Consider the following 65,485-nt stretch of genomic DNA (forward strand, 5'->3'; position numbering starts at 1 on the left):
CAGTGAGAAATTCAATGACGGCACGTTACTTGTACCGCACATCATCTGCTGACGCCATTTTGAAACTGTTCTGCAGCTACGCTATCTGTTGTGACGAAAACTTGCGCTCACGCAGGAGACTTCAAATATAATACATACGTAACGTTTCGCATTCGTAACATTGTTTTCGGTCGAGAAAAAAAAATGCGGTGCATTACTTTCTGGGCAGCCCTCGTACATTGCTTGGTTGTCAAGTTCTTCACGGGACATTATATCGGTCATTTGGCGGGGGCGGTTTCGGCACTGTTCTGCCATCAAAGTCGAAACGAAACTCTACGTAACAAAGCCGGAATAAAGAACAAAATTTCTGAAATGACAACTTTCCCTTCATCTGCAGTAATACACTCCTGGAAATGGAAAAAAGAACACATTGACACCGGTGTGTCAGACCCACCATACTTGCTCCGGACACTGCGAGAGGGCTGTACAAGCAATGATCAAACGCACGGCACAGCGGACACACCAGGAACCGCGGTGTTGGCCGTCGAATGGCGCTAGCTGCGCAGCATTTGTGCACCGCCGCCGTCAGTGTCAGCCAGTTTGCCGTGGCATACGGAGCTCCATCGCAGTCTTTAACACTGGTAGCATGCCGCGACAGCGTGGACGTGAACCGTATGTGCAGTTGACGGACTTTGAGCGAGGGCGTATAGTGGGCATGCGGGAGGCCGGGTGCACGTACCGCCGAATTGCTCAACACGTGGGGCGTGAGGTCTCCACAGTACACTGTTGCTCCTGGGGTATCGGCGAGGACCATTCGCAACCGTCTCCATGAAGCTGGGCTACGGTCCCGCACACCGTTAGGCCGTCTTCCGCTCACGCCCCAACATCGTGCAGCCCGCCTCCAGTGGTGTCGCGACAGGCGTGAATGGAGGTACGAATGGAGACGTGTCGTCTTCAGCGATGAGAGTCGCTTCTGCCTTGGTGCCAATGATGGTCGTATGCGTGTTTGGCGCCGTGCAGGTGAGCGCCACAATCAGGACTGCATACGACCGAGGCACACAGGGCCAACACCCGGCATCATGGTGTGGGGAGCGATCTCCTACACTGGCCGTACACCACTGGTAATCGTTGAGGGGACACTGAATAGTGCACGGTACATCCAAACCGTCATCGAACCCATCGTTCTACCATTCCTAGACCGGCAAGGGAACTTGCTGTTCCAACAGGACAATGCACGTCCGCATGTATCCCGTGCCACCCAACGTGCTCTAGAAGGTGTAAGTCAACAACCCTGGCCAGCAAGATCTCCGGATCTGTCCCCCATTGAGCATGTTTGGGACTGGATGAAGCGTCGTCTCACGCGGTTTGCACGTCCAGCACGAACGCTGGTCCAACTGAGGCGCCAGGTGGAAATGGCATGGCAAGCCGTTCCACAGGACTACATCCAGCATCTCTACGATCGTCTCCATGGGAGAATAGCAGGCTGCATTGCTGCGAAAGGTGGATATACACTGTACTAGTGCCGACATTGTGCAAGCTCTGTTGCCTGTGTCTATGTGCCTGTGGTTCTGTCAGTGTGATCATGTGATGTATCTGACCCCAGGAATGTGTCAATAAAGTTTCCCCTTCCTGGGACAATGAATTCACGGTGTTCTTATTTCAATTTCCAGGAGTGTAATTATCCTAGGTAACAAAAAGTTACTTTTCTTTTGTAAGTGGCGTGAACACAGCTAATTTTTGTTTTCGAATGTGCTAATAACGACGAATATGTTAATGAAGATGCAAGCTTAGATCTTGTTTTGAAGCTATTATAACCTTAGGTTATTGCCTATACTATAAGCTAATGCATGTACGAGTAATTTACCTTGATGTTATTCCTCGGAGAATGGTAATTGTAGGTGCAACTGCTTTGCGTGGAGTTTGTAGTTTTCTGCCGGTGAGTCACTTATTAGTTACCAGCAGCAATCGGCTAACATTGATGCACTTCAGTTTCCATGGTAACTCATTTCCATGTCTAAAATTTGTTGGTGGAAACGTTCTCCGTGCTTGTCTGATACAGTACCACAGTTGTCAGGAAAGAGGTCCGAGTGGGAATCTAGGAAATGTAACTTTAGGGACATGTTGCACCCAGATGTGGCCCTATGGCATAACGTGAATAGTTATGTTGTTTCTCATAGTGGCGTTAGTTTGTAGTGTGTCCAGAAGACTAAGGCAGTGGTGATCACGTGTAACGTGAGAAAGAGGGTCCCGTTATTTGGCGGAGGACGCCGCGGGCGGAGGGTATTTAAATCGGCCGCCGCCGCGACCAAACCCAGTTCCCTCTGAGCAGCCATAGCGTACGGATCTCCGTGCCGGCACGTTCACAGGAGCTCAGTCCGTCAGTTCACCTGATGATGGCGACATGTTTGATCGCCGAAATATTGTGCCCGTTGGACACTATAGACCGGCAGCATACCCGTGGATATTTTGATTATCAAATACGCCGGGAGAAACTCAAGAATCACGAAAACATTAATGTTTCGTCTCGTCATTTTAGTTAAAACATCTTGCTACTGCCGAGAAAATCCGATATGTCTCAGTTGATTGTACTTCGATAACAATCCGATTAGGTTCTGGGTTCGAATCGCTGTCCAACACAAAGCTTTACCTCACGGCATTTCTAGTAAGTTACTTGTAAAGAAGCAATATTCAACATCTGTCGTAGTTTGTTAACAGGGACAATATATGCTGGGTAGGAATTCGCGTCCGTTAAAAATGTTTACGTTACCTAATTTAAAGTTGATATTTCCTAACTGATACTGTCTAAAATCGAGGTATATCACTCTCTGTATGCCTAGTCAGGAATGACTGTTAGTTTCCGTCAGTCACGAAATCTTTGCTTAGTCTGCATGACCTGGGTTTGAATCCATATGCAGAGCGAGGCGGTTCGTCGTGTCATTTGAAGTTCATACAAATTCTCAACTAGCAGCTCGTGAATAACTTAAATTTTTAGTGTCATTTTGTGTTAAATAATAAGTACGGTATGATACTTTGTAGAGGAAATCATGAATACTACGAACTTACTACGTGCATTACCTATCTAACGTAATAATGAGAGTGGTAACATTTCAGGTATGTCATTTATTGTAATAAATGTGAGCTTATAAGCCTTAAGGACAGTCTTATCTGTGATAAGGTGTTCCCTGATATTTGTAGTATCGTGCTATTACTTTACATCTTAAATTATTGCGATACAGAGCAGTGTTTTATAATGGTGATTTGTTGGAACCATTTTCAATTGTCAAACGACTGTACCGAGGAGCGATTAGAGGACCTGCTAGACAGCTGCGTTATGATGATTGTATGCGAATCAGGCGAAATGCAATTCAGGTCGTTCGGATACTTTTGAGCATGACTGTACATCGAAGAAGCGATGATGGAAATAAAAGAAAGTTTCAGGAGTGTAATTAAAATTGAAGGTGAAAGGATATAAATGACTGGTGACATTACTATTATTAGTGAAAATGAAGAATTACATGATCTGCTGAATGGAATGAACACCCTAAAAATTACAGATTATTTGATTGAGAGTAAATCGAAGAAAGTAATGAGAAGTAGCAGCAATGCGAACATTGAGAAGCTCAATGGCAGGATTTTGTCACAAAGTAGATGAAGTTAAGCAACTCGACTACCTAGGCAGCAAAATAATCACTGACGGACAGAGCAAGGAGGATATCAAAAGGGCATTCCTGGCCAAGAGAAGTCTATTGGTATCAAACATAAGCCTTAATTTTAGGAAGAAATTTGGGGCCCATGGACTATGGGAAAACTGGAACAGAAGAGAATCGAAGCATTTGAGGTATGGTGCTATAGACAAACGTTGAAGATCAGCGGGACTGATAAGATAAGGACTGAGGAGGTTCCGCGCAGAATCGGAGAGGAAAGGAATTTGTGGAAAACGCTGAGAAGAAGAAAGAACAGGATGATAGAACATCTGTTATCAGGGAATGAATTCGACGGTACTAGAGATAGCTGTATCGGGCAAAATCTGTAGAGGAAGACAGAGATTGCAATACATCCAGCAAATAATTGAGTACGTAGTTTGCAAATGCTATTTTGAGAAGAAGTGATTGGCATACGAGAGCAATTCGTGGAGGGCAGCATCAAATCAGTCAGAGGTAGCTCTCTGTTGTGTCGCCTGGTACCAGGAATATTTTTTACTGGTATTTTCGTGTATTGTTAAGTCCGCTCCAATAGCTGCACGGTCAGCGCGTTGGAATGCCACGCTCGGGGGCCCGGTTTCGATTCCCGGCTGGGATGGGACATTTTCTCCTCTCAGGGACTGGGTGTTGTGCCGTCATCATCATTTCATCCCCATTGTCGCACTCAATAAGACTTGCACTTGGCGGCCGAACTTCCCACCTGGGAACAACCCGGCCACTGACGCCATACGCTCGTTTCCCTTTACATTGTAAAGCAGAGTAATGTTGAAGGAAGTGGTGCAGCTAATACCTAATCTAATACCTTGGTGTGAGATTCAGCTGTTAGCCGCCACACTATATTGCGCCTGTTAATTTTATTGTGTCTGTAATAACAGTCCTGTGTATCTTTTTATTTAGGCTGTCGCGCCGTATTCCTGTGGAGTGTCATCAGTCCTACTGACATGCCGGAACCATTTGCAACACCCAAAAGTTGCTCTGAATATTTTCTAAAACTTTTACCTTAAAATTTCTTATTACAGTTTTTGTATACGCAAATGTTTCACATTCAAATTTCTTATTACAGCAGTTGTACATGTAAAATTTTCACTTTCCCATTTCTTATATCGTTGTTGTGTATGTCTTTCCTTAAAGCATTCTTTAATTTGATTTAAATGTCACTGGATGTGTCCAGTTAAGTTTCAGCTGAGCGTTGAAAATGGTTCAAATGGCTCTGAGCACTATGGGACCTAACATCTGTGGTCATCAGTCTCCTAGAACTTAGAACTACTTAAACCTAACTAACCTAAGGACATCACACACATCCATGCCCGAGGCAGGATTCGAACCTGCGACCTTAGCACAGCTGAGCGTCACTGTGAGTTTGTGTAAATTATCTCACACACTTCTAAAAGCTGTTAAGAGTTGTTTGATTTTATTTAAAGCCTGTACCGCTAAGATTATATAATTTTACTCTAAATCTTTGCCTTGAAATGCTCTTAATTTAAAAATTTGTAACTCTGTCCATTGGTTTTGGGCACCATCCTTTTACGTTTGCTGATTTATGTGAAATTTCGTAAGCCTTATAAATTGTAATACAAATGTGCGTTAGTGAATGACATTCAGTCCCCATTGCCTTTCCTTACAGAGATGTATTGAATCGTCTTCTAATTGGTATGAGGTTCCCTCTGGTGATAGGGCTTGTGACTGAACATATTTCGTTACCTATTTTGTACGATTAGCAATTGTAATTGCTCTTTTGTCAAAATCTTCTCATATTGTGGTTTTCAGGCGCACTTGGAGGCAAGATAGAGTCTCAACCGATGATGGGGGATGGCTGTTTGAAGATGGAGCAGGTACATATGAACTGCGCATTGGGGTTCAGGTAGAGGAAGGCGACATAGCAGAACTGGGTGCACGTTTACGTGGGGCAGCCGCCGTTTTGTTTCAGATGACAGAGAAACGGATCTGGTTTGATGAGTAATGCACTCCACTGCTCCGCTGCTTGTTTGTCCGATATAGAGAAAAATATCGCCGAACATAAATATCAATTGCAGTGTCAGATGATCTATTTTTTTAAACGTGTTGAAGATCTAGGGCGGTATCCTCACAGCTGTAAGCAGCGGCTAACGTTTATGAATTACAAACTGAAGTCATGTAGTTGCTGAAAAGATTGAGTACCTTAGAATGGGGCAGGGAATCATGCAGTAGTATATAGAATAGTATACCGTATTAGAAATTTCTGGAGATTCCTCTAGTGAACGCAGATGAAGTGCAGTTAGTGAGTTATGTTGATTCATGGAATTACCCAGTCCACTTCTGTGCATATTGAAAGGAGTGGAATACGTTACTATTGATACAATGCAGAAACTGGAGCAATTTTTGTGGTGTACGGTAAATGTACAGAGACAGGTTAATGTGTTTAGAGGTCCGAGGGCTGTAGTATTTCCAATGTTATGTCCACTGTGTCACTGTTCATTGGCCGATGTGGTTAGTGTTGTGCTGCCACAGCAGAGGAGTCTGGGGGAGATGTGCAGAAGGATTCTGAGGAAGAAGTTGTCAGCTAGGATCAAGATTGACTTGGTCAATCGGCATTTATTTGGTGTTCAATGTGGGTGATGGGGGGCCTCTGGCCTTGACGAAGACCGACCTTGCCTTTGACGTTCAGCCGTCATAGTCTAAAGTAGTGGGCATTATCGTGCAGGGTATGAAGGTAGTGGACCGCTCTGTGTTGTGTTCGCGGAGAAATCATCCACCTATATCCATATAGGTCGTTGGCAGCATAGAAGGAATCACACAAGCTGATATGAGGCGCGAATGGGAAGAGTGTTAGGCTGAGTGACGACTGTATTCCCAAGGATGTTCCCTTTTGCAATGTCAGCCGCAGTAAAGGATGTTGTTATCGCTGTGGACAGTGAGACCACCTTGTTCGCCATTGTCAAGTTTGGCGGAACAAATAGTCAAACAGTTGATGTCAAAAGAATTGTAGGCGGTTTCTGTCTCGTGGATTCCCAAGGACCTGCAGTAAGGCTAGAGGAATTTCTAGTACTCTTTATCCTTTGTGTGTGCTAATCTCAATCATGAACCAGTGAGTGCATTATTAGACTCAGACAGTAGTATTTCAATATTGAATCATAAATGTTACGTTAGGTACCGTACAATTTGTAAATTTCCTGATCACAACCCGTCACATGGAGTTGCATTGCTGCTAATGGTTAACAATTAGTTCTGACAATGTCATTGCACGCCTCTTGTAGGATTGGAGAGTTTTCTTGGCCCTTGGACGTGTTAATAGAGAAGGGTTTGAGTACTGATTCTTCGTTAGGCTGTGATTTTGTGAAACAGACAGTGTTATTTCTATGTTATTCACGTTGAGCTTTTCTGTTTCAAGCTTTGTCATTCGATAATGTTCCATTTACGTCGGCACGGTGATTTTTTTTTTGTGGTTACTCTGCATTAGGTGATCAAGGTGGCTTTGATGTGGACCACTTGTCAAGGAAAGAAGCTCAAGAGCTTCTCAAGTTGTTGCAACAGTTTCCGGGGGTGGTGACGGATAACTTACGTGTCACCAATAAAATAGAATATCGTATCCGCTTGTGGGATGAAGTGCCGCTTAGACAGGCACCTTTCAGGCTATCATCCCCGAAAATTAAGGTGTTGAGAGAGGTAATTGGGAACATGTTCAGCTAGGGCGTCATCCGCCCATCCATTTCCTCTTACGCCTCTCCTATATTGTTGGTTCACGCCAGTAGTCATTATAGGACTTCGAATCGTAAGGTAGTTTTGGATAGTTTTTGACTCAGTACCCTTGCATTGTTTTACTTGGTTCGCTGTAGCATTTTACCATGCTAGACCTGAATCAGGCTTATCACCAACTCCCACTGGCACAGGAATCCAAGGCGGCCATGACAATTGCCACGGACTGGGATTTGTAAGAGCTTAACAGGATGCCTTTCATGTTGTCAGTCGGGGCAGCTATTGTGTCTAGGCTCCGTTTTGTGTGATATTGTTCCAATTCGTGTATAACTTCCTGGGTAATGTAGGGGTCTAACGTAAGTCTCTTTGCAAACGCCTTCGCAGTTTCTATCACAGTTAGTAGAGTCAGTACTATTCCAAGGTTAACCTGGCACATCAAGATTTTCCTTTCTGGGGCATGTGGTCTCAGTCAATGGGGTAAGGCCTGATCGTTCACGATCTCAGGTTATAATAATTTCCAACCATCGAAGACCAAGAAAGGAATAGTCCAGTTCGTGCAAAGATAACTTTTTTTTCCTAAGTTCATTCCTAGGTTTGCGAACTTGTGACTCCTTTGAATTTGTTACGACGAAACGGACTGAGAGCCAGGAAGCAGCCTTTGATGGCCTGAAGGCAGCGTTAAGTAACACTCCCCTGTTGGCTGTCCCAGATTTTGCCCATCCTTTTATTGTCCAAATGGAAGCCCCTAACTCTGGGGTTGCGGCTGTATTGTTACAGGAGATGAACAGAGAGGGTCACCATGTCGCTTATGCTTCACGATGGTTAACTCGTAGTGAGAGTAGACATTCCTCCTAGAGACCTGTGGCCCCTGCTGTGTTTTTCTTTGCCGTAAAACTTAAATTCTTCCTCGAGCATCGTGAATTTACCCTCGAAAAAACAACCTAGCCCTCACATGGCTGCTGGTACGTCCTCTGGAAATGGGGCATATCATCCGTTGGACAGTCCGAATATCTGCTTTCAAGTTCTGAGTCGGACGTTCGAGAAGGTCCTCTGAGGACCCAGTCGGGCAGCGGTTGTTTGTGCAGTGCTTGCGAAGGTGCCAAGCCTGTTCGCTGACTTAGGAGACAACAGGAATAGGATCCTGAGCTCGGTCTTATTAAAGGTAGCCAAAAATCTGGTGAGGATGTATGACGGTATTAATGAAGGAAAGGCATACCAAAAAGGATGGACACTTAAAAATTCGCCCGCCAAGGGTGCTGCTCCCAGCTCTGTTCTGGTACTATCAGAGTCGATTTTAGGGGGACACTTGGGAATTTATAAAACAATACATTAGATGAATTATTAACGTCGCTTTCTTTCTGTAAGAACATGTGGAAAATGGTGGGTCAGTACTGGAAACTTCTGGGGAGATTGCTCCAGTGTACCTGAGCCAAGCAGCGAATGGAGCGTTTATTTATTGATTATGTAGGACCACTGTCTCGCACCGAAACGGGTCACAGGTACATCTTTGTCTCGGTAGAAGTCGTATCCCAGTTTTTGTGGATACTGCCGAGTGGAGGGATGACGGCGAGTGTCAGTGTTAAAAGTCTGGGTAGCATATTTTCACTTTTTGGTCCTCCCAAGATTCTGATGAGCGATAACTCTCCAGCATTTACTTCTAGGGAGTTTCAGAAGTATTGTTTTCAACGAGAGATTAACCATGTTATGATACCACATTACTATCCCCAGCCATCCTGAGCCGTGGCGCCATTGAATTAGTAGACTGTTCTGTCTGACGCCACTGGCTCAGGTGTAGTATCGACTATCCCTCTTGCGGCCCCATTCTCAATATCTAATGTGGAAGAGTTGGTATCTGGTTTGTGTCCTTAGAGAGTCTTTGCTTGCCGATATACACACGGGTTCGCTGGCCCGAGAGAGAGGCACGAAGTTTGGGGATTGGCGGTAGCGTCGTGACTCGAGGTGGTCACGAGGTTCGAGCAACGAAGCCACAAGCTACGCAAGGAGGGCCTGGGCAGAGCGAAGATACCGGAGTACCTCATGGGGGTCAGCGTCAACTACAAGCAGCAGGCCGACATCCTGTTCTTGCTAGCACCTAATGCCTCCTGACCCTTTCCGTACGCACTTCACGAATTCACAATCGCCAAGTCAGCGAAATGGAAGAAGACCCTTATAGGCCACGAGTTCGAGTCTCGGTCCGGCACACAGTTTTAATCTATGCACACTCCGCTGCAGAGTGTAAATCTCATTCTATTGCGCTAGAGTTTGCGTGATGCACCAACAAAGTGGCCACCGTGATCTCCACACATATCTTCTCTGGGTTTCTTCCTGTGGGGTTATATGAAAGGCACTGCGTATGCCTCGTCTGTACATTCCTTGGCGATCTACGCAGAATAATATTGTGCATGCACTAGCCTCCATTACCCCGGAAATGTTTGTGCACACACTGTTTGAGTCATAGTGTCGTATACACATTTTACGGGTTACGAAACAAGCCCATGTACAAATTTACTAATTTTTTGCACAACTCTTTTGGAGTTACTTTATATGATGACGCGAACCGCAAGTACACTACTACACCAATTGCTACACCACGAAAATGACGTGCTACAGACGCGAAATTAGGAAGAAGATACTGTGATTTGCAAATGATTAGCTTTTCAGAGCATTCACACAAGGTTGGCGCCGGTGGCGACACCTACAACGTGCTGACGTGAGGAAAGATTCCAAGCGATTTCTCATACACAAACAGTAGTTGACCGGCGTTGCCTGGTGAAACGTTGTTCTGATGCCTCGTGTAAGGAGGAGAAATGCATACCATCACGTTTCCGACTTTGATAAAGGTCGGATTGTATTCTATCGCGATTGCGGTTTATCGTATCGCGGTATTACTGCTCGCCCTGGTCGAGATCCAATGACTGTTAGCAGAATATGGAATCTGTGGGTTCAGGAGGGTAATACGGAACGACGTGCTGGATCCCAATGGCCTCGTATCACTAGCAGTCGAGATCACAGGCATCATATCCGCATGGCTGTAACGGATCGTGCAGCCACGTCTCGATCCCTGAGTCAACAGAAGGGGACGTTTACAAGACAACAACCATCTGCACGAACAGTTCGACGATGTTTGCAGCAGCATGGACCATCAGCTCGGAGACCGTGGCTGCGATTACCCTTGACGCTGCATCACAGACAGGAGCGCCTGTGATGGTGTACTCAACGACAAACCTGGGTTCACAAATGGAAAAACGTCATTTTTTCGGATGAATCCAGGTTCTGTTTACAGCATCATGATGGTCGCATCCGTGTTTGGCGACATCGCGGTGAATGCACATTGGAAGCGTGTATTCGTCATCGCCATACTGGCGTATCATCCGGCGTGATGGTATGGGGTGCCATTGGTTACACGTCTCGGTCACCTCTTGTTCGCATTGACGGCACTTTGAACAGTAGACGCTACATTTCAGATGTGTTACGACCCGTGGCTCTACCCTTCATCCCTGCGAAACCCTATATTTCAGCAGGATACTGCACGACCGTATGTTGCAGGTCCTGTACGGGCCTTTCTGGATACAGAAAATGTTTACACACACGCCTGGCCAGTACATTCTCTAGATCTCTCACCAATTGAAAACGTCAGGTCTATGGTGGCCGAGCAACTGGCTCGTCACAATACGCCAGTCACTACTCTTGATGAACTGTGGTATCGTGTTGAAGCTGCAAGGGCAGCTGTACCTGTACACGCGATGCAAGCCCTGTTTGACTCAATGTCCAGGTGTATCAAGGCCGTTATTACGGCCAGAGGTGGTTGTTCTGGATACTGATTTCTCGGGATCTATGCACCCAAATTGCGTGAAAATGTAGTCATATGTGAGTTCTAGTATAATATATTTGTTCAATGAATACTCGTTTCTTCTTTTTGTAGCAATTTTAATGGCCAGTAGTGTAACTGTACCAATTTTGTTTTTTTGATTGTATTTCGAAGTCAGGGAGGGTCACAGCTGCTCATTCTGTACGTTGCTGATTCTTTCCGCAAATAACTTCACTTCATTAGATCACTGCAGAAACCTCAGCGCGATTCATTTAATGACCAAACTGCGATTACTTGGAGTGGTAGCTGCACACAGCAGTTATTGGCGGGTAGATAATATGTGGCGAATTTTTTTTTTTGGAGAGCGTCCAGTTGAAACTGATCCGGCATTTGCGGTGGTGCCTGACCTGTCTGGAAGCGAGCCAACACTAGCGCTGCCCACCCCTTTTTTATCCTCTAAATTCCTCTTAATGCCGCTCCACAGTATGCGCGAGGGAAGCAGGCAGCCACGCCACAGAAAATGAAATGGGGCGGTAATTCAGCTGCAAAATCTGCCTGTAATAGGGAACAGGTAGCCGAGGCGATCGTCTAATCGCTTTAAGACTTAGACCAAAAGCTCCTCACACTTCTCCGCTATCAGATTGTTTCGGGTCACACACAATGCACCAAGTTCGGCCTACAATAGCTCTCGACGCCACTAATGTGTTCACAAAATATAGGGTGGCGTACCGAGGGGCCAGAAACTCGAAAATGTGGACAAAAAGAAAAAAAAATTGTTTTAGATGGGAATTTTGGACTATCAGGTTGGATGCAGCAATGCTGGGACAACTGAATGCCGGCTGTGCGGACGACCACTTGTTCATTTGTTCGGTTATATGTCAGGTCAAATGCGGCAGTTCATTGTTAACGTGCGTGCAGCTGGCCTGGTTACAAAAACAGTCTTCTTGTGGAAAATAGTTATTTGTTTTTTGTGCAAGTGAAGCCATTACTTTCAATATGGAAGGTATTCCAGGAGGTATGTACTAACGAAAAAACATTTACATCACTATTAAATAATCAATTTTGCATGTTTATTTTTCAATTAATGTACTACAGGAAAATGGACGAGAAAATTGTAAAATGCGCTTAAAAATAGAGATAAGTTATGAATTCCAACATTCCGCTTTCTTTTGCGCTGGTTCCACAAGTATATATTATTACCTTTGTAAAATAAGCTTCAAATCCTGCTACTAGTTGCTACTCTGGCTTTGAGCCAAGTTTTAAATGACACTAGCACTTGCAAAATGTCGTTGTTGAGGCATCTTCAAAAATGACAATAGAATTAACCAATTATGAGCTGCATTTGTACAATTTAAATTATAATCGACGCGTAGAAGCGTTGTAAAGAATAAAATAATTGGAAAAAATGACGGAAAGTGTAACATACATTTTTTTAAATTTCAGTTTCATCTGACCTAGCGTATTCCAGAATCGGATCTTCGAGGAAAGATATTTTTCTAGTAACAAAAGAGTATTTGTCAAACGATTTGGAGGCGGTCATAGAGCATCTGGAAAAGTTGCTGACAGAAAAAAATGGACATACAGTTACAATTCCCGATCATATGAGGCCTACCATTTCGATTCTGTTGACAAAGTTAAGAAGCAAATATAAGGAAGCAACTCGGCACCAAGATTACTTTTTCAAGAAGAACGAATGCTGGTTAAATACAGTAGTACATATTCCGACTGATGCGGAACCTGCAAGCGTGACTAAATCTAAAGGCCGACATGCTACAAAATTTGAACCATTATCTGATAGATCCAAAAGAAGCTGAGGAGATTCGTACGTTCAGTCTTGTCGAATTATGTTCGCTGTGCAAATGAGTCTTCGATCTTCGGGGCACCCACACGCTGCGAAGATTGTGAAAGACGTCACACTCTCAAGTCCATCCAAGGCGAAAAAATACAAGGAAGGCTTGCGATTTTCAACATCATCTCCATCCTCGTATTATGCAAATGAAGTCTTTTAGACTTGAAATTGTCAAAAGAATCTTACCAGCATTTGAGAAATGCGGCTAAAGGAAAAGGCTTGAACACTCTTTATCCACCGTACTCAGCTGTTTTGGCAGGAAAACAAGCTTGCTGCCCTCCAGATGAAACCCTCACTTTTACCGAATAAAAATCCGAGGTACGGTTGCAAGCTTTGTTAGAACGCACAGTTCAACGTGTTCTATTCTGAAACGAGACGATATTGTGCATATGTGTGATTCAGAAATGTCTAATATGGCTTTTATTTGTAAGTGGGGATCGACGGAACTTCGGGGCAAAGCATGTATAAAATGAAGTTTTCAGATTCGAGTATTTCAGATGCTAGTTTATTTTTCACTTCGCTTGTTCCACTGAAACTTGCAGGTGTAAACGAACAAACGAAAGAAGAAAAGATCTTATGGATTAATCGGAAGCAGTCTTCAACCATTTTTTCAGACCACTCAAGTTAGAATTTACAAAGCAAACAGAGTTTACTCTTTAAATGAGAAACCGTATTACGACAAACAGATCGAACAAGTCCAGGCACTGGAAACAGTCAATCATGGGAATGACACGACCACGGTGGATGGTAGAGTGTGCAATGCTATCACCAACACAAAATCAGCGCAACGGTGCTACCTCTGCCAGGCCACGTCCGCCCAATTTAATAACATTGACGATGTTTTGAAAAGACAAGTTACCACATTACGGACTGACAACTCTTCACGTCTGGATTCGATGTTTTAAGTGCTGTATTCATTTGGCATGCCAAATGAAAACAAAAAAAGGCAAGAACGTAAAGCAGAAGATAAAGAGGGAACAGCAATACTGGAAACCAACATTCAAAAAGCTTTCAAACAGCAACTTGGAATTTTAATCGACTTGCCAAAACAAGGGTTTGGCAGTACGAATGACGGAAACACCGCTCGACGTTTTTTTGAAAACTTTCCAACGTCAGCGCTGATAACTGGAGTTTCCGAAGAACTAAGCCACCGTTTTCATATAATTTTGCAGACGATATCGAGCGGACGTCAGATCGACGTTGAAAAGTTTCGAGCATACCCCTTAGCAACTGCCAGGCTCAAGGTGAAAGAACACTCCTAGTACAACTTGCCAACAGCGCTCCATAGATTGTTGATCAACGGCCCAGACATTATTTCTTCGGCCATTTTACCCATCGGTCAACTCTCGGAGGATGCTCAGTAATCAACCAATGAGTTGACAAAGCAATATCGCCGGAGTTTTTTTGGAAAGTTTTCCAGAGTTAAGCCTATGGAAGTCGTGTTCAGGAGATCGTAGGCAACGACAGACCCCTACATTTACGAAAATCTTCGCCAACGAAACTAAAGCCGTTGCCGTCTTAGTTCCTGTGGCGGAAGATTATGAAGATTCAGATGCAGATGATGAGGAAACAATGTCTTAAGATTATGATGATTTAGCTGAAGCAGAAAAAGAAGATGATGAAGAATAATGAGAAAACGAAACCTTGAAATTTTTGTTATAAAGTATTTACAAAATAAATAATTGTAATTGAAATGAAATAATTTCGTAATATTTTACACCATATTCTATCCTCTGTTTGGTCGTTTCTTCGAGCTTTCCACTTTTTTGGTTTATATTTTTAACCATTAACTACAACAACTCCTATATACCGACTTTTATATAAATATATAAATAAAACGACTAAACAATTTTTGACCGCTGTCTTGAATCCACCGTCATTTTTTTAATTTCTGAACTCAGTCTTCATCAGCAACCTCGATAATTCCCTAAAAACTACTTTTATATGATTAAAGTGACAGTAGTTCACATAGAACCCGCCATCTTGGATCCGCCATTTTGTTTCTTTTTAACTTTTTGATGTCATAGTCTTAATCAGAAACTTCGTTAACACTTACATACTAAGTTTGGTACTAATTCAACAACTCCTTATACTTGGAACTCGGCGCTGAGAAACGGGAAAACTGGAAATGCAGCAAGCTCCCGATTATATGTGTCGGGATTGTCCATGCATAGGTTATAGATTTTTCAAAAAATTAAAAACGAACCACAAGTGTTCTGCTATAATTAAAAAGAATATTTTTTAGAGTACACTATCATTCATATTACACATGATTTACCGCTGAAAGATGCCGAGAAACCACCTTGCGTCTTTTCAATCGGGCTCTTGCTCTTCATATAAATGGGCTAGTGGAGTCCACGGTACAGTCCGAATACGTTGTCACCTACGTCAAGACACTGAAATGCTTTGATCTTGCAATGCAGTCTGCAGAACAAAATACGTTTGATCATACCTATTTTTGACACTCAGTGAAAGGGGAACTTTGATTAGAGAAGAAGTGAATGCGAAACGGAAACGGAGAAATGGACAACTAGTTTACGAAAGTGAACTGATGCAGGAGATACAAACGGTTCAAAATGGTTCAAATTCAAATGGCTCTGAGTACTATGGGACTCAACTGCTGTGGTCATAAGTCCCCTAGAACTTAGAACTACTTAAACCTAACTAACCTACGGACAGCACACAACACCCAGCCATCACGAGGCAGAGAAAATCCCTGACCCCGCCGGGAATCGAACCCGGGAACCCGGGCGTGGGAAGCGAGAACGCTACCGCACGACCACGAGGTGCGGGCATCAGGAGATACGAAATACAGTGATTTTTAAGCATAATTTTGTAAACAGGTACTCAGTTTCCGACAAGTAAAGCGTACGTAATGCAGTGTGCTTCCAAATACATTGAAGAGCCAAAGAAACTTGTATAGGCATGCATATTCAGATACAGAGATATATAAACAGGCTGAATACGGCGCTGCGGTCGGCAAGGCCTATATAAGACAACAACTGTCTGGCGCAGTTACTGGATCGGTTACTGCCGTTACAATGGCAAGTTATCAAGATTTAAGTGAGTTTGGACGTTGTGTTGTAGTCGACGCACGAGCGATGGGATACAGCATCCCCGAGGTAGCGATGCAGTGGTAATTTTCCCGTACGACCATTTCACGAGTGTATTGTGAATACCAGGAATCCGGTAAACATAAAATCTCCGATATCGCTGCGGCCGAAAAAGATCCTACACGAACGGGACCAACGACTACTGAAGGGAGTAGTTCAACATGACAGAAATGGAACCCTTCAGCAAATTACTGCAGATTTCAATGCTGGGCCATCAACAAGTGTCAGCGTGCGAACCATTCAAGGAAACATCATCGAAATGGGCTTTCGGAGCCGAAGACCCACTCGTATTCACTTGATTACTGCACGACACAAGGCTTACGCCTCGTCTGGGCCCGCCAATACCCACATTCGACTGTTGATGAGTATAAAATTGTTGCCTGGCCGGACGAGTCTCCTTTCAAATTGTATCGAGTGGATGGGCGTGTACGGGTATGGAGACAACCTCATGAATCCATGGATCCTGCATATGAGCAGCGGACTGTTCAAGCTGGTGGAGGCTCTGTAATGGTGTTGGGAGTGGTCGGTTGGAGTGGTATGGGACCCCTGATACGTCTAGATACGACTCTGACAGGTGACACGTACGTAAACATCCTGTCTGATCACCTGCATCCATTCATGTCCATTGTGCATACCGACGGACTTAGACAATTCCAGCAGGACAATGCGACACCCCACACGTCCAGAATTGCTGCAGAGTGACTCCAGGAACACTTTTCTAAGTTTAAACACTTCCGCTGGCCACCAAACTCCCCAGACGTGAATATTATTGAGGATATGTGGGATACCTTGGAACGTGCTGTTCAGAACATATCACCACTTCCCCGACCTCTTACGGATTTATGGAAAACCCTGCTGGATTCGTAGTGTCAATTCCCTCAAGCACTACTTCAGACATTAGTCGAGTCTATGCCATGTCGTGTTGAGGCACTTCTGCGTGCTCACGGGGGCCCTACACGATATTAGGACGGTGTACCAGTTTCTTTGTCTCTTCATTGTATGATATGTAGTATGTTTTTGCAACACGGAAGTGCAGTTTACAGTAATTTTACGTTTTGTATTTTGAATTAGCCCTGTTCCTCAGTTGTCCGTACAATCTCGAAAATATTACAGAATGGTACTAATCTTTATTTTAGGTTCAAAATATGTGTTATGGAACTGTGAACTGTATCAATTTTTAGGGTTCCGTACCTTAATTGGTAAAAACAAAACCGTTACAGAATCAGTTTCTTATCTGTCAGTCTGTCTGTCCTACCATTAAAATCCCTTTTCCTAAGGAACAGGTAGACATATCAAGTTGAAATTTATGTCCCATATTAAGCTCTAAGGTCTGTTGCTGGTATAAAGAATTGGAACTCCTGAGTCAGTGTAATCAAAAGATACGGCCATTTATGTCACAGATCTCGATAATCGCAAACCCACTCATCAAAAGCTACAGCGTACTTCCCGTTGACCAAAAATCATGAAATTTCGCAAGAAGCAAAGTTTCACAGTACAAGTAAAGGAAAAAATTCGAAAATTGTTGATTTGTAATCATACCACACGAAAAACTCATTGACTGTAATTTGTTGTCCTACAGTCCGTCTGTTGATACCCGTTTTTCTCAGGGACGAGTAGACGTACCAAGTTCAAATATATGTCATATGCTAAGGTCTACGGTTCCTTGGCTACGTAAAAAATTTAACCTTCGAAGTCAATGAACTCAAAAGATACAGCTGTTTATGTCACATATTTTGACACTCGGAAACCCTCTCATCAAAACCTGGAAGGTACTTCCCGTTGACCTATAATCACGAAGTTTGGCAGAAGCAAGTTGCAAGTAAAGGAAAAAATCCGAAAATGGTTAATTTGTAATTGTATCACACAAAAAAATCTTTTTTGTCATTGGCTGTCCGACTGTCTGTTTGTTAACACCCTTTTTTCAGAAATGGGGAGTCACATATCTTGCCGGCATCGATATCGGTAACAAATAAAAATCGTCGAGACTCTTCCTGGGATGGATGGACTATCTATATACATGATTAACTTTGTACAGAACGCTCGGTGCGCGAGTCCTACTCCCACATGTCTGCGGCTGTTATTAGCAGTTCATGTTTGGGAATCGTAAGACAATTTACTTGTTGGTCTCCATATGAGGTTGTACTCGAGCATATGTGAATTTGGCCAGGGTCGCGTTTCTAAGCACGTTTTAATAAGGACTGCACATCGCTAATTGGCGTGTGGCTTAATTTCCGTAGCTGCTTGTCGGTTCTGATCTCTGACTTGGTTACTGTAATTAGAGGTCGTTTAAGTATGGTGAAAGGGATAGACCCCAGGCTTCAACTATTGCTCGTGGGACCGAGTTGGGGTTTCAGTACTTCCTGTATATGGTCTCTGGTCTCCCTCTATAATTTTCACCTCCACACTTTTTTCCATTGGCGTCATTCCGTGGTCACCGGCGTAACATTTGCGCAATTTACACTGAAATATTAACATGAAAATAAAGAAAATACATAGAAACGATTTACTTGCTGTTGCTAATCTGCGTTTTATATGCTCCCTACATGGCCATCATCAGTTATTTTACTGTCAAAATTGCAAAATTCATCTACCACTTTTAGTGTCTCATTTCTTAATCTAAATTCCTCAGCATAGCCTGATTTAATTGTACTATAATCCATTACCGGCTTTCTGTTATTGTTGATATTCATCTTATAATCTCGTTTCAAGCCAATTTTTCAAAAGAACTAGAAAAACAAAGCTAGGATGAAGTGTATAAGGAAACCAATGTGAATCTGAAATTCTCCACATTGTTTAAATTCAACTTTGAAAAGGCATTTCCAAAAGTATGCCTGTCTTTATCAACATCTCACAAAAACAGATGGATAATAGCAGGTATTAAGAAGTCCTCCCAAACACTTAAACACCTCAGTTCCATGAAAAAGATTCGCAATGACCAGAATTCTTAAATTTCTACCATAGATACAAAAAGATCTATAGGAAGGTCCTGATTGCTGCAATAAATTCATTTAATGACAAAATAATATATAATGCAGGGAATAAAACCAAAGCTGTCTGGTATGTTATAAAAAAAGGAAACGTGGAGAGGCAAACAAAAGCAGAATAACATACTGTTAATGGAGGGGGTAAGGTAATAAACGATCCACAACACTTCGAAAACTATGTAAACGACCATTTTTCAGGTATTACAGAGAAGTTACAGCAAAAATTCCCCAAAACAAATATAACACCTGTAAATAATGTTGCACTAAATACAACGATGCTACTTCCAACCACAGAGAATGAAGTCAATAAACTGTTCAAAAACTAAAAAATAAAAAGTCAGTAGGCTTAGATGAAGTACCAATGTGTGTACTGAAACAATGCATAGGGATTATACAAAGCCCCTTAACAAATATAATAAATGAATACTTCACATCAGGGACATTTCCAGAGCAGTTAAAACAGGCAAGAGTTGTACCTTTGCTAAAGAAAGGTAATGCAGAAGACATAGAAAATTACCAGCTCATTTTCCTGATGTCAGCGTTCTCAAAAATAATTGAAGCAATTATGAAAGACAGATTAATGAATTACCTGAATAAATACAATATTTTAAGCGAATCACAGTTTGGTTTCCGAAGTGGCAAAAATACGGAGTCAACCATAGCAGAATTCGCAAACGTTGTACTTGATGCTCTTGATAAAGATGGGTGTGTCACAGGCATATTTTTGGATCTTTCATAGGCGTTTGATACAGTTAACTGCAAGATTCTATTAAATAAATTAGCAGCATTATTAGTAAGAGGAGTAGCTAATGATTGGTTTCGATCTTACCTAACACATAGGATACAAGGAGTAGAGATAACACATACTTTAAATAGATCTAAACATTTGGCAAAACACTTATCAGAATCAAAATACATTAATATAGGGGTTCTGAAAGGTAGCATATTAGGACCATATCTGTTCCTGACATGCATCAAAGACTTTCCCAGTAGTGTTACTCATGTTGAAAAAATTCTCTTCGCTGATGACAGCAATAGTATTAATATGCATAGCACAATGCTAACACCTCTTCCTCTTTCTGAGTTCAACATCTCACTCATTATGGAGGGATCTTGACTCAGTTTTCAGGATAGCAAATGGGAAGTTGCGGTACAGAAAATGGCTCAGAGATCACTAGTGTGTGTGTGTGTGTGTGTGTGTGTGTGTGTGTGTGTGGTGAGTGAAGTGTTATCAAACAATGTGTGTATAGTGTGTGCAGTGACTGATAGTGAGATATGAGTGAACAATGCGGCATTACTTTATTTAATAAGTTATTTGTAAAAAAAAGTGTAGTGGACTGACCTGACAGCCAATCCACTAGGACTTGTAGCCGAATAGCACGCGTTAAGCTCACGCAGGCTGGCGTGAGGTCTGGAATAGTAAAGTAGTTGAGTCTAGTAAGAAAAGAACGTAGTTGCTGGAATACTTAATTTTAATCCATAATTGGTGTACATCGCTCTTGTTGATACATGTTTTAATATCTCAATATAAACTGGTAATGGCGCCTTGCTAGGTCGTAGCAAATGACGTAGCTGAAGGCTATGCTAACTATCGTCTCGGCAAATGAGAGCGTATTTGTCAGTGTAGCATCGCTAGCAAAGTCGGCTGTACAACTGGGGCGAGTGCTAGGAAGTGTCTCTAGACCTGCCGTGTGGCGGCGCTCGGTCTGCAATCACTGACAGTGGCGACACGCGGGTCCGACGTATACTAGCGGACCGCGGCCGATTTAAAGGCTACCACCTAGCAAGTGTGGTGTCTGGCGGTGACACCACAAAAAGTAGTGTATACCAGGAGTAAATCTAATGATTGTCTCTAACTAGAAGTCTGTAAATATATGTGTATACGAATTAGCATTATTTTAAATTGATCTAAACTTGTAAATACTTTGACATGTCCTATATCATTGTAAAAAGGGATCTACGGATGAATAAAGCTACTACTACCACTACTACTACTACTACAGTTTCCATTCCGTCCAACTGCTCTTACAAATCGTGTTCTTCAGAAAACATTAAAGATTTTATTTTTTCTGCGCTAACTTTATCCCCGTATCCAAATATATCATACGTTTCCGTCACAGGTTGCTCAAAGTAAAAAATGAATTTTTCTCAGCTGCAGCTTCCCTTTCATGTCCTATGACTCTTAAAATAGTATCCCGGTTTCTGTACAAGTTGTAAGCAGTTTGTTTTCTGTACAAATTCTAAATAATCTTTCGTTTTCTGTATATTATCCCTGCTAACGTCAGAATTTCAGAGTGTGGTCCAATCAATATTCGTCAGAAACTTTCTCTAAATCTACAAATGCTGTAAATGTTGATATGTCTTTCTTCAACGTAAGTCTTAGAGTCAGCGTTACATCGGCAACGGTAATGGAATATAGTCGAATGAAATTAGGTGATGCTGAGGAAATTAGATTAGGAAATGATACACTAAAATTAGTTGCAAAATAACTGATGATGGCCAAAGTAGAGGGCGCATAAAATGCAGATTAGCAACAGCAAACAAATCGTTTCTGAAGTAGAGAAGTTTGTTAGTATCTAATATCAATTTTAAGTGTTGGAGAGTCATTTCTGAAGGTATCTCTTGGAGTGTAGCCTTATACGGAAGTGAAACGTGGACGATAATCAGTTCAGACAAAAAGAGAATACGAGCATTTGAAATGTGGTGCCACAGAAGACTGCTGATGGGTGGATCGAATAGCTAACGATGAGGTTCTGAATCAAATTGATTTAAAAAGAAATTAAAGGCACAATTCGACTAAATGAGGAGAGCAGTTGATTGGACGCATCAAGAGAAATCAAAAGATTGTCAGTTTGGTAATGGGCATTCCATGAAAACTGAACGTTTTGCCAAGTCAGTAACACTTCCTGTTTCACTGTTTAGTGGTAAATCAACACAGCTCGTATCATCAAACCTTCGTTGTATAGAGCGTTATATTAAGGTCTAGTGTCTTCATTTTCATGTTAATACTTCAGTGTAAATGGCACAAATGTTACGTTCGTAACCACGGAATGACGCTAATGGAAGGAAGTACGAGGGTGAAAATTATAAAGGGAGACCAGAGACTGTATACAGGAAGCACTGAAACCCCAGCTCGGTCCCACGAGAAATAGTTGAGTGGAGGGTTGGGGTCTATCCCTTTCACGATACTTAAACGACATTTAATTAAAACAAAATCAAATGGCTCTGAGCACTATGGGACTTAACATCTGAGGTCATCAGTCCCCTAGAACTTAGAACTACTTAAACCTAACTAACCTAAGGACATCACACACATCCATGCCAGAGGCAGGATTCGAACCTGCGACCGAATCGGTCGCACCGTTCCAGACTGAAGCGCCTAGAACCGCTCGGCCACATCGGCCGGCTAATTACAACAACCAAGTCAGAAAGTCAGAGACCAGAACCGACAACCAACTACGGAAATTAAACCACACGCCAATTAGCGCTGTGAAGTCCTTAAGGACTAGGGATATTTCACAACGTGCTTAAAAATGCGACCCTGGTCAACTTCATATATGCTCAAGTATAACCTTCTATGGAGACCAATAAGTAAATTGTCTTAAGATCCTTAACATGAACTACAAATAATAACCACTGACATGTTTAAAAGAGAAAAACAGTCACAACACTAATACTACAACAGATTTCATCTTCAGTTAAATGCCCCAGTGACAAGCCCTGTTTAACAATTTCAGTAGCTAGTGGCCCATAGATAAACCTAACCTGGAAATCCACTGAAGCAATAATTACTCAAACTTAATGGTAAAACAATAAATATGAGCACCAACCCCTAGCGACATATTAGAGAAATTTGCTGAACTAAGACCACTCAACAATACCACGAGAAACGTTAGCCTATTACTATCTACTAACACGCAATTTAAGCACATACTTGCGATCAGAGGCAACCCCTTCAACGGATATTGCTATAAAGGAATCGAATCCACTTCCACTCTATATGAGTATCATTAACACAGACGGACTTTTAACTTGTAAAATAACAACAATGTGTCACCAAACTTAAAAGGGGAAAGCACTTAAAACCAATATTTAAAGGGCAACTAGAGGAACGCCAGCCATAGCTTAACAAACGTCAAACGAATTCTTCTCAACGAAAAGCGGAGAAGCACAACGGCATATTAGCAACAGTAATGAGTTCTTAGTCCATGCTCGAATTCCCTTAACAACAACTAACACCAGCAGAAAAACGCAACATCATTGAACTAGTCATAAGCTAAGCAAGGTAACATTCTCTAACTGTGCAATTTTTCGAAGAACATCCACAAAAGAACATCAAAAACAAAACCGCTCTTAGCAATTCTCAGAGACAACGAAGTGACGATGGCCCACTACACACACTACTGTGAAGGATCCGTCCAACTTACTGTTCAGTTGTCGGGTCGCAACCAGCGCTCCCTTGGATAACGCTAGGTACTGCCCACTTACCCAGTACACAGCAGTCTGCAGTACTGGGTGTTTTAAATTAAAATTATAACCTGCCACGGCTGAAGACGAAAGAAAATCTCACGGGATGTGCTATACGGTATAAAATCCCCCTCGCTCTTAGTGTGGCCACCAGTCACACAATATTCAAGGGCTCTTGACTCGATTGATTTAGATACCCATTTTTAGGTGTAAGCCCTAATTACATCACCTTGCTTTATTCCAGCCAACTGAATCGTGACGGGTGTCAAGAACCTGGATATGCGAAATACTGCCTTGAACCTCTGTAGCAGCTCTTTGTGATCTTGTCGACAGCTCTGCTCGTTGCCTGATAATTCTTGAAGAACATCACGTTTCCCTTACGATACGGAACTACCTGATGCCCCACACTGCACTTCTTAGCTTGCTGTCGATGCAGTCTGTGGAGTTAGCCTTAGCTGCCTTCCATTGGTGTGCAATTTTTTTCAAGCGGTAATACGATCGGGCAACAAATTCTCTATACTCTAAAGACTACTGAGGGTGAGTTAACCAAAGAGGTAAAAAGCAACTGTGCCTGGCTGTGTTAAAGGAATACCTGAGCCAGTGCAACGACTGATCCAACCTACTTTGATTATCCTGACGATTAGCAATCAACACTGCCCAAATATTTTGGTTAAATCTTTCGATGAATGATAGGTTTTGGAAGTAGGGAGTGCTCGTAATGTTGTTAATGCCAAAACCAAAAACTTCTGGAGAAATGGGAGCAAAAGGAAGTTGCGCTATCGCTAACGACACTCTTGCTAGGTCCAAACACAGCAAACATTTATTGCAAAACCCCCACCACTGCTTGAGGTCGCACCCCTGGTGGGAAACAGCCAACTGAATCTGGAAAATGCGTCGACACAGAGAAAAATATACGTGTGGCCATTGTGAGCTCCAGGCAAACATCCTACAACGTCCACATGTCATTTGTCAAAGGGTTACTCCAATGGGACAGATGGCAGGAAATCGGCCTTGGTGTTCCGTTGTGGCTTCTCGCTGCACAAATCTGACAATTCTTCAGTCTATGCTTAATATCACTATCCACACCCTTCCAAATGAACTGCCTACGAAATTTTTCCCAGGATCTCAAATAACCAAGATGTCCACCTACCAGAGATTCATGAAAATATTTCACCACCACTTTCAGATTCCCATCAACTTTCGCTGTATAGTACAACACTCGTTGCTTAAGTGAATATCAGAGCACCAACTAGCCTCTATTTAGTCGATCCTTAAAGGCCTTAATGGCCTTAACAAAAATCAAATGGCTCTAAGCACTATGGAACTTAACATCTGAGGTCATCAATCCCCTAGACTTAGAACTACTTAAACCTAACTAACCTAAGGACATCACACACATCCATGCCCGAGGCAGGATTCGAACCTTCGACAGTAGCAGCAGCGCGATTCCGGACTGAAGCGCCTAGAACCGCTCGGCCACAGTGGCCGGCTCCTTAACTACTGCACTTTTCCAGAGCGGAAAGAAGCGAGAAAGCCTCAAGCTCATAAACGGAATATTTCCTCTCCATATCAGATAATGCTCTCAGTGAGTATGCAAGCGGTCGCTTACCTTGATCTCCCTCCTACAATAACACAACTCTTACACCAGACAAATATGTTTACATCTGTGCATTGAATCAGTCTGGTTCCAAGATGGCCACCGAGTAAGTGACGCCAGTAACTATTTCCAGAAAGTTAAGTGATTTAGACAGGAATATAATTTCGTTTAACACCGACAACAAATTAAATACGTGCATTAGTGTATCGTTTAGTCTTGCCGTTAAAGGTTTCACTTTTCTTTGCGTATTCTTTTAGAAAACACGAAACTATCGTAACTTCGCGGAGTCGCGTTTAGGCTTAAATTTTGTAAACGTGTTTGATTCTTGTTTCACGGTAATTTGACTAGTTTCTCGGTAACAAATAAGTAAACTACCTTAAATAACGTATAACGTAATTGTATTAATACAGATTTTGTTTATAGGCCTAATTCTCGTAACGTTTTTGGAGAATCAAACTTAAAGTATCTCGTTTATCATAAATAGCGTATACCTTCATTGTTTTAATACATATCTCAGAAAAACAGCGGAATTATAAATCAGAAACTTGCTTATATACGTTTGTGAATAGGCTTAATTCTTGTAACGTCTTTTTTGATTTTAGGGAATTTAATTGATTTATTCTAGCTAAAGTATTATTTTTGCCATGAGTGAGAAGTGCCTGACTTGCCGTAGAATTGTTAGTTCCGGGGTTTGGTGTGATGCATGCAGTAATTTTTTTCATTGGGGGGACTGCAGTGGCGTGGGTGTCGGGAAAGTGGATCAGGCTCATCAGTGGGTGTGTAGGATTTGCAGCAGAGATAGGAAGATAGTGGAACAGGAGGGGAAAATTGCTGCCCTTCAGGCTGAGCTAGATCAGGCTAGGGAAGATCTGGACAGGTTAAGGAGGGAGAAGGGCAAAGAGAGGTGGGAAGTGGCAACAGGTAACAGAAGGAACAGGCCTAGAACTAAGTCTGACAGTTTTGTGGTGAATGTCAAAAATAAGTTTGACATGTTTCTTCAGTTAGAAACTGAAGTGCGTCAAGCAGAGGTAAGTGTAGACAGGACACAACAAACTTTCAATACGAAAAAACTGAAAAAGAATGTAGGAAAGTCATTGAAAAGGAAGAAAGTTTTGTTGTTAGGCAGTTCTCATGCCAGAGGTGTTGGCCAACTTCTGCAGGAGGAATTAGGACCAGAATACCAGGTCACAAATTTTTTCAAACCAAGTGTTAGTCTGGATCAGGTGACAGAGGATTTAGGTTCACTCTGTAAAGGATTTACCAGGGAAGACACCGTGGTTATTGTGGGAGGGCCAGGGAACAGTATCGACAGAGATCCTGGGCACAGTATAGAGTGTGACCTGGGAAAGATTATGTCAGCATCGAGACACACCAATGTTGAATTTGTATCTGTCCTGAGACGCCATGACCGACCTCATTTGAACTCTTCTGCTGGGAGAGTTAATTTGGAGTTGGAACAGCTGCTTGGGTCGGGTGCGGGGGCTCATATTGGTGTGGTTCCTGTTGATTCTCTCAGTAGGTGGGACTATACCAGGCACAGCCTACATCTCAACAGGAAAGGGAAGGGGAAACTGGCTGGGGTAATAGCAGGAAATTTAAGGGGGGGAGGCACTGCCATGAATGGTAAAATACCAGTGGTTACAGGTCTTGGAGCAGCACCTTTTTTAGGATAGGTAAGACAGAAAGATGTCAAGTTCTACGAGAGGTCAGGATTGAAACAAATCTTCAGTTTAGGAAAGAAATTAAACAGCACAATTCTAGAACATTGGATCACCAATCTCAGCTGTCAATTATAAATTTTCACCAATCACCAGAAATTTTATATCCACCAAGTCGTATCTCAGTCCTAGGTAATTGCATTGATGAATTAAAGTCACCCAACCCAGTTGACATAACATGCCTCTCTGAACACCATGTGACCGCTGGTATAGCAACTAGGCCTGAGCACAATGAAAAACTCAGACGGGAGAGTACTGCAAATGTTAGAAAAAGGAAAGGTTCTCACAAAAGTATAATTAAAAATAATGTAAGTATATTTCATCAAAATATTGGGAGTTTAAAGAATAAAATAGATGAGCTTCTGGTTTGTTTAGAAGATTTATAAGCTGAGGATGAAATAGATATACCATGCCCATCTGAGCATCACATTGTTACTGATATGGATAAGGTAAATGTAAGTGGCTATAAGCTCACTGTACATGTAATTAGAGAAAATATGGAGAAAGGAGGAGTTGCCATATATGTCAAAAGTTATCATTGTGCAAAAAGTATAGAAACAAAAAAGTTTTGTGTAGAGAAACATATAGAAGCATGTGCCTGTGAGCTTAAATTAAATAAAGGCACATTTATAATTGTAACTGCATATAGGTGCCCATCGGGAAATTTTCATCTATTTCTGAAATATTTGGACTCCTTGTTGTGCTATCTGTCAGACAGGGGGAAGCAAATTATTATTTGTGGGGACTCCAATGTAGATTCTCTGAAAGAGGGTAATAGGAAAAATGAGCTTGAAGTATTACTCGGTTCTTTCAATTTGACACCCGTTATTGATTTTCCTACTCGGATGGTAAAGGATAGCAGCTCACTGCTAGATAACTTCTTTATAGACCAAGATAAGTTTAACCAGATAAATGCTCAGTTCTGTTGAGAATGGTCTTTCTGATCATGGTGCACAGTTAGTTACAATATATGACATAGCTCCATTCAGCAGTACTTAACAGTCCTCCAAAGTAGTACGTTCAGTCAACAATTTAACAATTGCAAATTTCAGGGAAAGCCTACAGCAGTTAGAGTGGAATGAGGTGTACCATGAACCTGATTCCAATTAAAATATAATTTATTTCATGACTCTTTTGTAAATGCATTTGAAAACTGCTTCCCCAAGAAACATACTCATAAGAAACCATGTAACAAACCATGGCTTACTAAGGGTATAAAAATATCTTGTAGCCGGAAAAGGGAAATGTATCTGACAGCAAGAAAGAGTAGTGACCCAGAAACTATCAAACATTATAAAAACTACTGTGCTATATTAAGAAAAGTTATTAAAAAATCCAGAAGTATGTGTATCATGTCTGAAACCAGCAACTGTTATAATAAAATTAAAACAATTTGGAATATTATTAAAAGAGAAACAGCTCAACCAAGAGCACAGGAAGACAGTATTACCATCAAATTGAATGAAAACTTTATGAACATAAAGTCAGAAGTTGAAAATATTTTTAATAATCATTGTCTAAATGTTGTGGATATAGTAGGATCCAGGTGTTCATTAGCTGTTAATGGAAGAGGCCGTACCTATGCAATTTGATACAATTGAAATCTCTCACTTCTCCCTCTGAAATAAGGAAAATAATAAACTTGCTTAAAAGCAAAAACTCACATGGAATTGATGGCATTTCCAGCAAAATACTAAAAGCTTGTTCTCAATAGATAAGTAAGATTCTCAGCCACCTGTGTAGTAACTCTCTGGAACAGGGCATTTTCCCTGATAGACTGAAATATGCTATTGTTATACCTTTGCATAAAAAAGGGGATACATCTGATGTCAACAATTACCGTCCAGTCTCCCTTCCAACAGCTTTATCAAAATTTTTGAGAAAGTAATGTATTCAAGAGTAGCTTCACATATCTGTAGAAATGAAGTACTAACAAAATGTCAGTTTGGTTTCCAGAAAGGTTTTTCAGCAGAAAATGCCATATATGTTTTCACCAATCAAATTTTGAATGATCTGAATAACCGAACACCAACCATTGGGATTTTTTGTGATCTCTCAAAGGCTTTTGGTTGTGTAAATCATGAAATTCTTCTAGACAAGCTCAAGTATTGTGGCATGAATGGGACAGTGCACACATGGTTTAATTCATATCTAACTGGAAGAGTGCAGAAAGATGAAATAAGCAGTTCTCATAATATGCAAAGATCAGCACATTCCTCAAACTGGGAAACTATCAAGAATAGGGTTCCACAAGGGGCGGCCTTGGGTCCTTTGTTGTTCTTAATATATATTAATGACTTGCCATTCTATATTCATTAAGAGGCAAAGTTAGTTCTCTTTGCTGATGATACAAGTATAGTAATCACACCTGGCAAACAAGAATTAACTGATGAAATTGTCAATAATGTCTTTCAGAAAATTACTAAGTGGTTCCTTGTAAACGGACTCTCACTGAATTTTGATAAGACACAGTACATACAGTTCCGTACAGTAAATGGTATGATGCCATTAATAAATATAGACTTTAATCAGAAGCATATAGCTAAGGTAGAATATTCAAATTTTTTAGGTGTGTCCATTGATGAGAGATTAAATTGGAAGAAACACATTGATGATCTGTTGAAACATTTGAGTTCAGCTACTTATGCAATAAGAGTCATTGCAAATTTTGGTGATAAACATCTTAGTAAATTAGCTTACTACGCCTATTTTCACTCATTGCTTGCATATGGCATCATATTTTGGGGTAATTCATCACTGAGGAATAAAGTATTTAATGCAAAAAAGCGTGTAATCAGAATATTAGCTGGAGTCCACCCAAGATCATCCTGCAGACATTTATTTAAGGATCTAGGGATATTCACAGTAGCTTCTCAGTATATATACTCTCTTATGAAATTTGTTATTAACAACCACACCCAATTCAAAAGTGATAGCAGTGTGCGTAACTACAATACTTGGAGAAAGGATGATCTTCACTATTCAAGATTAAATCTAACTCTGGCACAGAAAGGGGTGAATTATACTGCCACTAAAGTCTTTGGTCACTTACCAAATAGTACCAAAAGTCTGACAGATAACCAACAAGTATTTAAGAAGAAATTAAAAGAATTTCTGAATGACAACTCCTTCTACTCCATAGAGGAATTTTTAGATATAAATTAAGAAAAAAAGAAAAAAACCAAACAAAAAATTATTTAAAAAAATAAATAAAAATTTGTTATATTAACTTAATTATGTTGTTAAATTAACTTAATTATGTCATGTATTAGAAAATTTGACTCGTTTCACATCATTATGAAATATAGTATTCATGACCCATGGAACTAGTATTAATCTAATCTAATCTAATTAATTAAAATCGGGTAATGCCAAAACTCCAGCAGAAACCAATCTTGTGATGGACCCCATTCTGTCCCTTTTGCCTAAGTGATTCAGTAGCACTGCCTTTTGGGCAAACTGAGGAACAAATTTCTTAAAAAAAGTTCTATACTAATAAAACTGGCAACGGTTTTGGAATTTGTAGGCTTAGAACAATTGAGAACTGCTTGCAGTCCGACTGCAGAGGCTATGCGACCCCGAAACTGTGCAAACATTACCTTATATTGGTTAACTGTCAACCCAGCACGATGTAACGTCTCAGATATTTGATTCAAACGATTCCAGAGGTCCTTCATAATCCCACTGGACACAACCAGATCATCAAGATGGTGGAACACAAACTGAAACTCGAGTATATACGAGTTATGACAGGACCACCACTCCAGTGGCTAAATGAAAAGATATGCTCAAAAATTCAAATAATTTCCAGTCTATAATTTTCCAGTCTTATTAGCATTGCTTCCCTATCCACTTTTGGAATATTTCCTTGTTTTGGCCACCATCATGCTCACACAACGAAAACCTGAGATTTTGAGCAAAACTGAAATAATAACTACTGTCTGCCAGGGCAACAACTACAACTGGTGATTACCCTTGATTTAATCTTCCACATAAATAAAGCGTCGTATATGACGTGCCCAGCATGCAACAGTTTAAAGTAGTAGATCTTTTAAATTAACACTTTAACTCACCACGGCTCGAGGCGAAAGAAAGCTGTCCGGAAGTGTCATACGACACAGAAGATGAATGTAGGCTGCGGTTATTATACAGAGGCTTATGCAAAGAACTGCGGAGGGCAGAATAGAGTAGAGAGCTGCATCACACAGAAAGAAAACTGCACGACTAGAGATTGGGCACCACTATTAGATCCCGTCACGTTCGATCGTTACATGGAATCACAATTTTGAAGAGACTGCTTCGAATTTGAACGGTGGGGACGTATGGTCTGTGCGAAACCTCACATTTTCCCATTTATCTGCGCCACGCCGTATATTCTACAGACCAGAAAGGCACTTTGAAGTTAATATCACTCCTAAGCAAGTCTAAAATTCTTTTTAAGTTCATTTGGCCAGACTACAGCCGAAATCAATTGAGTAATCGTCAAATAGGACATTATTTAACTGCACACATCAAATCATTAAAGAATTCGCTCCCTTGCATTTGGACTCATACACTAAATACAAAATAAAACAATCTGGTCAATGCAATGCAGCATGAAACACTACTTAAATCACGTAATTTTCATGTAAACACAATGCTAGTAAGTAATAGTAAACTTTCACATTTAAATTTCATGAAGTTTTGGCTGTAATAGTGAAACTTAGTTACTCAACACAAAATAAGTGATTAACGTTAATAGTGACAAAGTAGTGATATCGAGCGCATTGTTTACTTGAGCAACAAGTGCATTATTTTTTAAACCGAATCGAACAAACACGCTAGGTCCTATCTGAAGCTGTAGAAGACTATGCCGACGTAATACAACCGCAGATGATCTGAAGAGACTCCAGTCTGCACCTTCAGTCCAGTGGTTACGAGTAGCCGCACGTTTAGACACCAAGGATGCGCATTTGTATCGGCTTGGACGTCTGGAAGGTCCCGATGCGTAGCTGCAATAAAGCTATCGCAGTATTCGGTTCGGCAAAATATATCCAGGTCTGTTCCTGTTGACTGCTGGAACGGGAAGTCCCCTATATTTCGCCGATAGCAGTACACAGTACATAAAGGTCCACTAATAGCGAAGGACATGGCACCACATAATAGTCAGGGATTGCTCCCTCAGCACATACATAAACATCCAGCAGATGGAACTACAATCTACTCACTCTCTATCCCTCTGAGCGTACAAGTACTGTTAGGCAGTACCAACAACTGCTCAGTGGCACTTAAAGGAAGACGGTACATTTCTGGCTTGCCCTGCTTTTTCAGATCCCTAATAGGTTACTGTTAGTCTGACAAAGCTAAGGCATATAGTGCTTACGCTCTGGTTCACCACAGAACTTTTAAAATAGCTTCACCCATTTATTCAGTCACTCAGAAGGGTACGCAGGAAAGGTTATACATGAAACAGATACCATTACCTAAGAGGCAAACACATTTTCCTTCACGTCCTTGCCCCAGAGGCCCGTCGCTACAGGAAAAGAGTAGGGCTCAGTTTGAGTCACGTGGCCGCGCGGAGTGGCCGCACGGTTTTGGGCGCCATGTCACGGATTGAGAGACCCCTCCAGTCAGAGGATCGAGTCCTCCCTCGGGCATGGGTGTGAGTGTTGTTCTTAGCGTAAGTTAGTTTAAATAGTGTGTAAGTCTAGCGACCGATGACCTCAGCAGTTTGGTCCCTTGGAATTCACATTCATTGAGTCACGTGCCAATAATATCCTCGGAGAATCTAAGAGAAAAATCTTGTGAAAAGGGTATGCCAGTACCGTTTCAGTAGCTATTAAAAAACAAATGAAACGTGGAATATGTTACCACAAACATCGTTGGTTACAACATAAATTCGACATTAAATGTAATCTGTTCCATCATGCACCAGTTTGTTGTTGTGACATTTGTATGACAGTTGAATAGAGGAATTCCACCGTGGACTAAAAGTGAAACATATTAAAAACTGAAACACGAAGTGCTGAAATTCCATAGTAATATTTTTCACATTTTTGTTTTTTTTTTTTGTTTTATAGTCCATTGTCAGACATCTTAGACTGATGAAACAGTCCACATAACGCCAGCGAGAGCTTCTATGAGCTATATATAGCTATGTTGTTGTTGTTGTTGAGGTCTTCAGTCCAGGGATTGGTTTGATGCAGCTCTCCATGCTACTCTATCCTGTGCAAGCTTCTTCATCTCCCAGTATCTACTGCAGCATACATCCTTCTGAATCTGCTCAGTGTATTCATCTCTTGGTCTCCCTCTACGATTTTTACCCTCCACTCTGCCCTCCAAGACTAAATTCGTGATCCCTCGATGTCTCAGAACATGTCCTACCAACCGATCCCTTCTTCTAGTCAAGTAGTGTCACAAGCTCCTCTTCTCCCCAATTCTATTCAATACCTCCGCATTAGTTATGTGATCTACCCATCTAATCTTCAGTATTCTTCTGTAACACCACATTTAGAAAGCTTCTATTCTCTTCTTGTCCAACCTATTTATCGTCCACGTTTCACTTCCATACGTGGCTACACTCCATACAAATACTTTCAGAAACGACTTCCCGACGTTTAAATCTATACTCGATGTTAACAAATTTTTCTTCTTCAGAAGCGCTTTCCTTGACATTGCCAGTCTACATTTTATATCCTCGCTACTTCGACCATCATCACTTATTTTGCTCCCCAAATAGCAAAACTCTTTTACTACTTTAAGTATCTCATTTCCTAATGTAATTCCCTCAGCAAAACCCGACTTCATTCGACTACATTCCATTACCCTCGTTTTGCTTTTGTTGATGTTCATCTTATACCCTCCTTTCAAGACACTGTCCATTCCGTTCAACTGCTCTCGCAGATCCTTTACTGTCTCTGACAGAATTACAATGTCATCGGCGAACCTCAAAGTTTTTATTTCTTCTCCATGGATTTTAATTCCTACTCCAAATTTTTCTTTTGTTTCCTTTACTGCTTGCTCAATATACAGATTGAATAACATCGGGGATAGGCTACAACCCTGTCTCACTTCCTTCCCAACCACTGCTTCCCTTTCATGCCCCTCGACTCTTATAACTGCCATCTGGTTTCCGTACAAATTGTAAATAGCATTTCGCTCCCTGTATTTTACCCCTGCCACCTTCAGAATTTGAAAGAGAGTATTCCAATCAACATTGTCAAAAGCTTTCTCTAAATCTACAAATGCTAGAAACGTAGGTTTGCCTTTCCTTAATCTTTCTTCTAAGATAAGTCGTAGGGTCAGTATTGCCTCACGTGTTCCAACATTTCTACGGAATCCAAACTGATCTTCCGCTAGGTATATAGCTATACCAATACTTATTTCCAGCGATATATGAGTTTGTGAATATTATACATCTATACACATGCAAATTGCCATGTGCCAATTTGGCATGGGTACAAAACAACGATGTAATGATGTATTGAATGTGTTAGACTCTAAAGATACGAATATAAATTCCTAAACCCACTGGCTGAAACATTTAGTTTACGTAATACAGCTACATAAAGAAATCCAAACAGATTCTATTAGCTACGAGAAAAGTCACTTCGATTTTCGTTAAGCGTTTCCGCACTTAGCTTCCCCGCTCTGACAAGTGATCGATGTCTGACAGAGAAGGATCGACCTGTTTGTTGACACTCCACAACAGGTCTCAGTGGAGTCACTTCTTTGTCCATCACGTAGAGTAGATGTCCCGTGCTGCTCCACCTGTGGCACAGATGGATGAACCATATGTCGAGGAAAGGGACTCGTTTCTGCGCGTACTAACAGTGCCAACAACCTAAGGTAAGATCAATATGAGAGACGTTAGTACCAACAGAAGTGAATTACATACGAAAATGTCGTTTATACCATGCGGCGTTTTATATATTGCTGTATAAAGAGATAGGAACGGGTGTTACCCGAAAAGTAGTGTTGTCCTGGTACCGAGTCTGTTCAGGACCTCAGTCAACATCAAATACATGGACATCACACATTAAGATTAAAAAGGAGACGATAAATGCCCACTGTATTAATAATTATCTCAGGATCACTTTCAATTTCTTGCCACGATATTCCGGCTGATAACCAACCAGCCACCTCCGGGTTAGTGTTTTCAATTGTAAATCGCTAATTTAATGCCGAAATTTGGCACGGAGACGCATGGTAAAGGCAGCCGCTACATAAGCAATCTCTGTCGAGTATAGAGCCTTCTTCGAATATTCCTCCATATATAGCGCGCAGGCGAATGCGTAACATAGATGTTACATGCGCGCTCTCTGTCGGAATGTGGACTTGCGGGATTAAAATTCAAACGTGAAATTAATAAAATTAACTTTCGTTAGACGTGTCAGTGGACATAAAATATTTTCGTTCTGTTAACATTAAGGAAATCGCTGGGCCCCACGTCTTAACCAGTTGGAACCCGCCACCTTAATTAATAAGATCGTCTTAACAAATGAAAAGCGCTAGTTAGCTTTTGTTCTACAGTATTATTTTTTGTGTTAACCGGTTTTTGGCTTACAAGGCCATATTCAGATATTTACTGACTATTGTCACCAAAGAATTTACAATGTTTGTAAAGGACATTGAAAAAGATGTTACACATACAGAGTGAAACATAAATGTACAGTAAATAACATCTTTGACAATGTGGTGGTAATTTAATGCAAAAAGTAAAAAGTGAACAGTAAATGAATATAAATGGAGTAAACAGGAAGAACTTTATCAAAAAACTGGAACAGCAAGCGTACATAACAGTTTATACTAATTAAAAAAACCAATAAAATAAAATAAAATTAGTATGTGACAAGGCTTCTTCAGAAGATAACATAATAAGATCTTTAATTAAATTCCACAAGGATCTCATTGACGCCAAGATTTTTGTGCAGAATAATCCATAAAATTTCCATGCTCGGTTGTGACTGACTTACTGGACTGCGAAGGGAGAATATGGTGACCATGTCCAATGCCCCTTTCACGTACTGTGCGTGTTGACTGACAAATATTAGTTTTGCCACACTGGCGGTGTGTTTTGTAGATTCCAACCCTCCGCAATCCCAGATCGTCTTTTGCCGAACCGATAAGATCACAAGCATTTGTAGGTGGCTGGAAGATTACATTGAGATAATGTTTCCTCAAGATTCCGCCTAACTTTGACGAAATATTGCCGACATATAGGAGTAATGCCCTGGACTTGAACCGCTCCTTCTCCTCTCGTTTTTGTGGGTGGTCACGTTCCTTCCTGCTTAAAGCCGTGCTTATCTTACGTGGAGAATATCTATTATTTTTAAACACAGATTCTAGGTGTTCCAGCTCCTGTTCAAAACCGACTTTCTAACGATGCCCACAGTTTGTGACGGATGGTGGCAGCTAGACGCCTGCATGGTCTGTATGTGTGGGCTTATGGTAGATGGAATGTCCGAAGGATTCATCCACTTTCTAGCTGACCAAGACGTCCAGAAGCGGCAGACAGTTTCCCTTCTCCATTGCCATTGCATATTCTCGTGGATTCAATCAGATGCTTCTTCACCATGGGGTCACACTGCAAACGTACCATCCACATATTGAAAGAAGACTTTTGGTTCAAGTTCTGTCAGCCATATCTGAGAATTTTTATCTCCACAGGAAATTCTACAGAATGTTCTGCCACGGAAATCTTGGCCTCGACGAGATCCTTCTGGCATTCAGTTGTTAAGAAATCGGTGGAAATACGTTTGCCGGAAGATCTTAGTAATCGTGATGGCAGGTTACAACTGAACAAGACGTAGACCTGGTGATTTATTTATTATCTAGAGAAAGAAAACATTTCGCTACTACTAATATGTCTAGCGGAAGTTAATTTCAGTAAGATAACTTGAATTATAACTCTGGTAGGCCACATTCCGACACAGAGCGCGCATGTAGTGTCACCATTGCGCACTCCGCTGCGCTCCACAGTTGGAGTACATTTGGAAGAGGGTGCTAATCCCAACAGAGATCGCTCATGTAGCGGCTGCCTTTGCGCATGCATCACCGAGACAATTTTTGGTATAAAGTTACCGTGTGAATCAGCAATCTCGCGTGCTCCAAGGCTCCATCCTTTCCCTTCTTCCCTTTCTCCAGTATACTGCCGATATGCCCAAACCTCCCCCGCCTCTTCATCTCCTCCAATTTGCTGGTAATACCGCCTTCCTGGCCCTTTATCCTACCCTCCAACGGTCCCACTGTACCCTCCAAATCCAGTTCCTTCTTATCAAACCCTCCAAGACCCAGGCAATCATCATAGACCGCACCACCTGCTTCTCCCATGTTTTCTACGTAACCATTTGTGGGCATCCTAACCACCTCGCTCCTACCCTAAAATACCTTGGCCTCACCCTTGACCGCCACCTCATCTTGACTCCCCATCTCCTTACCATCCAACACAAAGCCCACAATAGACTCTGCCTCCTGAAACTCCTGTCTGGCCGGACATGGGGACTGCATCCTTCCCTCATCCTCCATCCGGCCATTCCGCGCGTCGAAGTTGCGTCCTTAAAACGATGTGACCAACAGTTACTCGCAACAATTTCAGTGGAATCTGAGCTATATGTTCCTTTACACTGATCAAATAGAGACCAAACGCATCCCTGGCAATCGCATTCTCTTAGATACCCACAGAGCCGAAAGTGACATGGATTCAAATCAGCTGGTCTCGTGTACCAAGCATCTGGGAAATCTCTGGAGACAACACATTCGTGGGAGTTTGCATTCACTAGACCTTTTATTGGGCGATCTACGTGAAGTGTTGTTCCATCTTGGATGAAAACTGTGGTTTCCCCACAATTGCGATTTTCCGATGCGGGAATCGCATGCTGGACAAGGAGGTCTTGATAACACGGCGTACCTGGCGGGTCCTCCCAGTGTGTTCTCTTCAAGGAAGAACAAAATGAAAATAAAGCTGCTTGTGAACTCATGCCACACAGTCACATACGGCGAATGTAATGGTTATTCCTGCACAACTTGAGGTTTAACAGTACCCCAAATTCTCTGTATTCACTGCATCCTGTAGGGTACAATAGGCCTCGTCACTCCATGGAATATTATCCGGCCACATTTAATCAACTCCGATCCGTGCCAGAAACCGAAGAGCACATTCAGAACGTTGTGGCGGATCACAAGGTTTCAGTTTCTAAACCGTCTGGATCCTCTACTGATAAACCGTAAAACTTCCCGTAATGTTGATCATGGGATAGACAATTCTCATAACAAAGCACGAACAGTAACGCTACCCGGGGTCCGTGTTGCATGGTCAGTTACAGCAAAATGATGTCGTCAATAATTCCACCGGGATAGGACGCCTTCCTCTTCCAGATGCCACACCACGCTCACCCGTGTTTTCTAATTTCATTATCATCTTCTTTGAACCTGTTCAGGACATCAGGCCTCTCCTCATACTTTTCAGTCGGCGACACTCCCTCAATGCAGCACGGTAATTGCTTTCCTTGCCATAAAAAAGTTTCACTAACAGTTCTCGGTCTCCCTTCCGATAACGATACTGTTCAATCACGTTATGGGTTGTCAAGTGACAACGTGGATGTCATACCTTCACACAGACAGTGCACAGTGCCAGATTTGTATCTGGTGGCAAAAAATTGAACAAATTTGCTTTCCAGTGTAAATCTGTTCCGCATTAACGAATTAGCATATCCATCAAGCTTCGCTGCCATGTGATAATTACAGACCACGTTGCACCCCTGTGCTGTAAGTACCTACAACCGGTACGTTCCGAATGGTCTGGTTAGTAGAGGGATAAGTGGAAGTTTTGAGCGGATACTGTAGTAATTTTTAGCGTTTAATTTAGTTCGAAATGAGGCTTTGCACCCATCTCACCTTTTATATAGTCGATCGCAGTATTGACGCCTTTGAGTCTGGCACTTATAGACAACTCTAAGTCGTCGACTTAGAAATGATATTCACAGAACAGAACTTACATGAAGTCGTTGACATACGAAGAAAACAAAAATTGGCTTAGGACTGACTTCTATGGCACTCATGAGAGAACATGCTTGCAGGACGACTTTTCATTCCCATAGACACATACTGCTGTCTGCTTTCAAAATATCTTTCAATATATTCAGAGTGCTATCTGAAAATTTTAGCTGCCGCATTTTTATGTGCATAATGTCAGCATAAAGAGGAAAAAAAATCCATCACTCTGCGATTACACTGTTAGCGACAGGTTGTAAGGTGTCAGGCAAATCCAACACCTTCCATGAAAACCCTGACATGATAAGCAAATCCAGTAATATGTCACATAGCTCCGAATAAATCGTGACATAAAATTAACCAAAGTAATACGAGTAACGAGTGAGCAAATGGAATACCACAGACTAACACAAGAATGCCTAAATGCATTTCATACCTTTCCACCATGAGACAGACGCAGTTCCGAAGGGAGAAACGAGAACAAAAGCCGAGAGCAGAACCGTGTTAAGCTAGAAGGCCCTACGATAAGGCACGGACACCCACGTTGCCAGCTAACCGACAGGACCAACCCCCAGCCCATGTTAAAATCTAGAGCCCTCCAGAAGAACAGTATAGATCTTACGATAACGCTAAAAGGGCCACAGCAGCCGCAAGTTTTAGCGTGAGACTCTTTCGCGTCTCTGTTACGTTGCAAAGGTTAAAAACATTGCCCCACCACGAAAAGTAACCAACAGGACCACACCCCAGCCCATGTTAAAAGATAGAGCCCTCCAGAACAGTATAGATCTTACGATAACACAAAAAGGGCCACAGCAGCCGCAAGTTTTAGCGTGAGACTCTTTCGCGTCTCTGTTACGTTAAAAACGTTAAAAACATTGCCCCACCATGAAAAGTAACCGACAGGACCACCCCCCAGACCATGTTAAAAGATAGAGCCCTCCAGAAGAACAGTATAGATCTTACGATAACACTAAAATGGCCACACCAGCTGCAAGTTTTAGCGTGAACTTTTTCGCGTCTCTGTTACGTTGCAAACTTTAAAAACATTGCCCCACCACGAAAAGTATAACGTTTCTCATTGGATAGACAGAATTTTTGTAGGCGGAGCTTAAGGTTAACATTGAGACCCTAATTGGTCAGATGAAAACACAGCCAGATAGTTTTTTTAAAACCAACTTCGGTAAATTGTAGTAAGGAGAAGTTAGGAGAAGAGTTGCTTCCGAGACGGCGTGGTGCGGGGAGCTGTGCCTTCCGCCGCCCCCTGACGAACACCGACAAGGTAATGAACGCACGCAATGCCGCATTTTTGACCACATAAGGCTTCACTCTCAACTGCGGAAGTCTCATCTGTTACATCCCCTTTTTACGTAATACTAGTGTTGATCGTCAATTGAAGCTTATGGTATTCACATTTGCTACGTAAGTTAAAATCTGAAACGCGATGATTTTTCTGTTATATAATTATTGAGAAGCCACATCAGCTACTGTAATTTATGACAAGTTAGATAAGTAATTAAAGATAATTGAGGGTCACTGTAGACCATTTTGATAGTTTTCTCTTTTGTGAAACTTAATTTAAACCTAGATTATAGATGTGATATGGCATAGGTCATCCTTCGATCCATTGTAGAACTTGGAAACCCATTCAGGGAATATTCGTTCACATTATTGTTGAACGTAGTTGGTTTTTATCATCCTGTATAAAAATATTTCCTTTTATCAATAGTGCAATTTATAAACAATGTTTTGTGAGTACAATAAAAATTCCAATGGTAAACTTAACTGCTTTTTCGACGTTATTTTACCAGCTAACTAAAAATAGGAAAGCCTTGAACCCCATCCACTAAATTTAGTTAGTATTGAGATTCTTTTACAGGGTGCAGTGGAGCTGACGCTGAAATCATTAAGGATTTGATTATATCATCGCTAGTTTCACTGAACTCTTCTGAACTCTACATGTCATGTGTAGTCTGGCGTCTCCTTACCAGCAACAGGTCCCTGGTTCAAACTAGTCAATTCCCTAAAAAAAACACGCTCATAGCGTCGTTGCGCGAAAGTGGTAGGGAGACACGACTTCGAACAGACAGAAACCACGCAGAATGTTAGAAGGTCACTGATACTGCCGTAAAGAACCTAGGAATACCCACAAGGCATGCGTGTGGACACAGAAGGTGAGAATGTGGATCTCGTGGGAGGCGTGCGCGAGATAGTCCCTGCAGTCGCATTATCATCTGTGTCCTCGGTGGCTCAGATTGATAGAGCGTTAAAGATGTAAGCAGGAGATCCCGGGTTCGAGTGCCGGTCGGGGCACACATGTTCACCTGTCCCCGTTTATAAATATCAACGCCCGTCAGGAGCTATAGGTATTAATATAATTCTAATTTCATCCAAAAGGAACGCCCAGAGTGACCACATAAAACAGAAAAAACGGATGCCAAGCTCAGATTTATTGGAAGAATTTCAGGGAAATGTAATTTATCCGCGACTGAAGAGGTTCCCAAAGCTTTTGTTTGATTTATTCTTCAGTATGCCAATTATTCTGGGACACTTGCCAGCTTGCATTAATATACACTACTGGCCATTAAAATTGCTACACCAAGGAGAAATGCAGATGATAAACTGGTATTCATTGGACAAATATATTATACTAGAACTGACATGTGATTACATTTTCACGCAATTTGGGTGCATAGATCCCGAGAAATCAGTACCCAAAACAACCACCTCTGGCCGTAATAACGGCCTTAATACGCCTGGGCATTCAGTCAAATAGAGCTTGGATGGCTTGAACATGTACAGCTGCCCATACAGCTTCAACACGGTACCACAGTTCATCAAGAGTAGTGACTGGCGTATTGTGACGAGCCAGTTGCTCAGCCACCATTGACCAGACGTTTTCAGTTGGTGAGGGATCTAGAGAATGTGCTGGCCAGGGCAGCAGTCAAACATTTTCTGTATCCAGAAAAGCTCGTACAGGACATGCAACATGCGGTCGTGCATTATCCTGCTGAAATGTAGGGTTTCGCAGCGATCGAATGAAGGGTAGAGCCACGGGTCGTAACACATCTGAAATGTAACGTCCACTGTTCAAAGTGCCGCCAATGCGAACAAGGGGTGACCGAGACGTGTAACTAATGGCACCTCATACCATCACGTCGGGTGATACGCCAGTATGGCGATGACGAATACACGCTTCCAATGTGCGTTCACCGCGATGTCGCCAAACACGGATGCGACCATCATGATGCTGTAAACAGAACCCGGATTCATCCGAAAAAATGACGTTTTGCCATTAGTGCACCCAGGTTCGTCGTTGAGTACACCATCGCAGGCGCTCCTGTCTGTGATACAGCGTCAAGGGTAACCGCAGCCATGGTGTCCGAGCTGATAGTTCATGCTACTGCAAACGTCGTCGAACTGTTCGTGCGGAAGGTTGTTGCCTTGCAAACGACCGCGTCTGTTGACGCAGGGATCGAGACGTGGCTGCACGATCCGTTACAGGCATGCGGATAAGATTCCTATCATCTCGACTGCTAGTGATACGAGGCCGTTGGTATCCAGCACGGCCGATTCCATATTCTGCTAACAGTCATTGGATCTCGACCAACGCGAGCAGCAATGTCGCGATACGATAAACCGCAATCGCGATAGGCTACAATCCGACCTTTATCAAAATCAGAAACGTGATGGTACGCATTTGTCCTCCTTACACGAGGCATCACAACAACGTTTCACCAGGCAACGCCGGTCAAGTGCTGTTTGTGTATGAGAAATCGGTTGGAAACTTTTCTCATGTGAGCACGTTGTAGGTGTCGCCACCGGTGCCAACCTTGTGTGAATGCTCTGAAAAGCTAATCATTTGCATATCACAGCATCTTCATCCTGTCGGTTAAATTTCGTGTCTGTAGCACGTCATCTTCGTGGTGTAGCAATTTTAATGGCCAGTAGTGTAAGAGGTAGAGAGGACGCGCAGAGAGCGGTGTTCTTTTAGTCGGCACGAAAGCGTTACTCCAGTGGCAGCCGCTACAAGGGAGACGTTGTGAACCGTTGAGAGGTTTCCTACTGAAATTCTAAAAGAATCTGGCACGAAAGCGTTACTCCAGTGGCAGCCGCTACAAGGGAGACGTTGTGAACCCTTGAGAGGTTTCCTACTGAAATTCTAAAAGAATCTGGAAACATATCACTTCATCCCACATACCTCTCGCGAAATGACCACAAGTTAGTGTAGTTGTAGAGGTAGGTGACGATATCGAATGCTTTTCGCTGAAGTCTGGTAGTGTCAATAGTGGGCCTCACAGCTGTCCACAGCGCATTTCAGGTCATCAGCTTCTTTAATTAACGTAGTGTTTATGTTACGCTGTTCACGAAAGCAGGACTGGTACTTGTCATATAAGTTACATTTGCGTAAGTATCATTAATCTGACCGTGAACAGTATATTCTAGGGCTTTGGATACATAGGTTAAGATGCCGACTGGTCGCTAATCACAAAGTGATTTCTATTTTCGTCCGTAGGGGTTGTTAAGGCTAGTGTGTGAATGGGATGTATCCCATTCACGAGAATAAAAGAAAGTACATCAGTTTCGACAGTTGTTATGTGCAACATTCTTTATCATGGTTACGCCGATAGCGTCGTTGCCTACTGCTTTGGAAGAGGTTCTTATTATTGCTTTCCTTATTGTATTCCTTGTAAAAGAAAATGGTATGTATCTGGGTGCTGCAGACTGGGGGCTCCTGTTGGTGATAGTTCTTTGGATCATGGGGATGGACGGGTGCTGAGAAAAATTCGTTTTGTTTGTCATCTGAGCCCTGAGAATCAGTATCCGATTTCGCGCTTCCGATACTCAAGCTACGAAAATTCTTTCAAGCATCACGGATGCATGTAAAGAAACGAGCTTCCTGATTTTATTTCCTTACCCTCGTCGAAGACTTCCTACATTCTTTGTAGCCTTCAGGTTTCAAATTTTCTTTGAAACGTCTGTGAGCAGCATTCCTGTTGTTCATTATTTGATGTAAGTCAGTTTTCAACCAAGGAGACTTTTTTTTTACACTGGTTGTACGTGTAGAAGCATTTTTGTCTTGGAGTGCAGTGAACTTATGAGTGTGTACATGATTTTTGGCGTCAGTTGAGGGCTCTCTATTTGATGCCATTGTGTTTCTGGACAGTCAGCTACTAAAGCAGGATTAATATGTTGAACGTTCCTGCAAGTTAGTGAGATTATTTGTGAGTTGTGATGAGTAGACCAGGAATATTAATGTAAGTTCACTTTTTCGCCAATCGACGTGACTGCTGTGGCTTCTGTACATTGACAACTGCCTGCAATGTGTCGCTCCTACGTCTGTACGAACAGGGACACTACTCCTAACAAACAGTTACGAACGCACACATAACTACGGAAATAACTACAAACATGTAAATCTAAGACACTGGTTTATGCAGTAACACAAATATTCCACTTTCATGTGATTGTTGCACAAACAGTATTAACCTGAGCCTATTGTCCCATTCAGAGGCTAAGTTCAGCTCGCGAACTGAGTGTAAAGGAACGCCCAAGGAATGGGGTAGTTTCATTGGCGTCCTTTATACCACCTTCCGAGGCTTGAGTGGCGGTGGGATGTGTCAGGAGGTGCGTGGCAATCTTTTCATCGTAGGACACGTCCACGTTGGAGGTGGACACAACTGTGGTGAAATTTGGTGCCATTGCAAACATTATTAACATGCCTTACACATCACGTGAACTTCGGAACACCTTTCACACGTGTCGACGCACTACTGTTTGAAGCATCGACGAGCCCGAGGATGACGTCGCAGAGCATCATACTTTTGCACAAAAGAAGGTTGCAGGCACCTTTAAGCCAAATTTCAAAATTCAGCGTGACATTGGAGGAAAATTAACTCAACCTTGAATTCTTTTACGCAGTGTAGTTTCTGTTATCCTGGTGTACGACTAGGGCCTCCCGTCGGGTAACCGTTCGCCGGGCGCAAGTCGTTCAATTTCACGCCACTTCAGCGGCTCGAGCGTCGGTGGGGATGAAATGATGATGATTAGGACAACTCACAGTCCCTGAGCGGAGAAGATCTCCGACCCAGCCGGGAATCGAACCCGGGCCCTTAGGATTGACATTCTGTAGCTCTGACCGCCTTTTTTTCCGTTGCGTTTGGCCTGGGCGGCCGTCACAAGACACTCTCCGCTATATCCTTCCTTTCAGGAGTGCTAGTTCTGCAAGGTTTGCAGGAGAGCTTCTGTAAAGTTTGGAAGGTAGGAGACGAGATACTGGCAGAAGTAAAGTTGTGAGTACCGGGCGTGAGTCGTGCTTCGGTAGCTCAGTTGGTAGAGCGCTTGCCCGCGGAAGGCAAAGGTCCCGAGTTCGAGTCTCGGTCGGGCACACAGTTTTAATCTGCCAGGAAGTTTCATATCAGCGCACACTCCGCTGCAGAGTGAAAATCTCATTCTGGAAACATCCCCCAGGCTGTGGCTAAGCCATGTCTCCGCTACATCCTTTCTTTCAGGAGTGCTAGTTCTGCAAGGTTTGCAGGAGAGCTTCTGTAAAGTTTGGAAGGTAGGAGACGAGATACTGGCAGAAGTAAAGTTGTGAGTACCGGGCGTGAGTCGTGCTTCGGTAGCTCAGTTGGTAGAGCGCTTGCCCGCGAAAGGCAAAGGTCCCGAGTTCGAGTCTCGGTCGGGCACACAGTTTTAATCTGCCAGGAAGTTTCATATCAGCGCACACTCCGCTGCAGAGTGAAAATCTCATTCTGGAAACATCCCCCAGGCTGTGGCTAAGCCATGTCTCCGCTACATCCTTTCTTTCAGGAGTGCTAGTTCTGCAAGGTTTGCAGGAGAGCTTCTGTAAAGTTTGGAAGGTAGGAGACGAGATACTGGCAGAAGTAAAGTTGTGAGTACCGGGCGTGAGTCGTGCTTCGGTAGCTCAGTTGGTAGAGCGCTTGCCCGCGAAAGGCAAAGGTCCCGAGTTCGAGTCTCGGTCGGGCACACAGTTTTAATCTGCCAGGAAGTTTCATATCAGCGCACACTCCGCTGCAGAGTGAAAATCTCATTCTGGAAACATCCCCCAGGCTGTGGCTAAGCCATGTCTCCGCTACATCCTTTCTTTCAGGAGTGCTAGTTCTGCAAGGTTTGCAGGAGAGCTTCTGTAAAGTTTGGAAGGTAGGAGACGAGATACTGGCAGAAGTAAAGTTGTGAGTACCGGGCGTGAGTCGTGCTTCGGTAGCTCAGTTGGTAGAGCGCTTGCCCGCGAAAGGCAAAGGTCCCGAGTTCGAGTCTCGGTCGGGCACACAGTTTTAATCTGCCAGGAAGTTTCATATCAGCGCACACTCCGCTGCAGAGTGAAAATCTCATTCTGGAAACATCCCCCAGGCTGTGGCTAAGCCATGTCTCCGCTACATCCTTTCTTTCAGGAGTGCTAGTTCTGCAAGGTTTGCAGGAGAGCTTCTGTAAAGTTTGGAAGGTAGGAGACGAGATACTGGCAGAAGTAAAGTTGTGAGTACCGGGCGTGAGTCGTGCTTCGGTAGCTCAGTTGGTAGAGCGCTTGCCCGCGAAAGGCAAAGGTCCCGAGTTCGAGTCTCGGTCGGGCACACAGTTTTAATCTGCCAGGAAGTTTCATATCAGCGCACACTCCGCTGCAGAGTGAAAATCTCATTCTGGAAACATCCCCCAGGCTGTGGCTAAGCCATGTCTCCGCTACATCCTTTCTTTCAGGAGTGCTAGTTCTGCAAGGTTTGCAGGAGAGCTTCTGTAAAGTTCGGAAGGTAGGAGACGAGATACTGGCAGAAGTAAAGTTGTGAGTACCGGGCGTGAGTCGTGCTTCGGTAGCTCAGTTGGTAGAGCGCTTGCCCGCGAAAGGCAAAGGTCCCGAGTTCGAGTCTCGGTCGGGCACACAGTTTTAATCTGCCAGGAAGTTTCATATCAGCGCACACTCCGCTGCAGAGTGAAAATCTCATTCTGGAAACATCCCCCAGGCTGTGGCTAAGCCATGTCTCCGCTACATCCTTTCTTTCAGGAGTGCTAGTTCTGCAAGGTTTGCAGGAGAGCTTCTGTAAAGTTTGGAAGGTAGGAGACGAGATACTGGCAGAAGTAAAGTTGTGAGTACCGGGCGTGAGTCGTGCTTCGGTAGCTCAGTTGGTAGAGCGCTTGCCCGCGAAAGGCAAAGGTCCCGAGTTCGAGTCTCGGTCGGGCACACAGTTTTAATCTGCCAGGAAGTTTCATCCGTTCAAGTTGATCGTTGATTCCTTAACTCAGTTTTTTCATTATAGACGGCGAGCAGCCCTCTGACCGAGCACGCTGAGCTACCGTGCCGGCACCAGTCAGCTACCGCGGGCGGACTGTTCTCCTGGTGACCTGTGCAATATGAGCCGTTCGAATTGCTTGTCGTCACACTCCGCCTGGCGAGCAGGCTGTCCCGCGCTGCGTGCGATGGCCAGCAGTAGATTTGCAACCGCGCGACTCGCAGTCGCAACATGCTTCCTCCCCGCCCCTCCCCAAGCGGGAGTATGTGGAGCAATTTCTTCTTCTGCTCTCACTGCTGTTTCTTTGCTGGTCTCCACGCTGCAACTGCTGAGCACAACCTGCATGAGTTCCGGTTGCTGTAGGGCATCAGCGCTGTTTAACTGCCACACTTCCATGACTCCCAATTCGACGCGGGGGGGTAGCCGCGGGGTCTAAGGCCTCTTGCCCCGGTTCGAGTCCTCCGTCGGGCATGGGTGTGTGTGTGTTGTCCTTAGCGTAAGTCAGATTAAGTAGTGTGCAAGCCTAGGGACCGATGACCTCAGCAGTTTGGTACCATAGGAACTTACCACAAATTTCCAGAAATCCTACTTCCCCTTCAGGATAGATCCATTGTCACCATATGAAACTGAAGAGAGTTTGTACTTTCTGGAGTGGAAAGTCGTAGTTGGTCCTCATGCCTACGATGGGCAACACTATCTTCAATAACTATGACGTATGGTATGTTCCGCAGTTTGCATGCTACTGTTCCCGGGTACCGTACCACCTTGCTTTGATACGCCTATAAAAAAATTGTTTTGTCTCATTCTCTGTTACTTCATGCTTGTGAAGTGCTGTTAGGCAATGTTTAAGTTCTTATGGCTCAAATGGCTCTGAGCACTATGGGACTTAACATCTATGGTCATCAGTCCCCTAGAACTTAGAACTACTTAAACCTAACTAACCTAAGGACAGCACACAACACCCAGCCATCACGAGGCTGAGAAAATCCCTGACCCCGCCGGGAATCGAACCCGGGAACCCGGGCGTGGGAAGCGAGAACGCTACCGCACGACCACGAGATGCGGGCGTTTAAGTTCTTATCTTCTTTACATGGAACTGGGGACTTTTCCTTATGGGGAGTGCTTGTGTAGGATATGAGTAACAGCAAATGGGCATTATCTTTATTGTGTTTATAGTTCAGTTTCTTTATTTGTGTTTTGAAAATTATGCTGAAACTTTCAGCTACACCTTACGATTCAGCGTGAAATGGCGCACTGCGAAGATACTGCGTTCCATTTTCCACACAAAACTCTTCAAATTCTCTAACAGTAAACTGTGTGTTAATAGCTGCTAATTATCCTGCTACTGAAAATATCTTCCTCAGTATCTGAAATGTGTTCACCGCATCTGCGCTTCTCATTCTTACGAAGTATGAGAAACTAGTACAGATGTGTTCTGAAGTGGTCCAATTTTTTTCCTAATAATAGTCCATCATAGTCCAAGTGGATTCTACGCCACAGCTTCGATGCTTTAGGCAATTGAAAATATGACTTGAGTGGAGCAGCTTGGTATTTCCTCCATAGCTTGCATTTGTGCAACATGTTTTCTGTGGCCTTCTCTACATCTTTCCAATAGAAGTATTTTCTTTCTATGTTTCTGGTAGTAGATACTCCCCATTGGCATCTGTACAAGAGAATGAGTACTCGTACTTTCTCTTCTACTGAGTGTAGGGCGATGAGCCCTTTAAACAGTGAGAGTGCATCAATTCAGACTGTGTTAACCGATTCTTAGACAATAGCCATTTAGTCTCTGTGAAATATTTCACTTTCGATGGTATTTCATCTTTTCTTACTGCGTTTAGTAGTAGCCCTGTTGCCACCTCGTATAACAGGAAATATGTGATAGGATATAAGCGTTTATGTGTTTTGAGGAAGAGTGATATTCTGTTTCATAATCGTATACTGATACCACCAGTTTAAATTTAATTGAAAGTCTCTGCCAGGTAATGGCAGATAAATATGATATTGCTGTGCAAGCACTGCCATATTGTAATCATCCGCCGATACCGGCAGCATCTTTCAATTAAAATGTTCTTCCTTGTACGGGAATTACTTAATGTGTGTGCGAATACAGATTGTGACGCAGAAAACACGATATATTCTAATGATGGCTTTTTTGTTTTTTGTTATTTAATTTTATATTATTCTGACTTTTAAAATGTTTGAACTCAAATGCAAGTCTGAATCAAATTAAAATTATCTTTGGCTAATTGAATCTTCAATTAAATCAAGAAAAATTATGTACTTGAAAAATCACGTAAAAATATTTTTTAAATATTGAAATTGGAATTTATTACCACCATCATGATTCATATTTTTTTAGGTAGGCTCCTCTACCACCGGGATTGTCTGTTGGCGAATATAATTTTGGGACGTGATTTACGCCAAAAAGCTATCGGACTTCGTTTTGTAGAAAGTTAAACTTTACATGCAGATTCTATTCTGAAAGCAAACCAAACGTATTACACTGATTGGTGCCGTTAATACGCGATCATTCACTACCAGACATCCCCACACAAAGTAAGCCACATTTAAGTATCAAATTCACGAAAAAAAGCTGAGGAAAAAAGGTATGATTCGTCATAATAACAAACACAATGAAATTAAATAGATATTATTATACAAAATGAGCACAAATAACAAAATCTCTACATAACGTTGACCAAGCAATAATTTTTGACCGCACCAGACAATGGGTGATCAGGAAGAGAGAGAACAAAAGGTTGCGAGTCCTTGTTCGCTTAAATTATATAGGTAATATAATTACAGAAATATTAATTTTGTTGTAATCACAGTGTCTTTTTTTTTTTCAGCGATAAAATCGTCTCAGCGCTACTGCGCGAAAACACACAGTCACGAAATCCGCTAACACTTGGGGGAACATTATAATATGGAAGTCTCGGTTTGGCTGGGAGTCATACACAGACAGATAAGGCGGTTAAGGCACCCATGTAAAGCGGAAAATCCGGATTCGTGACCCTGTCCAGCACAAATTTTCATTGCGTTATTCCATTATAGAGCTTATGGTTGTTCTTATTCTCAATTGCGAATGCATTTCATGTATTTCATAATGGCTGTAGTTTCCACGTTGCCTGTTCATTCGGACGCGATCGAGCGGGGTGGCGCTGTGGTTAGCACACTTGACGCGTACTCAGGAGGACGATGATTTAGGTTTTATGTGATTTCCCTAAATCGCTCCAGGTAAATGCCGGGATGGTTCCTTTGAAAGGGCACGGCTACCCTCCTTCCCCATCCTTCCCTAATCCGATGGGACTGATGACCTTGCTGTTTGGTCCCCTATCGCCAATCAGTCACTCAACCTTCGGACACACCTGTATGTCCGAAAGAAGATTGCATCGTTCTTCTTAACAACACAGCCACTACAATGTTGTGTTACAAAATAGGTACAAGTGTCATCCAGAGAAGGAACCAAATTCGGCAAATAATAACTACAAACTTTTTTTACAAGTGCATACTGACTCGTAAAATCACCTTTAGACATAAGGCTCTTTTCTAGAACAAGGTGCATGTCACCACAAATACCAACAGTTAAAGTGTTAATTGAAGATAGCAGCCCAATACCGCAGGTCTTTGTCGTAAAATTTAGAATAAAGCACACACGACATTATTTCCAGCAGACATTTACGAGGCTAGTGACATGAGCCGACTGACTAAAATGTGCAAGCACTGACGACAGGTAAACTATGGAAAGCAGCGCTTCCTGCGCGAACGAATGTGCACATAGCCGCACTGAGCAGACAATGCCTGATTCAGCAAACAAAGTGGTTAACAGCTAAAATTAACACATAATAAAACTAATGGAAATAGAAAAACGGGTGTAGGATGGACGGGGGAAGGTGGAGGGGGGGGGGGGGGTCGAAGGGAGGCGCAAAGTCATGTGGCATGTAAAGTGGCATGTAAGAAGCAAGCAGGTTCAGGTAAACAATCCTAATTATATGCGTATGCGAGCATGAAACAGCACGAGAAGAACTTGTAAATAAGTATGAGAGCGCGCCAAAGAACAGTATATTTTGTAATAATTTGTTCAATAGGCCTAGTTTCCTTCTGAAACTGATTGGCTTCTTGTTTCCAATCATACCAAGTTTCTACATGAATCGTTGCTGAAGCGCAGCCCTGTTTGAAATCTGTATATTATTATTCTTTAATTTTGGTTTCTTCGAAAAAATTGGTTAGACATACTACTTTTCTGGCATTTTAGACACCAAGTTTTGAAACTTCTATACATTTTTTTAGACAATTCTTTTCTATGCTAAACTTTCTGTATAGTGTACGGCTTAAATCGAAGAGTCCTTGAATACTATTAACAAACATTCCTGATTGTAGTGAGCCCGTTGTATTTGTCCGTCTAATACTGTAGCCAGAGAAACGAGACTATTGTGACTTCAGTTCGTTGCCAGTCGATGTACGAGGGCGTGCAGAAAAGTAATCCTTCCCCATTTTTTGTAAACTCATACAGGTTTTTTAAATGAAACCATCTTTATTAACATTCTACATGTTTATATTTCATGTCTTACCGGGTGTTCAACAAGTCTCTCCGCAGTGCCGTATGATTGGTAGCTGCGTATGCCGTATGCCGCATTGAATATACTGAAATGAAACTCAGTGAAATACAAGTTATTAATTTATTAGATATTCATTTTTACTTACAAATTTTCACATTAAATGTTGAAAGTGTCCCCCACTTGACGGGAAGTAACCCAGTAGGCGAACAATCATGTGGCACTGCGGAGAGACTTTTTGATCACCCCGTATTTCTCAAAATACTTACATTGGCGACGAACACATTTCTCCCACCGAGAGACCAGTTTGATGGTACCGTCACTGTAGAATGTTTGACTTCGTTGACAGAGTCACAACCACATCTCCGCTTGCACTGCTTCATCATTATCAAAGTGCAATCCTTAAATTGTACTGTTTTTGGAAATAGATAAAGCTCTGTTGCCCACGTTGAGGTCAGCACCGCCATATCCTTCATTACGAGTACAAACAACCAAGCGTCGCACATTAGTGTCGTCGAGACAATTATCACCGTACATAGCTTTCATTCTGCTATGGATTTCGGTTAGAAGTGCGTTTTCTGCGGTAAGAAACTCGATTACAGTACACTGTTTCTCACATACCGACGTAGTTACGTTACAGACCGCCCGCCATGTTACGCGCTGCAATTCGGAGCCCTCTACCGGCAGAGGATTGCAGTTTGCGTCAGCGAAGCGGGAAAGTCGGCCTAATAATACCCATGAAAGCCGGGCTACGCGCAAATTGACACGTGTATACCACGTGTGGCCTGACACGACACTACAGCACGACGCGCACGTTCCGCACGTGCGGCGCTGATCCTGTGCCTATTGAGACCGTACACACACTTTGCATGCGCCGGTTGGCGACGCTCTGCACCGACATAATCGTAGCGCGCGCACCCTGTAATCTTACTCATACGATTTTACAGAAACTATCTGATTTTTGCTTTACTTCTAGTGTTATACATCTGCTTCGTGGTCATACTAATTGTCGTCGTGTGGCGAGGACCTCCCGGAGGGTAGACCCAGACCCCTCCCCCTTCCCCCCCCCCCCCGCCCCAAAACCGGCATCTAGCCGACGCGCTGTCCAATCAGCTACGGCGGCGAACGTACTAATTGTGGTATACCCATTTAAAATAGAGCGCAAAATTCGAATGGTTTGCAACGAAAAATAGGAGTCGCTATGATTTTGTGCTTGGTGCGTATTAAAGCGTATAAAGCAAATTTTCGACTAGTTGGCTTTGTTATATTGAGATGAAAACTGTGGTCATAAACTGAAACAGTGTCCAGTGAGTATTGTTTTCCTCACTGTTGAAAGTTATAAAAAAACAGGATTGTAAGAAGAATTTTAAAAAACGATTTTAGGTGCATTTCAATGACCTGTCTGCGTGAGAAAAATATTAAAGTAACTTTTTCAAATAAGTTGCACCATTTTTTTCCCTTTTTATATGAGAACCATGAATTCCTATATTTAAAAACAGCTGTAACTCAAAGGATGTATGAGTCACAGCATTCTTTAGGTACAAAAAATGATTGTTGTGAACATGATAAAATCTGAATAAAATTAGTATTTTTTACCTCTAATACAGCGTCCGCCAACCACAGTGGCCCATCACCTCACTAAAAGGGGACCATTGAGCACCGAGTATGCTGATGTTCTCTGACCCTCTCCCTCGTCTTAAAAACAGGGCTCTGAGGAGTATTTCTAGGTCGTTCCTGATACGGTTCAGACTTGAACACCAACGTCAAAATAACGAAATTAGAATTGTATTAATACCTTCAGCTGCTGACGGGGACAGGTGAAAATGTGAACCCTGACTGGGACTCGAACCCGGGATCTCCTGCTTATATGGCAGACGCTCTATTCATCTGAGACACCGAGGGCACAGAGGATAGCGCGACTGCAGGGACTATCTCGCGCACGCCTCCCGCGATACCCACATTCTCACATTGTATGTCCACACATTACGTCCGAAAGAACAGACACCATATAAGTATATAAGTATAACGTTAAAATATGTCTTGATTTGTTTCGACCTGGAAACTGTGTGGTCAGTTTCATTGACAGTACTTTTTGGTGTTCATTCAGTCAATTTTTGGTTGGTTACGACGTGTGCATGGTGTTGTGATCTCGTGCAGTGTGTATGATAAACATGTCTTCTGCTGCGTACATTTTTTCCTCCAAGCCCATCCTCAATTAAATTAGAACGATTTCTCCCATTCGAGCAGCAGTCATCCAGCCCCAATTAGTGAAACTTATTCCACTTCATCGTGCTGCGGTAACACTGTGCTCTGGAGAGTAACGAATGTTTTCGGATCACCATGTAGAAAGTCTGCTATCCTCGTCCGAATTCTTTTCCGTGCGTTCATTGCACCACGTTCTAGAGGGCTTTGCCAGCTGGGAGGCAGTGGAGATAAGACGATACTGGTGCATCTTGATTGCGAGATTTAATTGCTTGTCTTCTGTCAAGACTGCGTGGATTGAAACCAGGAGCATGAAGAAGTCGATACACAATTATTGCACCCACTGGCAGATTTAGATTTATGCCCACTTCAGTAGCTGATTCGAATGAATTCTCGACATTACTGTCTAATATGGCTTAATCTTGGTCCTTGATAATTGCTTTATGACTTCCGGCTTTTTCGCGAGCATAGAGACGCTCTTCGCCATCCTGTTCATAGCTTATTTATATTTTCGCAGTTACCGCTGAGATTTCAGCTGCTGCTGGTAAACCTTTTGGGATGTTAGGTCGTGGTGCAAGAAACTCTTCTGTTTCTGACGTTTCGTCCAGCACTGCGCTGGACATCCTCAGAGGCGCTCCTCCTCTGAGTCTTGCCGACTGACCGGTCGGACGTCCGAGAACGACATATAAACTGTAGAAAAGAGGGCGTGATCCAAGTAACACGTGATAAGCAAAGATAATCCTTGTCAAATATAAAAGTTAACAATCGATTGTCGTCTTGTCAAAAATAAAATTGTCTAGCGATTCTGCAGAGCTACTGTCCATATGTGCTAATTTTCATTGCTTCCTCTTTCCTATTCAAATTATCCGAATGCTTATAAATTTCAATGGCTTCTCTACATAGTCGTGGACAATAATTTAATGTTGTAGATAAAATTTCTGTTTCAGAAAACTTCACTTCGTGGTTTCCTGACTGAAGAGCATACTCTGCTGGAGCTGATTTCTCCAGTTTTCCTAGTCGGTAAAGACTTTTGTGCTCTGTTAGCCGTGTATTTGCGCTCCTCTTGCTAGTTCCAATATAAACTTTGCCACACGTATAAGGAATTTTGTGTACACCACAGAGGGAGTTTATTCTTCACAGATCGGAGTATTTGATTTATTTTCGTTGCTGATCTAAAGAGAGATCTGATATCATGTTTCTGTAAAATCTTATCAATCTGATCGGTTACTTTTTTAATAAAAGGAAGAGAAACTGTATTTTTCCGACGTTGTGGTTCATCCTTGTCCTTCGGTCTTCTGTTCCTTGGTCGCAAATGTCTCTTTACCTCTTTCCCTGAGTAGCCATTTTTCTCGAAGGCCTGCTTCAGATGTTTTATTTCAGCGTCCAGATGTTCTGATGTGCATATCCGTTCGTCTCTATCGACAAAACTTTTAATGAAATTATCCACGGCTATGTAGAGAAGCCATTGAAATCTATAAGCACCAGCATAATTTTAACAGGAAAGAGGAGGCAATGAACCTTAGCGACATATGGACAATAGCTGCAGAATCGCTAGACAATTTTATCTCTGACAAAACGACAATCGATAGTTAAGTTTTATCTCTGACAAGGATTATCCTGCTCATCACGTGTTACTTCGACCTCGCCCCGTTTTCTACAGTCGCTCTCGGACGTCCTACTGGTCAGTCGGCAACACTCAGCAGAGGAGCGCCTCTGAGGATGTCCAGCGCAGTCCTGGACGAAACATCAGCAACAGAAGAGTTTCTTGGACCACGACCTCACATCCCGAAATATTTACCAGCAGCCATGTCATCTGGTTGTGAAAGCCTTCATTCTACTTCAGCTGCTACTTCGTTAGTTTATGTTCCTTGGATCATTTGTACATTAATAGTAATGATATTAAATGAGTCACTCTACATACACAGTACACATTCGTATGTAAATATGGCTCGATGCTGACCATTTACAAATGTTTTTCTTAAATACAGATGTGAATTAGTAATTCCTGCACACCATCTCTTTCACATTACAAAAATTGGAATCGTTCTACAGAATAGAATGAGTTATCAAGGACAAACTTTTTCATTTGGTTTTTCAATTTTAACTTTGCTGCCTGTCAGACATTTTATATCTCTAGGCAAGTGAGGAAATATTTTGATCGCAGCATTGTGAAGTCCTTTTGTATTAAAGACAATTTTAATGTAGAATAATTAATGTCATTTTTTTCTTCTAGTATTACAGTTATATGCTTCACTGTACCTCATGGGATGTAGTGAGTTATTTATTTTATTTGCGTATTTCCTCAGCTTGTGTTACGTTTATCGTTGGCGTAGTACCACTAGGTGTACAGAACTGAATATGTTGTCCCTTTCGTAATTGAGAGTGAAACCATTTGTAGAGAAACACTCAATAATGCTTTTTAAGAACGTTAGTTACCATTTATTACGTAATTGTGAGTACGTAGGGATTGATTTCAACACTAGTGTCCGCTGCTTCTGCAATACAAGTGATCAGTACATCACTTTCCCACATACTGACAGTGCGCCCCCTAGTTACCTGACACACGAAAGAAATTGTTCAAAACATCTTCTACCCGTTACTCATCTTTATGTCGCTGTTTACGCAACTCCCGTATAGTAGGCCTATGAAAGAGGCGTGAGGGAGGGGAGGGGGGGGGGGGGGAGGGGGGGACTCTCTGATTACAGTGCCGAAAGTAAATGCATGCAGAGCTCGCGTTTTATTTGCAAATCTGAGCAGTAAGGAGGGCTAAGCACAGTTTCAGTGGCAGACAGCTGTCACCAAAAAACGGTTTTCACGGCGTCTACTCATATCTTTACTGCTTTTCTTCTTCATGACATATCGAGGAAAATTGAAGCAGCATGCAACGAAAGTCGAACTAGCACTAAGCGTGCCATATCCTTGGAAAAGCAACCAGTTAGTATTCCAGCGATACCACACACTGTAGGTTGGAGAATGCCATCTACATTGCGTGTACACAGGATGAGTCTTTTTATCTTGAGACTACGAAATACCTCAAACACTATGTATCGAATTAAAAAACGGAAAACTACGTCTTCAATATTTTTAAAAATGCAATCCTGCGAGACCAATGTTGAAACCCTTCCCACCTCCCAGGGGGTGATATGGAGGGAGACTTTGAAATCTTAAACAGAACTTCCCACTATCAGTTTAGAATCGAATTCCACAAGAAAAACTACTTTTGTATGTAACACTTTTATCACTTCGCAATAGATAGCTCTGTAATTGAAAAATACAACTGAGTTCGAAGATACTATAATCTAGAGAAAAATGCATTGGATTAAAAACATAAAATCACGCGTGCATGCCAAACGACTCGGTGTTTTGCAGTTGTTTCCGTGCAGCTCTTCTGAAACATTCGTTCACGCATTATTTGACTTGAACTCACTGCGTGCACATGATTCAGCGATCAACAATGCATGTCAGTAAATTACATCGGAAACGCTTCTTAGCTGTGTCGAATCGTAAGTGTATCGAAGTGGGCAGCGATATTTTTGAGCACTTACTCTGAAATAATTCTTATAAACAAGCATCTCGTTGGTGAGGGGTCAGAGGACACACCTCATACAAGCTTTTTCCAAAATTACTGAACAAGTCTATCGCGCAGCAACAAAAGGTACGAATGACAAAAGATGCAATAGCTACATATTTTTTCCCATAGAAATCGAATTTACAATAAAAATGCGACGTTGCTTTTTAAAATTTGATAGCCGCTTCCCACCCCACCCCCTGGGTATGGACCAGTTGGTACGCCGAGTAGCATTTTTAAAAGCACTGAAAATGTTTCACAAGCTGCGACATTGCAAATAAAACAGTGACCCGAATATACGAGGTGTGATTGGAAAGTTTTAAGAATGGGCTTGTACTTGTACAGCGGCGGTACTTACATTCATCTGTGATGCATTTCCTTCAAAATAGTCCCCTTCTGACTGAACACACCGACTCCAACGGTGTTTCCACTTTTGGAAATATTACTGGAAATTTTTTTTCCTGAAGTGTGTTAAGGACGCTTTCTTTATTTGCCTGGATGTCTTCAATCGAATCTAATCGCTTATCTTCCAGTGAAAATTTCAGCTTATGAAACAGGTAGAAGTCGGCAGGGGCCAAATCAGGGGAAAATGGCGGTTGTGGAAGCGGAGGAATTTTGAATTTGGTCAAAAATTCAACGATGGAGAAAGCGCGATGATCCGGAGCATTGTCACGGTGTAGCACCCAACTCCTGTCTCTCCACAATGCAGGACTTTTCTTCCGCACCTTTTCGCACAAACCCTCAATGACACATTTGTAGTATTCCTGGTTAATTGTCTGTCCTCCAGGGGTAAATTCATAATGCACGATACCGGTAGAATCGAAAAAAATTACCTTCGACCGACTTTGCCACGCTTTTTTCGGTCGTGGTGAACGTGGGAGTCCCTGCTGCGAAGGCTACACTTTGGTTTCAGGATCATATCCATATACACACGATTCGTCACCTGTAATTACTCTCTTTAACAAATCAGGGTCATTTTTAGTCCGATTAGTCAACTCTTGGCACACTTCAATTCGGTATTGTTTCTGGTCACTCGACAATACTTGGAAAGAATTTTGGAGACACTTGACGCATGTTCATGTCTTCAGTTAAAATTGACTGAACTGCATAGAAACTTAAGTTTATTAGCCATATCCCTAATTGTAAGACTACGATCAGAGCGCACTAAGTCGCGAACTTTAACAACATTTTCATTCGTTTTTGAGGTGGAAGGACGGCTGGACTGTGGTTCATCTTCAAATGATTCGCGACCACTTTTAAATCTGTTGAACCAGACAAAAACATTTGACTGGCTCAAACAATTACGTCCAAAAGCTGTCTTTAATAGCTTGTAAGTCTGAGAAGCCGATTTCCCGGTTTTAAAATAAAATTCCACACAAACTCGTTGCAAAGTTTTTACGTCCATTTTCACGCACGCAAGATCCAGCAATAAGCCCTAACAGACCCGCACTCAACCAGCTGCCACAACGAACAGAATAAAGAAAACGCAGTTTCCTGTCAGAGGGCGTTCAAGGACAAGAAAATGACTCATTCCCCACCCTTCGTGTACCTGCTCGCCAAACCAGTAAGCAGTAGCGGATCCATTCTTGAAACTTTTCAATCACACCTTGTAGAATAAATTTCCTTTACTTTACGTCTATGGTCACAAACTTTTTGTCAACAGATTACCGGTTTCAGTCTATAATGACCACATTTTTTTAGGGGATTACGCCTAATAATGTCAACAGTCTCTTTTACTCTTTTACTGGGACATTACTGCAGATGTTCTTTACATCCAAGGATGCTACTGTCGCATTACTTGGCATTTGAATATCCTTGACTGTATTTGTTTGTTACGAACTGTTTTTTACCCCAAAATAATTATCGAACTTGTAAACTGATTTAAGTTTATTGTTAAGAAATTTATTTAATTTATAGCATAATGACGACACATTGTTAACAATCAGATGAACCGGATTTCCATCTTTGTGAATCTTAACCTGAGATCTAAGCTGGGGAAGTTTGACATTCATCATTTTAAGCTATGTCTTTTTATATTCGTTAAGAAGAAACTGGAAGCTGTCAATATTTCTCTGCAAACTAGTCTGAAACTTCTCAGTTGGGTCTTTGTGAACTACTATAAACGGTTTTCTGCAAAAAACTCTTCCGTTTTCCTAATGTAGTCATCTCCATATATAAGAACTGCCATGTTCCTCGAATGATCATCCTTTCTCCTTCTCGAACTTGGTATTGAAACCCTTTAAAATACGGCTCTCGTGATTCACCACTTATTATAGACCGAAAACAGTAATCTGTTGACAAAAAGTTTGTGACCGTAGACGTAATGTAAAGGAAATTCACTGAAAACGTATTAGGTCTACAGCTTTGCTTCCGCCGTTTTGGAATACATGGTAGTAGCGGCAAATGGTGGTGCACGTGGCAGATCGTAAGTATAATAAAATAAGTTTAGGCATTTGTAAACATAACCCTATCAAAATAATAATCCATTTGTGATTGTATCACAAAGTATTTTCGATTTAGTATGTCGGTTTATGAACCCAGTTCCCGTCATTTGCTGCAAGTTTTAATTTCCTGATTTAGGGTGAAGAAATCTGTGGCTGGGGCGCATAAAATTCTGCGTAAGACATACGATGAGGCACCTATTGGTGAAAGAACGTGCAGAGAATGGTTTCAATGCTTCAACAACAGTGATTTTCACGTCGGAGATCGGCATGGCGACGGAAGAGAGAAGGTATTCGAAGCTACTGAAACCGACGGAAACGAGCACAAGAGATCGTTATCGAAAGTAGTTGGTAAGTTTGAGCCCAGCGCTGAAAGACAAACTGCCAAAATACAGGCATGGAAAGGTGATTCCGCAGCATGATACTTGGAAACGTTCAAATAGGAAGTCCTACGCCACTCACCTTATTCTCCAGACATTGCTCCCTCTGACTACCATGTTTTTTTTTTTTTTTTTTTTTTCAGTGGCACGTATCCCAACTGATCAGTACTTCTGTTCATACGAAAAAGTGCAAAATAGGATCGATTCATGGATATTCTCAAATGACACTCAGTTCTTCCGCCCCAAACTTCGTATGCTGCGCGAACTATGGGTGAAAATAGTGGCTTGCGATGGCCAATACTTTTAAGCGTAAATTTTTTGTAATGTTTTAGCAATAAAGCCTCGAAATTCGGGAAAAACGGTGTAAGCAAAGTTGTAGAAGTAATATTTTCTCGTATTTTATCTGATTTGTAGTTATTTCGTTGTCCCAAGATAACTGACTCTGAGTAAGGAAAGATTACGTAAACAGTTGCACAAAAGAAGACGAAGTATATATTCCAGAATTCGAATCGAGAACAGCTGCCAACATAAGTAACGTAGAAGTAAATATCCTTGGAGTAGTGAAGCAACTTAAATCACTTAATAAAAGCAAGTCTTCTGGTCCAGACTGTATACCAATTAGGTTTCTTTCGGAGTATGCTGATGCATTACCTCCATACTTTACAATCATATACAACCGTTCGCTCCACGAAAGATCCGTACCCAAAGACTGGAAATTTGCACAGGTCACAACAGTATTCAAGAAACGTAGTAGGAGTAATCCACTAAATTATAGGCCCATATCGTTAACGTCGATATGCAGCAGGATTTTGGAACATATATTGTGTTCGAACATTATGAATTACCTCGATGAAAACAGTCTATTGACACTCAGTCAACATGGGTTTAGAAAACATCGTTCTGGTCAGACACAACTAGCTCTTTATTTGCATGAAGTGTTGAGTGCTACTGACAAGGGATTTCAGATCGATTCCGTATTTCTGGATTTTCGGTAGGCTTTTTGACACTGTACCAGACAAACGTCTCGTAGTGAAATTGCTTATGGAATATCGTCTCAGCTATGTGACTGAATTTTCTGATTTCCTGTCAGAGAGGTCACAGTTCGTAGTAATTGACGGAAAAATCATCGATTAAAACAGAAGTGATTTCTGGCGTTCCCCAAGGTAGTGTTATAGGCTCTTTGCTGTTCCTTATCTATATAAACGACTTGAGAGACAATCTGAACAGCCGTCTTCGGTTGTTTGCAGATGACGCTGTCGTTTATCGACTAATAAAGTCATCAGTAGATCAAAACAAACTGCAAAACGATTTATAAAAGATATCTGAATGGCATGAAAAGTGGCAGTTGACCCTAAATAACGAAAAGTGTGAGGTCATCCACATCAGTGCTAAAAGGAACTCGTTAAACTTCGGTTACACGATAAATCAGTCTTATCTAAAAGCCGTAAATTCAACTAAATAGCTAGGTATTACAATTACGAACAACTTAAATTGGAAGGAACGCATAGAAAATGTTGTGGGGAAGGCTAACTAAAGGCTCCGTTTTATTGGCAGGACACTTAGAAAATGTAACAGACCTACTAAGGACAAATGCCTACACTTCGCTTGTCCGTCCTCTTTTAGAATACCGCTGCGCGGCGTGTGATCCTTACCAGATAGGACTGACAGAGAACATCGAAAGAGTTCAAAGAAAGGCAGCACGTTTTCTATTATCTCGAAATATGGGAAAGAGAGTCACAGAAATGATACAAGATTTGGGCTGGACATCATTAAAAGAAAGGCGTTTTTCTTTGCGACGGTATCTTCTCACGAAATTCCAATCGCGAACTTTCTCCTCCGAATGCGAAAATATTTTGTTGACACCGACTTACATAGGGAGGAACGATCACCACGATAAAATAAGGGAAATAGAGCTCGTACGGAAAGATATAGGTGTTCGTTCTTTCCGCTCGCTATACGAGATTGGAATAATAGAGAATTGTGAAAGTGGTTCGATGAACCCTCTGCCAGGCACTTTAATGTGATTTGCAGATTGTAGATGTAGATTCGTAAATTGCATCTGAATGTCGGTTGTTTGTGAGAAGATAGTGTCATACCCCCTGTAAGAAGGGAAAATGTCTTCTAACAAGTCTCTCTGTGCTCTCTCTCTCTCTCTCTCTCTCTCTCTCTCTTCCTCTCTCTCTCTCTCTCTCTCTCTCTTTCTCTCCCTCTCTCTCTCTCTCTCTGTGTGTGTGTGTGTCTTTGGTGAGCTCTAAGATAAAGCACGGCCCAATGTTTTTCGTAGCAGATCAGTGATAGACCATAGCGTAAAAATGTGTTCATTTATGTCGGTAGCGCCGTATTTTCCTCTGAAATGTCATTCATCCGTAGCTTATATCTGATACGAAAAGTGGGAAGTTAATTGTAAACCTCCCTACCGTCATTCATACCGTTTGCGGTATCGTAGAAAATTCTGGTGGCCTAAGTTGCAGCCCTTTATCATTACAAAAACTGCCCTCCTCAACATCGCCTTCCATATAAATGGAAAAAAGGACAGAAGAGGAACTGGTCTGCGAAACTTCTGCAGACATCTGGGAAGAGAACAACGAAGCGGAAAAGGACATGCATTTGGTAGAAAAACGAAAATAAAACTTGAGCAGAGTCCCCCTGCCTCTTTGATGAGAGACCAGCAACAAAGAAACGCCCGTCGAGCGCCGTGTCGCCGGCCGTGGTGGCCGTGCGGTTCTAGGCGCACCAGTCCGGAGCCGCGCTGTTGCTACTGTCGCAGGTTCGAATCCTGCCTCGGGCATGGGTGTATGTGATGTCCTTAGGTTGGTTAGGTTTAAGTAGTTCTAAGTTCTAGGGGACTGATGACCACAGCAGTTGAGTCCCATAGTGCTCAGAGCCATTTGAACCATTTGAACCAAGCGCCGTGTCATTAGCGTCTCTTCTCTTACCTCCGTTCTAACAGGACAGTGACTCGCGCACCACAATTAGAAAACTAGAGAATAAAGCGCAGTGGGTCTTTCTGACTAGATATGGATATTCTCCCACATATTATCGACCGCCACAGAACTTTTGGCTGAAGAAATCTGCACCTGCCGTTTGGCCTTGTAACACAATATCGCTGGTTTTCGAATTTAACTATACAGTATATTAATACGTAGCAACACCCGTGGTCTAGGAGCAGCATCTTTTGCCAATAAAAAAAGTCCCGGACTCTAACTTTCCACTGCTTAAATTTCGAATAAAAATCAGCAACAGATCGTGGCCTAAGACTTCCGGCAAAAGAAAGAGGGCAGAGGAGTAGACAGAGTTTCAGGGCGCTCTCTTGCTCATGGGATGGGAAGCTGCCCCTAAAAGGTGGAAGAATCAGCAATGATCAATGGCATGAGGATGCAGAAAACTATGAAAATCACTGTCTTAAAGACACAACGGTATCCACAGGACGTGTGGTCTGTCACTGAAAAACAGACATAATGATCTATCCATTGATAAGAGATTCCAGACCAGTCCGCCATTTGCGTGTCACGGAGGTGACTGCCTAGAGGGAAGTGACCACGAGAAAAAGATTGAATAACTGACGAAAGGATAAAGTTCTACGAGTTGGGGCGTGGCACCTCAGAAGTTTAAACGTGGTAGAGGAGCTAGATAATCTGAAAAGGCAAGTGCTAAGGCTTAATGTATATGTAATGGGGGTCAGTGAAGTGAAATAGAAAGTAGACAAGGATTTTTGAGCAGATGAGTATATGGTAATATCAACAGCAACAGAAAATGATATAATCGGAGTAGGATTCGTTATGAACACGAAGGTAGGGGAGAGAGTGTGTTTCTGTAAACAGTTCAGTAATAGGGTTGTTGTTATCAGAATCGACAACAATAGTTCAGCCATGCATGTGACGTCGCAAGCAGAAGGTGAAGCGGTGTAGAAAGAATATGAAGGTACTGAACGGGTAATCCAGTACGTAACGGGAGATGAAAGTCTAGACTTCAGGGGGTTGAAAGGGAAGATGTACAAGAAAGGGCTACGGGAGAATATGAGCTTGGTGATAAGAATGAGAGAGCAGAAACACTAATTAAGTTCCGCAATAAATTTCATCTAGTAATAGAGAACACTCTGTTGAAGAATCACAAGAGGAAGGTATATATTTGGAAAAAGACCGGGAGATACGAGAATATTCCCGTTAGATTACATAATGGTCAGGCTGAGAGTCCAAACTCAGATACTGAATTGTTAGGCATAACCAGAAGCTAATACAGACTCAGATCACAATTTAGTAATGATGAAGAGTAGGCTGAATTAGAAAAGTCAGGAAGAATCTATGCACAAGTAAGTTAGATACTAGAGCAGCAAGGAACGAAGGAATACGCTTGAAGTTCTCTGAGGCTGATCTCAAAAAAAAAAAAATCGTAAAGAAAAATGTAGGTACAAGGAAGGTAACAGAGAAATAGCGATGGGTAACAGAAGAAATACACTGAGAAGCCAAAGCTACCTGCCTAATGTCGTGTAGGGCCCCGCGAGCACTCAGCGACGTGGCATCTACTCGACTAATGTCTGAAATAGAGCTGTGGAAGGGGGGGGGAGGGGGGGGGGACTGAAACCATGAATCCTGCAGGTCTGTCCATAAATCGGTAAGAGTACGATGGGGTGGAGATCTCTTCTGAACAGCGCGTTGCAAGGCATCCAAGATACGCTCAATAATGTTCATGTCTATGGAGTTTGGTGGCCAGCGGAAGTGCTTAAACTCAGAAGAGTGTTGCTGGAGCCACTCTGTAGCAATTCAGGACGTGTGGGGTGTCACATTGCTGGAACTGGCTAAGTGCGTCGGAGTGCACAACGGACGCGAATGTATGCAGGTGATCTGACAGGCTGTTTGCGTACGTGTCACCTTACGTACGTGTCACCTGTCAGATTCGTATCTAGACCCATCAGGGGTCCCATATCACTCCAACTGCACACGCCCCACACCGTTACAGAGCCTCCACCAGCTTGAAAAGTCCCCTGCTGACATGCAGGGTCCATGGATTGATGATGTTGTTCCCATACCCGTACACGTTCACCCGCTCGGTACAATTTGAAACGAGATTCGACATGGCAGGCAACATGTTTCCAGTCATCAACAGTCAAATGTCGGTGTTGACGGGCCCAGGCGAGGCGTAATGCTTTGTGTCGTGCAGTCATCAAAGGTACACGAGTGGGCCTTCAGCTCCGAAAGCCCATATCGATGATGGCTCGTTGAATGGTTCGCACGCTGACA

The 65,485-nt window shown here is 42.4% G+C and overlaps 7 non-coding genes across 7 annotated transcripts; all 7 read left to right on the plus strand.

Annotated features, from left to right (window-relative positions):
• The first annotated feature begins 45,169 nt into the window (after positions 1-45,169).
• On the plus strand, positions 45,170-45,244 carry Trnap-cgg (transfer RNA proline (anticodon CGG)). Its single transcript has one exon. It is a non-coding gene; the product is annotated as a tRNA-Pro (tRNA).
• A 226-nt stretch (positions 45,245-45,470) lies between these two features.
• Trnas-cga (transfer RNA serine (anticodon CGA)) lies at positions 45,471-45,545 on the plus strand. The gene has a single exon. It is a non-coding gene; the product is annotated as a tRNA-Ser (tRNA).
• Positions 45,546-45,771: 226 nt separating this feature from the next.
• Trnas-cga (transfer RNA serine (anticodon CGA)) lies at positions 45,772-45,846 on the plus strand. The gene has a single exon. It is a non-coding gene; the product is annotated as a tRNA-Ser (tRNA).
• A 226-nt stretch (positions 45,847-46,072) lies between these two features.
• Positions 46,073-46,147, plus strand: Trnas-cga (transfer RNA serine (anticodon CGA)). The gene has a single exon. It is a non-coding gene; the product is annotated as a tRNA-Ser (tRNA).
• A 226-nt stretch (positions 46,148-46,373) lies between these two features.
• Positions 46,374-46,448, plus strand: Trnas-cga (transfer RNA serine (anticodon CGA)). The gene has a single exon. It is a non-coding gene; the product is annotated as a tRNA-Ser (tRNA).
• Positions 46,449-46,674: 226 nt separating this feature from the next.
• On the plus strand, positions 46,675-46,749 carry Trnas-cga (transfer RNA serine (anticodon CGA)). The gene has a single exon. It is a non-coding gene; the product is annotated as a tRNA-Ser (tRNA).
• Positions 46,750-46,975: 226 nt separating this feature from the next.
• Trnas-cga (transfer RNA serine (anticodon CGA)) lies at positions 46,976-47,050 on the plus strand. The gene has a single exon. It is a non-coding gene; the product is annotated as a tRNA-Ser (tRNA).
• Positions 47,051-65,485: the final 18,435 nt, after the last annotated feature.

Source organism: Schistocerca cancellata, chromosome 9, assembly GCF_023864275.1.
Source record: "Schistocerca cancellata isolate TAMUIC-IGC-003103 chromosome 9, iqSchCanc2.1, whole genome shotgun sequence".
Classification (NCBI taxonomy): Eukaryota; Metazoa; Arthropoda; class Insecta; order Orthoptera; family Acrididae; genus Schistocerca; species Schistocerca cancellata.